Source organism: Euleptes europaea, chromosome 18 (genome assembly GCF_029931775.1).
Source record: "Euleptes europaea isolate rEulEur1 chromosome 18, rEulEur1.hap1, whole genome shotgun sequence".
NCBI classification, from domain to species: domain Eukaryota; kingdom Metazoa; phylum Chordata; class Lepidosauria; order Squamata; family Sphaerodactylidae; genus Euleptes; species Euleptes europaea.
Window position 1 is genome coordinate 15,463,498 of NC_079329.1, and position 71,182 is coordinate 15,534,679.

A 71,182-nucleotide genomic window follows, 5' to 3' on the forward strand; every position below is an offset into this window, starting at 1 on the left:
CATGTGCATAGGACGAGCATTAAACTACGTTTGAGCACCTCATTTTAATGCAATGCCTGAACACTGTCTATGTAAATGCTATTTTTTTTTTATTAAATAAAGGTGATAATTTCTTAAGTGGTAGCATGCCACTTGGTGGGGATGCCAGCCTCCAGGTGAGACCTGGGGATCCCCTAGAATTACAGCTCATCTCCAGACTACAGAGAATAGGGTTGCCAGGTCCCTCCTCAGAACCGGGAGGTTTAGGGAGGCGGGATTGGGGGGCAGCGATCGGTGGCATCTATGCAATGACATCACTTCCGGTTTATGAAGAAGTCCCGGCATCACGCTGGGGGAGACGCCCTGGCACTTGCAAGTGCTAGAGCATCCCTGCAGTGCGGTGCCGGCATAAACCAGAAAGGACATCACTGGTTAGATGCCGCCAATCACACCCCCTCTCTCCCTCCAGCCTGCTTCTGCCTGCTGACCAGCCGAGGGGGAAAGGACAGCCCGGCTAATTGGTGGGAAATTGCCCACCATAACAAAGCAAATGGGAACCCTGCCACAGAGATCAGTTCCCCTGAAGAAAATGGATGGTTTGGAGGGTGGCACTGTACCTCACTGAGGTCCTTGTCCTCCCAAGGCTCCGCCCCCAAATCTCCAGGAGTTTCCCACCTGGATCTGGCAACCCTACCCATCTCTTGCTGATGGTCATGGGGGCGGGACTGGCAACTCAGCCCTTGGCCTGAATTAGGGTTGCCAACCTCCAGGTAGTAGCAGGAGATCTGCTATTACAAGTGATCTCCAGCTGATGGAGATCAGTTCACCTGGAGAAAATGGCCGCTTTGGCATTGAAGTTACTCCCCTCCCCAAACATCGCCCTTCTCAGGCTCCGCCCCAGAAATCTCCCGCCGATGGCAAAGAGTGACCTGGCAACCCTAGCCTGAATACAGATAAATACTGCAATCAAGTACCATGGTGTTTAAGTGGGAAGCTGGTCATTGTACTGATGTATAGGATTGCCAACCTCCAGATATTAGCTGGAGATCTCCTGCTATTACAGCTGATCTCCAGGCGACATAGGTGAGTTCCCCTTGAGAAAATGGCAATTGGACACTATGGCATTGAAGTCCCCCCCTCTCCAAATCCCACTCTCCCCAGGCTCCACCCCCAAAATCTCCAGGTATTTCCCAACCTGGAGCTGGCAGTCCCATGGATGTACCAAGTAATGAAGACCCCCCAATGTTTGCCCCTAAATTCAAGGAAACAGAACAGTAATGCATTCCTATACCACTGAAGTGGATTACCAATGGTAACCGGTCATTTCTGTTCCCAGTAAGTTCCTAGTAGGAACACCCCCGGTCCTCCTCAATCCAGGCTATGCCCCCTTTCGCTTTTAACCACTCGATACCACCCTGAGCAGAAACAGAACCTGCTGCTCATTCTTCAAATTCCTCCCTTGCTGCGGTGACGAACCTCTCTCCATCGACCTGCTTTCTGCTCCCGTTGGCTTTGGGGGCAATTAAATGGATTAATATTCAACCCAAAGTTGGTGTTTAACCTTTAGACCACAAAGCCGCGGAACTTACACAGTTTCAGTCGGAGAGAACGAGGTTCCCGAGAAGGACGCTCATTGAACCGTCTAATGGTGACACCAGCTAGGTGTTCGTGTCCCTCCCGCGTTGTTACTGTTTTCCTAACCCATCAACATCCTGAATGCAATCCTCGTAATACCTTTGAAGCGGATATTCTTTACTGGGATCTCCTTTTGGGCCCACAAGACTGACAATTATTTTTTCCTACCTTGTTCTCTCTGGGACCGTCTGAAAAGATTCCCGGACAGGCTGTTCATTTCAGAAAGGCAGAAGGAAAGAAAGCCATCTATAAACACAGAAACAAATTCTTTCAATAAGATCATGTTACATATTAATCACTCAAAATAAACACGCTCGCTCACTTCCTGGTCTGAACTCAGGAATGCTTATCTTCTGATTTTTTTTTTAACTGTAAAGAGTGTGACTCAGCATGTGCAGAGTGCCTTTGCCCTGACGGAGGGATTTTTTTTAAAATTAAAAATAGATCTACCTGTATGTAGGGTTGCCAGCTCCGGGTTGAGCAATACCTGGAGATTTTGGGGGCGGAGCCTGAGGAGGGCAGAGTTTGGGGAGGGGAGGGACTTCAATGCCATAGAGTCCAATTGCCAAAGCGGCCATTTTCTCCAGGGGAACTGATCTCTACCCCCTGGTGATCAGTTGTAATAATGGGAGATTTCTGCTAGTACCTGGAGTTTGGCAACCCTACCTGTATGAATGTGCAGAGTGACTCCCCGTTCTGAGGGGGGAACCACCTGAAGAAAAAGGACGCCCCAGAAATAGGTACCTTAAAACACTAGCTTACCGACTGCAGGGTTGCCAGCTCTGGGTTGGGAAATACCTGGAGATATTGGGGAGTAGAACAAGAGGAGGGCAGGGTTTGGGGAGGGGAGAGACCTCAGCAGGGTAGAATGCCGTAGAGTCCACTTTCCAAAGCAGCCATTTCCTCCAGGTGATCTGATATCTGTCGCCTGGAGATCAGTTGTAATAGCTCCAGCCACCCCCTGGAGGTTGGCAACCATCAACCTTCCATAGCCCTTTTACCCTTATGTGGCATGCTAGGGATTGAACTTGTGGTTGTCTGAATTCACCAACATCTCACTGATGAAATTAGGGACACTAGCTTTTACGATCCAGCCTTATCCCCAGGACCTATATGCGTCCAGGAAGCCTCTTCCTTTCCTGCTGAATGTTGCATTCAGTTACGCTACAATAACCTTCCCTGACCTCCAAAACGCACTGCGTAAGTCAGTTAGCCAGAACGGTCCCCTAAGAATGTTTACCAGAATGTCTGATCTCACTGTGGGTCTGATTGTCCTTCCTATAAAATAGCTGCAACTTTATAACATGGTCACTCAAATTTACTACCTGAGTAGTTATTTGTTGGCTGGGTGTGTCAGTGTGTGAAAGAGGAGCGCGTTGACATTTTGCATTCTTCAACTGCATGCTTTCACGCCCACTGAAGTCCAAGCTGTTCAAATAGAGAGAGCCAGGATGGTGTAGTGAAGTGGTACTCGCTCCGTGGGGTCACGAAGAGCCAGTCTAGCAATTCCCATCACCCAAAGGAATGGCACGGCTGCTGCGTGACCTGTACACCATCCCAGACATGCACAAACGAGAAGAAGAAGAAGACGAAGAAGACAAAGAAGAAGAAGAATTGGCTTTTATATGCGGACTTTCTCTACCACTTAAGGGAGACTCAAACCAGCTTACAGTCACCTTCCCTTCCCCTCCCCACAATAGACACCCTGTGAGGTAGGTGGGGCTGAGAGAGCTCTAAGAGAGCTGTGACTAGCCCGAGGTCACCCAGCTGGCTTCTTGTGTAGGAGTGGGGAAACAAATCTAGTTCACCAGATTAGCCTCCGACGGTCTTGTGTAGGAGTGGGGAATCAATCCCGGTTCTCCAGATCAGACTCCACCGCTCCAAACCACCGCTCTTCACCACTACACCATGCTGGCAACTTCCAAAATAACACATAATGTAACCTTATTTTTAATTTTTTTAAAAAATATAAGAGGACATAGAACGAAGGAAAAGTAAAAAGCCATATCATGACCGCGACGACAATTAAGTCAGTTGCATCAAAAGTTCTCACTGAGAAATAGTCCCATCTTAGTGGCCCTGAATGCCTCCGAGTTCCAGCCAAAGATGTCTATCATTGTTTTGCTCCTGCATCTAGTGAATGGTAATTAAAAGATTAGTCTTGAACAAGTGCAACGTGGAACATCAGTTGCCTCAAGCTAATAAACTACAGAAAATCCTCTGAAATCTTTCAGATGAAATCTTGGGAGTCGTTCGTCTTCATAGCCCCAAGAGAAGTTGGCTGTGCTTCCCGAGTCTCAAAAGGTGAACTGGGAGCAAACTCAAGTTGCCAACTCTGAACATTTTTTTTTTAAGTTCTGGGAGTTCAGTTCCCTGGGGTGAAGCTGGAGTCAAGTGGATTCTGGTGGCCCATTGGCGGAGCTCAATAGCTTCTGCTGGGTTTGGAGGTGGGATCTGTCACAAAAGCTGTCAATTTACCTCAGGTACGCAACTTCCAAAACCTGAGGGGGAGAAAAATGGTTCCTTGACGCAGATTCGCCATCTGTTAGTACTGTCAGGCTAGATGCCTTCTTGTCCGAAATATATGTTCCGTGGAACCTTGACGGAACGTCACAGGATTGCCTGAAATGACAAAGCACCAGAGAAATAGGACTCATTACCGGAAGCCTATTTTCTCTCTACTCATGGCATTCTAGACCTTGATATTTAGTCACTTCTCTTACCTGTCTACACTGCAGGAACGTGGTGACTTTTCTACACATGTAACAGGAATTTCCTTCTGTTCTTGGTCGTATTGTTTGTTTAACTTGTCATTACAAACATGTTGTTCAGCATCCTTTTGTAGTGCTTTTTGTGCCATAAGTGCCTACTCTTGCTTTGCTTAACCTGCAGGTACTAGCTGGAGATCTCCTGCTATTACAACTGCTCTCCAGCCGATAGAGATCAGTTCACCTGGAGGAAATGGCCGCTTTGGCAATTGGACTCTATGGCACTGAAGTCCCTCCCCTCCCCAAACCCTGCCCTGCTCAGGCTCTGCCCTAAAAACCTCCCACCAGTGGCAAAAGAGGGCCCTGGCAACCCTAGTTGGATACATCACCCCTAGAATAGGCTTGCCAGGCCCCGTAGCTCCACTGGCGAGAGTTTTCCCCGGGCTGTAGCTGTGGCACGTGATGCACACGCGCAGTGCGTGCTTGCGCCTGGCTAAACATGTTCATGCAGCCTGTGCAACATGGACACTCTAGCAATCTCTGCCAAAACTCTATGGTTTGCCAGAGCTTCCGCGTCGCTTCCGGGTAAACCCAAAAGTGGCATGTGTGCAGCGCGCACGTGTGCACACGTTGTCTGCTGGCCCTCAGCTGGTTGGCGGGCAGCCCGGTGGTTTGGTGGGATTTTACCCACCACCACCGGGCACCCTACCCCTAGAACCTTTCAAATATTGTTTCCTACGGGAAAAACAATTAATGATTGGAAAACGTTTGAAAGCAACAGGTAGATTTATCATATATGACAACTGGTAATGCATCTTTCTTAGTGTATGTATGTGCACTGGCAAGCCATAGTGGAGAAACTGTAGCTTCAGTGGTCCTATATGTGTATTGTACATTGTGTTACTGGGAGCCATGCTACTTGCTGGTCAGCAACCCAGGGGGACAGAAGTATATTTTGCTGTGGAAACTGAGCCCTGCCCCTCACAATAGGTTAAGCTCCATACAAACGTCCGTGGCCCATTTAGCAATAAGGCCTTTGGAGATATGGAAGACACCTGGTCAGATATAGCATGGCAAACCTGTGGGCTGGATTCAAACTGCTTTTTCATTCAATCTTGTCCAATTCTTCTCCTCATAAACGACAGGCTGCTGTCTCTCTCCCCGTTTTAAAGTTGTCTTCCTTAGAATAATTCTTTATATCAAAAATCAAGCATATTGCCAAATAACAATGACCCATCTAATATGCACCACTCATTATATACAATGACAAAAAGATAATACCAGCCTGGCTTATCCATAGTAGAATACCTCAAGAGTTTATCTGTGAAAGGGATTTTATCTCAAGGTAGGATTACAGAATGGAGGAGGACTTTTGACTTCTGTGAAACCTGTTAAAATATATACCGGTATATATATATCTTTGGTTACTTACCAACTTGCAGATTGGTGTTAACTTGTTCAAATAAATTATTAAGATAAGGTAGTTTCTGCCCTATAGCCACGTATTTTGTACTTCGGTCACACTTTTGATGTGGCTTAGCTACTGTATTTTTTTCAAAGGCTTCAGTACACATTAACTGATGCTTTTGTGCCCATAAAGACTGGGAGCCTTTCCTTTTTATAAGGTAAGATGCTTCCAATACACTGAAAGGCAAGATGTTGTGAAGCTGGCGACAAACCTCTTTGCTTATGCGAAAGTGTGAGAAGTACAGAATCTTGACTTTGATTAACATAGAAGAAGAAGAAGAAGAGTTGGTTTTTATATGCCGACTTTCTCTACCACTTAAGGGAGACTCAAACCGGCTTACAATCCCTTCCCTTCCCCATAACAGACATCCTGTGAGGTAGGTGGGGCTGAGAGAGCTCTTAATAGATCTGTGACTCGCCCAAGGTCACCCAGCTGGCTTCGTGTGGAGGAGCGGGGAAACAAATCCAGTTCACCAGATTAGCCTCCGCCGCTCACGTGGAGGAGTGGGAAATCAAACCCGGTTCTCCAGATCAGAGTCCGCCGCTCCAAACCACCGCTCTTAACCACTACACCACGCTGGCTCCCACGTACAAAGGATTCGAAACTCACGAACGGAATATGGATCTCTACTTATAATTTATGTAGTGGCTGAAAACAGGAACTGCTAGGTAAGCAAACCATAAAGGTTCCTTAATTTGCATACTTGGGTGGGGTTTAGTTATCTTTTGATATAGTGATTGATTAAGGCAAACTTTATTGTAGTGCCGGTAGTATGCCGGGACTACCTGAAGACAAAAGACTATGTTGCTATGCTGGCCGCTGTGACCCAGCTCACCTCAACTGTAGGCAGTGCACGTCCATGCACATACCTAGAATAGGAAGAGGAGAAGTGGGAAGATTTTCTTCTAGGGATACAGTTGGCTTGCGGTTCATAGGTAAGTACCTTGATCTGATCTTGCATAAACGCGGGAAGCGGAAAAGAAAAGCGTATATTCTGCTGGTGGGGGGAGAAGCTTGAAGGAAGAGGGATCCCTCGGACACCTAAAACCGATTGCCTCATTTAAATCTCTGCTTGTTTCCTCCCATTTACGCATCTTGGTGAATACGAGACAAATGAAGACGCAGACTAATGTGTTCCACAAGTTCAAAATCGGGGTGGGGTATTTGCCATCAAATCTCAGCTGACTTAGAGCGACCCTGCGGGATTTTCAAGGCAAGAGACGTTCAGAGGTGGTTTGCCATTGCTTGCCTTTGTATAGCAAGCAACTCTGTATAGCAAGGGGAGGGGCCGTGGCTCAGTGGTACAGCATCTGCTTGGCATGCAGAAGGTCCCAGGTTCAATCCCCGGCATCCCCAGTTAAAGGGACTTGGCAAGTAGGTGATGTGAAAGACCTCTGCCTGAGACCGCTGCCGGTCTGAGTAGACAACATTGACTTTGATGGACCAAGGGTTTGATTCCGTAGAAGGCAGCTTCATGTGTTCATGGACTTCCTTGATGGTCTCCCATCCAAGTACTAACCATGGCTGACACTGCTTAGGTTCCGAGATCTGACGAGACTAGGATAGCTTGGGTTATCCAGGTCAGGGCAAAAAATTGAATTTTAAGAGCACCTTGTTTCCCAGACCCTCTCTTTCTCTAACTCACTCTACATGGTAGTCTCAGGGGATGGCACCTGACCCTCCAATTCTTGAGCAATTTGTTCCCCCGCCAAAAGGCCCCAGCAAAGGCACAGAGAGCGTGGGGGCAGTTTCTAAGTTCCTGACTGGAGGAGTACCCTGGGAAAAGAAGCCAGCTCTCATGGGAGAGTTGTATCCCTCATGATTCTCCCATAGGGTTGCCAACCTCCAGGTACTAGCTGGAGATCTCCTGCTATTACAATTGATCTCCAGCCAATAGAGATCAGTTCACCTGGAGAAAATGGTTGCTTTGGTCATTGGACTCTATGGCATTGAAGCCCCTCCCCTCCCCACACCCTGCCCTCCTCAGGCTCTGCCCCGAAACCTCCCACCTGTTGCGGGGAGGGACCTGGCAACCCTATTCTCCCGGCAGGAAATGGGAACCTTGGAGACAGGGACCGTCTCCCATTTCCTGATGGGAAGGATGCCAGTGGGTGAAGAAAGGACTTACCAAGAGAACTATACTCCACTGCCCTGCCCCAGCACCTGTTGTACATGGAAATGGAGATAATCCCAGAGGCTCCATTAGTGTCACAGAGGCCTGTAGGACTATCTCCCATTTCCTTGCTGGAAAGACCACTGGGGGAGTTGCCAAGGTCCAGGTAAGGCCAGGAGAGCTCCTAGATCATAAATGATCTCTAGTCTACAGAGATCGGTGGACTCTGATCTGGAGAACCGTGTTTGATTCCCCACTCCTCCACATGAGCGGCAGAGGCTAATCTGGTGAATTGGATTTGTTTCCCCACTCCTTCACATGAAGCCAGCTGGATGACCTTGGGCTAGTCACAGCTCTCTTAGAGCTCTCTCAGCCCCACTGACCTCACAGGGTGTCTGTTGGTGGGAGGGGAAGGGAAAGTGATTGTAAGCCGGTTTGATTCTTCCTTAAGTGGTAAAGAAATTCAGCATATAAAAACCAACTCTTCTTCTTTTTCTTCAGTTCCACTAGAGAAAGTGGCTGCTTTGGAGAGTGAGCTGTATGGCATTAGACCCTGCTGAGGTCCCCCCCTCTTCCCCAGGCCCCCCTCCTCAGGTTCTACACCCAGGTCTCTAGGAATTTTCCAGTCCATAGCTGTGAACCCTAGCAGGAAATGAAAAAGCAAATATTTGGCTCTCTTTAGCCCTGCTTCAGAGAGGCTAGAAAGTACTGTGAAAGGCAGAGGAAGTAGATGAGGAGAAGACAGGGGCTTCATGGGGGAGTGCTGGAAAGTATTTTGCCCAGGACCTCCCTCAAAAAAACCCCGGAGCTGTCCCCGCCATTCCCACTCCCTGTCTTTTGTAATAAGTTTCATCCATCTGCTTCCTGTTTGATTTTTTTTAAAAGAGTCTATTAAACTAAAGAAGACTTACTTTTGTCCTAAATTGAAAGTGTTTAATGTTTAAACAAGGAAAGGGCTTGGACAGGTGAGAACTGGTTTCCAATGTGAGAACCAGGTGCAATTTTACACACCTCTCCTGGCGTACAACCTGAGAATCCAGATCCATCTATACCCGTATTAACCCTCACCCCCACCTTTTCATCATTCTGCCAATGGGAAACTGCCCAATTCCCCTAGGCTGTTCCAGCTTAGTTCTCTACTTAGCCTCCCCCCCAACAGTGTGCTCCCCACCATTATCCCTCATCCTAGGTGTGGTTCTTCTGTAAGCTCATTGTTACCTCTGCTGGATTCCCACCTCAGTATTTAAGTGTCCATAGCAAACTGCTCTGTGACAGTTAGAGGAGAGGGCTGGATTGAAGAGCATCTATGAAGAGCATCTATGAAGAGCATCTATGAAGAGTCTGTTTCAAGTGATAGTTCTCAACATAATGTAGAGGGCCAAGGCAAACAGCAGGAGAAGGGAGCCAGAACTTCTAGTGGCTTCTCTTTGCAATATGAGAGGTACATTGCAATGGATCCTGGGGTAGTCTATAGAGACTAGATTCCAGGAATTTGTTCAAAAGTCTTCTAGATGGAGAGTCAATGGATCAGAGCACAATCCTAAGGAAACGGGAAGTCTTGGGTTCTCTTGGGGAGGGGGCTAGGAGTCAGAAAACCTGAGTTCTCAAGATATTTAGGGATCTATGTGGCCACTGAGGTAAAATAGGGGGCAATCAGAGCCAGTGGTTGGATTCAGCCGGCTTTTTTGCTCAGTCTCCCCCAATTCTCCTCCTTCCTACAATTCTCACCCCACATGGCTTTTTGTCCATGCAAATTCCCAGTATAGCTTTTTTGGTGGTCAAAGGGAACCCCCACCTTGGATCCAATCCCAGGAGGAGGCTACAGAAAGGGGGACCGAGAGCCAGCATCCTCACTCCAAGCTACTTCAAACAGGTTAGAAGCACAGGGAGTCAGTTGACTCTTTGCTTTTTCCATCTAGACCATTAGCAGGACTCCTTGGTTCTTTCTGTCTTGAGGGGGACAGTAGCTCCCTCTTCTTCCGGGATGGAAGCTTTGTTGTTCTGTTTATGACCCTGCTGATACATCTCTGCTTGAATATGTCCTGTCCTGATTTTAAAACGGCTTTAAATGGCATTGCTCAGACAAGTGAGGAGACCGACAGCATGGCCAGGATCAAAGTGCTCCTTCTATGGCTTCTGATGCTGCCTCCGCTAAATGGTGAGTTAAAAGCTGGTTTTTATACACGTGGGCCATTTAATTGCTGTACAGTTTATTTACTGCACAGTTTTCTTTCGCCTTACCATTTCTCTTGTTTCTTCTGCAAGTCTTGTCTGCTTGTCTTGACAATCTCCCAACACTCATGCGTGCCTCAGTTGGAATCACAAGCTTTCCTGATATCTAGCTGAAATGATCTTAGTGGCTAGCTGACAGGTTGATAATAAGAAATGGGGCTAGCCAAAGGGGCCAGTGACACAGACAATGGGACAAAACTCTGGTTGCTTGAAAGCTAAGCGCTACTTGAGACGAAGAGCACTTTCACACATGCCAAATAATCCATTTTCAATCCACTTTCAATGCACTTTGCAGCTGGATTTTACTGTGTGAAATGGCAAAATCCACTTGCAAACAATCATTAAAGTGCATTATTCAGCATGTGTGAAAGCGCCCCAATACTTCTAGATAGAATTCCATGCACATTCTTCACCAGTATATCTAACCATGAAGTGGCTGGCCCCTGTGACAAATGCAAAACCAGGCTATGCACAGACAATGTACAATTCTCTCTGTCTTCAGAGGACATCCTAGGCATGCCGAAAAACATGACCCAGAAAAAAATTAACCCCACCACCTCAACCAGCCTGATGAAGAATTAATATGCTCGAAGGATCAGTGAAGGCTGAGAGTCCATGAAAGGGAAATAGAGTGGAAGGAAACTAGTTCGCTAGAACTCCTGAGAGTGTGTACTTGGTGATATGGGAGTGACACGGGAACCTAGGGCAGATCTCCCCTCACATTATTTTTTGTGGGCCCCCAGCTTGTGTGTAAGAAACCAGAAGAGTACACCCAGCATATAAATCTTCTGGAACCAAAGATTTTATTCCCTCTAACTGGAGCAAGATACCAAAAATAAGGCAAGCAGCATTGTGCTTTCCTAAGAGAAAACTGAACGAAAACTTTTCAGTTGGCTCACAAATCTTAATCTGTATCTTGTCAGAGGATGCCATCCCCAATTCTCTTCTCTCCAGCTATTTAAAGGAGTGTTTTCTGATATCAAGATTAAAAATGGATGAATAAGCTTGAGGCAGTATTTCTCTCTTCCTGAGATTTGTAAGCACTGAAACCACCTCCAAAGGGGATAGTTTTGCTTAGATTGAATTCAGACCTGGGGGTGGGGTGTACAGAGGTGGGCAGTGGGCTCTCTGTTGGAATGTGAACCTCAGCAAGTGCCCAGCAGTGCCAACCACTGACGCTGGCCTTTCATTCATAGACATTAAAGTGCACATAGGCATTAGGGCGTAGTCAGAACCTTCTAGAAGTTTCTGTTGGTCATGAGGAAATTGTTTTACCCCCACATGCATTTCAGCTCGGTTAAATCGGAGTGGGTAGAGATTACTCAAAGGCATAAAATTCTCAAGTACTTCCCTGTTTTAGAAGGATACACACACATAAACTTGGCTCACAATGATAATCTTCCTCTCAAGAGTTACCTTATAACTGCCACTTTTGCTTGTAAACTTGTTTAATATGAAACTTTGCCTCCTCTTATAGTTCTATATAACAATTACATGTACATGAGGCAAATCTTCCTTTGCATCTGACCTAGGTTTGCAAGCTCTGGGTTGGGAAATTTTGGGGGAGGAGCCTGAGGAGGGTGGGGCTTGGGGAGGGGGGGACCTCAACGCCATAGAGTCCAATTGCCAAAGCGGCCATTTTCTATAGGGGAAATGACCTGGACAGAGATCGTTGTAATAGCGGGAGATCTCCAGCCACCACCTGGAAGTTGGCAACCCCAATGTAACCACCCTAATTATATGCTGTGGGTTTTACTATAGCTTCTATTGCACATACTCTTGACCTATGAGAACTTCCCCACAAAGGTGGACTGAAATGAGCTGGAACAGAAAATCCAGATACAGTAGTGCTCCATGTGACAATTTAAAAACACACCAAACCCTCCATAATTTATTGCCCTTTAACAGTCTCTCAGAATGTGGTGCCTGAGGAAGACCATCTTGCCCTGTCACAGGGTAGGATTGGAACTACTTCCCAGTGCATTAAAATCTCTCAGGTCATCACACACAACAATCTATGACAGCTGCAGCATATGAGCCCAGAGGTGCAAGGGAGGGCGGGGTACAAATTTAATAAATAATAATAGCCAAAAAGAGCAAGAGTCCAGTAGCTCCTTAAATACTAACAAAATTTCTGGAAGGGTATGATCTTCCATGCATCACAGCTCACTTCTTCAGATAACTTCAGATAACTTCTTCTGCTATTCTTTAGCCCTTTTTAATCATTATGTTTGGGGGGGGTGTACAGAAGTGTATACCTCTCCTCCCTCCCTCAGCATGCACATCACCAGCATAGGGGAGACGGTGGCGTCTACACTGCTTGATAGTCAGAGGACAGGCAATAGTGGCACTTGCTGCACTGAGGCGAAGATTGTGCATTTTACAAAAGATGTCATTTTGGCGTTAACATTTGAAAAACACGGAGGTGAAAAATTTCAAGTGTTAAAGCCAAAATGACATATTTCGTAAAATGCAAAATTTCGTAAAATGCAAAAACACTGAGATGAAAATTTTGCATTTTTACGAAATATGTCATTTTGGCTTTAACACTTGAAAAACACTGGGGGGGGGGGGAAATATCCACTGTTTGTTCTGCTCTAAATACTAACCCCTCTCTTCCGTCCCGCAATTCTTTTCCAGGAGCTGATACCATGACCTCAGGTAAGGAGGACAGCCATGTTTTACTGTAAAAAAGATGTACATCTACAAAGCTTAGTGGGAGTCAGGACTGCCAGACACTACTCAGTCTTCGGCTTTGACAGGAAAGGGGTTCCTGTGAGTTGGAGGCGTTCCCGGGGTGTTCCTGGGGGCACAGCTGCCTTTAGGCAGCTTTCTAGACCCTTTTGCCCCGGGAATGCCCCTTCATGTGGTGGCGTAGCTATGACACCTTTCGTAGCCCTGCTGAAGGCTATGGGGCTTTTTTGCCCTTTTTAACTTAAATTTTAAAATTGATTTTCTTCTCTGTGGCAGCCATGAATCCTCTTTGGCGGGGGTGAGGTGGGATGGGAGCGCCACTACTGGTCGCTGTGCAACCCCCCCCCCCGCCCCAGGAATGGGCGACCTGTTATGCTTAGGAAAGTTGGCAGTGGTAGATCTCGAGCATTGCTGCACCTGCTTCCTCCAGGGCCACACCCCGTTTGTAATGCTTCAAAGCATTCCAAGCACTTAACACCTGTCAGTAATCCTTTTTAAGGAAGGTAGCTTTGTGATTTTCCACAATGCACTGACTCTTCGATGACTTCCGAGGCTCAAATACCCATGTAGCTGTGAGGCTCAGAAGATGACTTTGGGCCAGTCGTGAACTCTAAGTCCAGCTTATCTCATACGACTGTGCTGAGAGCATCTCTTGCATCCCATGCTGAGCCGCTTGGAAGGAAAGATGAAATGAATTAATTTTTGTTTATTTTGATATTCATACCCACTCTTGTCCCCATTGGTGACTGAAAGCAGCTTACAGTATTCTCCCCACCTGCATTTTATCCATGCGACCTGTATTGATAACTTGCGGTATTTCCAAGAGGCAAAGGATTTCTCATCTGTGATGCCACAGAGATTTCAATAAAAATCAGCCTCTTTTCCTTCACCACTTGGTGTTTGTTGACTCTGAATCCCTTCATGAGAAAGAACCATTTGCCTCTTGGCAATATGCCTGTCCTGTAAGGCAGATTAGGCTGAGAAAGAGTGACTGGTCACCCAGCAGAGTTCAGCGTGGAAATGTGAATATGCCCCCCCCCCCGCCCGATCTTGGCCCAACGCTGTAACCACTGTACTACACTGCCTGTCATACAGAATTATAGCCAGATAGTTTTGGATCCTGAACATTAGAGTAGTTCCCTGAATTTGGATTTTTGACAGCTGTTGAATAAGGAGTCAGATTGGGTCTGGGGTAGGGTTGCCAACTTTGGGTTGGGAAATACCTGGAGATTTTGGAAGTGGAGCCTAAGGTGGGTAGGATTTGGGGAGGGGAGGGGAGGGACTTCAATGGGGTATAATGCCATTGAATCCACCTTCCAAAGCGGCCACTCTCTCCAGCTGAACTGATCTCTGTCCCCTGGAGATCAGTTGTAATAGTGGGAGATCGACAGCCACTCCCTGGAGGAGCGATGGAGGAAGCAGAGTGCAAAAAATACAACTGTGGTTTGTTGTTTCCACTGTGCATTCCTCCCACCAGGAAATGGGAGATCGGCTCAAAAAACCCCTATGACATCACAGGGGACTGCATGTGGAACGTGCCTTTTCTTGCGCTGCTTGTAGCTCCAGCGGTGCCAACGAATTAAAAAGAATGGACTAGAATGGTGCTTCACCATGACCTCCTCCATGTGCCCCTCTAAAACTAGAAAATGGGTGACTGCCTCAGAAGCCCCAAAGGTAGGGTTGCCAACCTCCAGGTACTAGCTGGAGATCTTTTGCCATTACAACTGACCTCCAGCCGATAAAGATCAGCCCCCCTGGAGAAAATGGCTGCTTTGGAAGGTAGACTCTATGGCATTATACCCCATTGAAGTCTCTCCCCTCTCCAAACCCCACTCCTTTCAGGCTTAGGGTTGCCAGGTCCTTCTTCCCCACCAGCGGGATATTTTTGGGGCGGAGCCTGAGGAAGGTGGGGTTTGGGGGAAGGGAGAATCTTCAATGCCAAAAGCGGCCACTTTCTCCAGGTGAACTGATCTCTGTCCCCTGGAGATCAGTTGTAATAGTGGGAGATCTCCAGCCACTCCCTGGAGGAGCGATGGAGGAAGCAGAGTGCAAAAAATACAACTGTGGTTTGTTGTTTCCACCATGCATTCCTCCCACCAGGAAATGGGAGATTGGCTCAGAAAAACCCTATGACATCACAGGGGACTGCAAGTGGAACGTGCCTTTTCTTGTGCTGCTTGTAGCTCCAGCGGTGCTGACGAATTAAAATGAATGGGCGAGAATGGTGAAATGGTGTTTCAGAAACAGAAACAGGGGGGAAACACAGATGATTGGCATCTCTCACAGCCAATCACGAAGCAGTGTTTGAAGTGGCAGGGATTCAACTGTTTCCTGCCCGCTGCTACTTCCAAGCTTTTTCTGAGAAAAAAAAAGTCTTTTTTAAAACGAGGCTTGGATCCCCCCCCCTTCTTTCAGGTAGCTCAGTTTTTTGTTTTTTTAGTTCTTAAAATGCTTTTAAAATTACAAGGGGGGGGGAAGCCTCCATTAGTCAATTCGAAAGGACCAATCACCAGGAGCTGGCGGGGGGAGGGCTTACTCAGCAGGAACCCACATTTTCTGTTTACATGGATCCATCTGCACACAGTTTAGTCCCTGCTCATTCCAGGTAATGCGGGTTCATTTGATCCTGGGTGGAACGGGGCTAGAACTGGGCTGACCATGTGTTTTAGACCTATTTCATTGTAGTACCTGGAGGTTGGCAACCCTAGTGGGGACCCAAAGCAGCTCCCATTGTTCTCCTCTCCATTTTATCCTCACCATGGCCTCATGACATATATGTAGCCGAGGGTGCGGGACTGGCACCGGGTCATTTGCTTGAGCTCATACCTTTTCCTTCTCTCTCTCTCTCTCTCTCTCTCTCACTCTCTCTTCCTCCCCCAGTCTGTGGCCAGCCAGTATTGGCTCCTCGAATTGTGGGGGGCCAAAATGCAAGGATCGGAGCGTGGCCGTGGCAGGTCAGCATCAAACAGCGCGGGAGACATTTCTGCGGCGGGTCTCTTGTGGCTGAGCAGCGGGTGGTGTCAGCTGCTCACTGCTTCTCGTGAGTATCTGCCTGGCAGTGAGTGGGGCTCTGTGTTTCTGTCTCTTGTGCTGGCTTTGAGAAAGCAGTTCTTTCATGTGCAGGGGGAGCCAAGGGGGACCATAGGACCCTCCATCACAGATCCCTTCCCTTCCCTAATTGCAGTTGGTATGAATCGAGGCGATGGAACTGGTTTGAGTTTGCATGAGTCAGATAAAATTGCACAGAACAAAACAGACTGAGGGAGTTACCGCATTATGTATTCCCAGCGATGTATTAAGAGTTTGAAAATGTTATAAAAAATACTGTTCGCACTTTCTATGTATTCCCAGCGATGTATTAAGAGTTTGAAACTGTTATAAAAAATACTGTTCGCACTTTGTTTGGCCCCTTTAGCTGTGAAGACGTCTTCCAACCATTTTTTAGCCATGGCATCCAAACGGGGTTACCGCACTTGTATTCCCAGCCATGTATTTAAGCTTGAAAATGTTATAAAAAATACTTCTCGCACTTTTTATGTATTCCCACCGATGTATTAAGAGTTTGAAAACGTTATAAAAAATACTCTTCGCATTTTGCTTGGCCCCTTTAGCTGTGAAGACGTCTTCCAACCATTTATAAGCCGTGGTATCCAAAAACCCTTTTAAAGCGATGTTTTTTACAACATTTTCAAACTCTTAATACATCACTGGGAATACAAATTGATGTTTTTTATAACATTTTCAAACTCTTAATACATCGCTGGGAATACATAATGCGACTTTCTGTTTAAAAGATCAAAAAATTTTACTAATAGGAAGGGTAAACTGGGATATATAAAATAAGAAATCCTTTCTACATTGTCAGTTACCTACAAACTTGCTAGATTTCTCTAGCAGGAATCTATGGCTTAAAGATGGCCTTCTCTGCTCCTGACAGAGCAGAGACTATCCATGCTGCTTCTGTGAAAATCCAAAAGGTGTGTGTGTGTCTGCCTGGGGCAGCTTCTCTTCCTGTCCTTAACAAAGAAGAGCAATTAAACACATTGAGACTAGGTGACTTGGGACACGTAGTCAGTGGTGATCTATTGACCATTTGTTTAAGGTTGCAATGAAATGACATCATATTCTTGAGTCTATCTAAACATCAACATAAATAAGAGACAAAACTTGCTTCCTATACCCAACAGCAGCCACCCACCCCAATATGGTTCTATTCTAGGGTTGCCAGGTCCCTCTTTGCTACTGGTGTGAGGTTTTGGGGGCAGAGCCTGAGGAGGGAAGGGTTTGGGAAGGGGAGGGACTTCAGTGCCTTAGAGTCCAATTGCCAAAGTGGCCATTTTCTCCAGGGGAACTGATCTCTGTCGGCTGGAGATCAGTTGTAATAGCAGGACATCTCCAGCTATGAGATCGAGGGGCTGTGGCTCAGTGGTGGAACATCTGCTCAGCATGCAGAAGGTCCTAGGCTCAAATCCCCGGCATCTCCAATTAAAGGGACTAGGCAAGTAGGTGATTCGAAAGACCTCAGCCTGAGACCCTGGAGAGCTGCTGCCAGTCTGAGTAGACAATACTGACTTTGATGGACCGAGGGTCTGATTCAGTATAAGGCAGATTCATGTGTTAGTACCTGGAGGTTGACAAATCTATTGTCCTTCCAAGTTGTGGCCACTTTGCTTCCATTCTGGCTCATTTCTCTCCCCCCCTAGGGTTGTTAACTTCAGGTTGGGAAATTCCTGGAGGTGTGGAGGGTGGAGCCTGGGGAGGGGTCTCAGCAGTGTGTAATGCCTTAGGCCTTTTATACAGGGAAGTTTCCCCATGGTAACCTGCTCCGACTGCTTTGGGGCTTCCTTTAAATTATGCATGCGTTTCCCACATGTCAGAGGTCACCTCGCACTCCCCGTGCATTTCGTTCGCATTTTCCAGATTCTGGCTAAAACAGCATCTGGAAAACATGGGCAAAACACGTGGGGAGAGCAAGGTGACCTCTGACAGCTGGAAAAGGCATGCATAATCAAATGGAAGCCCTGAAGCAGTCGGTGGGGGTGACCACAGGGAAACATCTCAGCATAAAAGGCAATAGAGTCCTCTCTCCAAAGCAGCTGTTTTCTCCAGGGGAACTGATCGCTGCCATCTGGAGATCCACTGTAATTCTGGGAGATCTCCAGGCTCTACCTAGGGGCTGGCAAACATACATCCTCCCAGTTTGTGGCTTTGCTGGAATGGAGTGCAACATTCTCAAATTCTTAGGATTTCCAGCTCCAGATTGGAAAATACCTGGAGATTTTGGGGGTGGAGCCTGAGGAGGGCAGGGCTTGGGAAGGGGAGGGACTTCAATGGGGTATAATGCCATAGACTCCACCTTCCAAAGAGGCCATTTTCTTCAGGCGAGCTCATCTCTTTCACCTGGAGATCAGTAGTAATCCCTGAAGATCTTCAGCTACCACCTGGAGGTTGGCAACCCTGTTCCTTTTAGCCCCATTCAAGCCGGTAGGTTTAAAAGGAGCAAGACGGAATCACTGCGGTGCTGTTGAGGCTTCCGAGGAAGATCGAGAAAGGTCACTGGAAGAAGTGGCAGCGCATGATTCTCTTGTGCTTTGCTTCTTCCAGTGCCCCTAGCCATTTAGGAAATGGACCATCCACACAGTTTCTTCCATTGGGGTGGACTCCCTGGTAGGATGAGGGTTTTGGCAGGAGGAGCCTAACTATCGGCCCCAACAGTGGCACTGGAAGCAGATATTCTGCCTCAGATATGGTTTCATTTTCAAGTCACGGTGCAGTTTTATGTGAGAGCCAGTGTGGTGTAGTGGTTAAGAGCGGTGGACTTTAATCTGGAGAACCGGGCTTGATTCTCCACCCTTCCACATGAGCGGCAGACTCTAATCTGGTAGACCGGGTTGGTTTCCCCACTCCTACACATTGCTGGGTGACCTTGAGCTAGTCACAGTTCTCGCCGAACTCTCTCAGCCCCACCTACCTCACAAGGTTTCTGTTGTGGGGAGAGGAAGGGAAGGCGATTGCAAGCCGCTTTGAGACTCCTTGGTAGAGAAAATAGAGGCGGGGGGAACCAACTCTTCTTTTTCTTCTTTGTTTGCTCTCTGTTTCACAGAAAGGAGGACCTCTCAGGCATCACAGTGACCCTGGGAGAGTATGAGCTCCAGAATCCAAGCCGCAATGCCGAGACAATCATTGTCACCAAAATAACCGTCACCGCGGAATTTTCAGGAGTTGGATCTCCGGGGGACATTGCCGTTTTGTGGCTCCAAAGGCCCCTGAAATATACTGCATACATCCTCCCCGTGTGTGTGCCGGATTCCTCTGCTCAGTTTGCCGCGGGCATGGGCTGTTGGGTGACGGGATGGGGACGCATCAGTTTTGGTGGTGAGCACTTGGGTAGCCAGGCTGGGATGGGAGCCGGGCTTCAAATATTAAAGAATTGGGGGTGGGGGGAATTGCTCTCGAATCCTTCTGACCCAAATAAGGTTGCCAAATCCTGCTTGGGAAACTCCTGGAAATTTTTGGGTGGAGCTTGGGTAAGGTGGGGTTTGGGGAGTGGAGGAACCTCAGTAGGGTACAATGTCATAGAGTCCACTCTCCAAAGCTGACATTTTGTCCAGGGGAACTGATCTTTGCAGTCTGTAATAATGTACTAGTTCCTAACTTCCATTTTTTTAAAAGAAAATTTCTAGCCCTTTTTGCTAGAATAAGGAGAAATGTGCAGTTAGGATCTTTCCAATTTTTAGCAAACTAGCTAAAAATGTCACTGAGTTGTATTTAAATCAACTTTCAGTCCCACATGCATTCTCAAACCAAAAATGCTTTTAAAATTTTCTAAAATTCTTGGGGCATGTAGAATGGTATAGTATAGCCTGATCTAGTCAGATCTTGAAAGCTAAGCTGGGTCAGAACTTGCATGGGAGACCATCAAGGAAGAGTCTGCAGAGGATGGCAATGGAAATTTTGCAAACCACCTCTGCTTAATCACTTGCCTTGAAAACTCTATGGGATTACCGTAAGTCGTCTACGACTTGACAGTACTTTAAACACACACACACACACAATTCTTGACGGATTGTGTTCAGTGGGTCTACCTAGAAAAGGAATGAAATGGGGAAGGTGCCCCCAATGTCTAGGTGTTGTTCCTAATATAAATCACTCAAGCTTCTGTGGATAATAGTATGTAATGGAGGGCCTCTCCAGGTGAATACAGATCATGGAAGGGTTTATAAGGAAAACCTGCTCCTGGGTGCAGGGTTTAGAGATCTGAAGGTCAATTCCCATACCATGATTTGTGCCCAAAGTCTAACAGGCATTGGTCTTTCAATATGGATGTCATATTTTCCCTATAGGAGTGTTTCCCAAACTTTTCGGGCCACTGCTCCCTTGGTTCCACAAACTCAACACCAGTGTCCCCTCTAGGGTTGCCAGGTCCCTCTTCGCCACCAGCGGGAGATTTTTGGGGTGGAGCCTGAGGAGGGCGGGGTTTGGGGAGGGGAGGGACTTCAATGCCATAGAGTTCAATTGCCAAAGCGGCCATTTTTCTCCAGGTGATCTGATCTCTATCGGCTGGAGATCCGTTGTATTAGCAGGAGATCTCTTGCTACTACTTGGCAGTTGGCAACCCTAGCCCCCTCCCTTATCCACCAACACAGTTGAAGGGACCCACCTCTAGGGCCTCCCTGCTGCCCCCTTGCCTCTTAGTGCCCCCCTAGGTAATCCCACCTCCCCCCAGGGGGTGGTACTGCCCACTTGGGGAACCACTGCTCTAGAGAATAACTTAACCATGGGCAATTTGTTAGAATGCTCATTTTCTTCTTTTCTGCCGTTCTAGTGCCGCTCTCTTCCCCAAAGACACTGCAAGAAGTTGAAGTCCCCTTACTTACCAACAAACAATGCAACAAGCTATACAACACAAACCGACCGAATTCCACAGGGTCCACGGTCATCTTGGATGACATGATTTGTGCTGGATATGTAGGTGGGGGAAAGGATTCTTGCCAGGTAAGCTGCTTTCCAGTTCTTCTTAATGAGGTAGGCCACCTGGGCACTTTTGGAACCTTCTAGATTTTTTTCTGATACGTCTCTATGGCCCATTAACCTGGGTACAACAGGACCATTACTCTTTGTGAGCTTGGGTTGCCAACCTCCAGGTGAGGCCTGGAGATCTGCTGGAATTACAGCTGGTTTTCAGGTGACAGAGATCAGTTCAACTGGAGGAAAGGGCTGCTTTGCAGGGTAGACTCTGTGACATTATACTAGGTTGCCAGGTCCCCCCAGCAACCAGAAGGGACATGAAGGGACTTAACTGGTGGTGGGGACCTTCGTTGGCGATATGCTCACATAGCTGGCAACAAACTGATGTCACTTCCTGTGTAGAATGGCATTGACCTCAGCAAGTCTCCAGTGACACTAGGAATACTGTAATTTGGGCAAAACGATGATCTAACCATAGAGTTTTGCTTAAATACCCCAGCATCCCCCCAGGATGGGCAGATGTAACTTCCAGATGTATGGGGAGTAGCATCAGTGTGTTGGAACACATTTTCCCCCACCCTGCTGACCAGCTGAGGGGTGCCATCTAGGGACAGGGGATTGCCAGCCCCCAGCAGGGGAAGGGTTGCCTGGTCCCTCTTTGCCACAGGTGGGAGGTTTTTGGGATGGAGCCTTATCAGGGTGAGGTTTGGGGAGGGGAGGGGAGGCCATAGAGTCCAATTGGGAAAGTGGCCATTTTCTCCAGGAGAACTGATCTCTATTGGCTGGAGATCAACTGTAATAGCAGGAGATCTCCAGCTAATACCTGGAGGTTGGCAGCCCTGAGCAGGGGCCTGGTAACCCTACACTATACCCCCTGAGGTTCCTTTTCTCCCCAAATCCTCCCCTCCCTAGGATCTAGCCTCAAATTTCCAGGAATTTCCCAACCTGCCAGCAACCCAGAGAGTCCTGGCACTAGATTTGATGGTTCTGACTAGAGCTGAAATGAATTATGGGGAGTGGGTGGGTGAGACAGCACACAAACTAACTTTCAGTGAGGTCCCTTTCTAGTCCAGGAACATTGGGGCAGCTGCTAAACTCTCAGTATTATCCCCCATCATTCTTTGTTCCTAGGGTGATTCTGGAGGGCCCTTGGTCTGTGCCCAGAATAATTCCTGGTTTTTGGTTGGCATTGTGAGCTGGGGAGACGGCTGTGCAAAGCGGAACCGCCCTGGCGTCTACACCAGAGTCACGAGCTACGCGGATTGGTTGCAGCGGCTTATTCCGAACCTGCAGTTTGGAGTTGTACCGACAACTTTATATGGGAGAGGGGACAGTTTCTATCTTTTCTCTGGCAGTTCGCTCCTCATTTGTTTAATTTCGTTCCTCCTGTTGTCCAGCTAGGATGTATGGGGTGCCAAAATTATTCAGTAGGGTGTGTGTGTGTGTGGGGGGGGGAACAGGCTCACTTCACAAGCTGGTCCCTGCAGAATCAGAGATGGATCTGGCTTAGAGACAGCTGCTAAGTCTGGCTTGGGTTGTAGCCTGAAGACTGGCCTGGGGGGAAGCAATTCTGCCCCACACTGAATGCTGAGCTTTTTTGTACACCTATGGAAGTGATCTCGGCAGCACACTACTATTTGTCTCTCTGTGCAGCAAGAAGCTACTTGTACTTCATTACTATTATCATTTGACACCCCCCATTGCAAATTCTTATGTCCTCGAACATTTCACTAGGGCTGTCAATTCGGTTCGGCCCGAACTGAAAATCAGCCGAATTTCCCTTGATTCGGCGGTTTTTAGTTCAGGAGGAACCGAACTCAAAACTGGCGGGCAACCGGGGGGGGGGGCGAATTCAGCGAGTTCGGGAGCTCGCGAATAAATTCGGCCAATTCGGGGCCGTCAGTAAGCAGCATAACCTTCAGTAAGCAGCATTCTCCTCCCCCGGCCAATCGGTGGCCAAGCTGGGTCTTCTTCTGGCCAATCGGTCAGGATTGAGTACTGGAGGAATCAGCTGATGTGCGGCCGGCCGGGGAAAGAGATAGAGAGAGGGAAATCCTCATGTGTGTGTGAGGGGGTGCTTGTGCACATTCGCTCCTTTCCATGGCTGCAGGGGGTGCATTTTTTTGGGTACAGACCCCAAACTTTCAGGGGATATTCAGACAAGTTTTCTTAAGAGACCACCCAAGTTTTGTAAACATTGGGTCAGGGGGTCCCAAGATATGGGCTTTCCCCTTTTCCCTATTGGGATGAATGGATCACCCTCGAGAGATGCATACATATGGATCTTATATTGGATACAAATGGAATCATATTGGATTACCCAGCCTCCCAGCCCCTCCTGCTGGAACAGAAGACAGCCACAGTAAGACCCCTTTGGGGGCTTTAATCTATAATTTTTCTTTTCTGTGTGTGTGTGTGGGGGAAAGCAGAGTCTGTGTGTGTGTGTGGGGAGGGAGCAGTTTCTGTGGGTGGGGGGGGGGAAGCCAAAGGGGGCTTTTGCCGGTTCTGCCTGGGGTGTGTGTTCCCCCTCCAGTCTCTCTCTCCCTGGTTTGAGGGGGGGGCTTCATTTTTATTCTTCAGGTTTTTCCTCATTCATAAGATCAGTTAGGTTATTTTGATGCTTGCTCAAAACTGGTTTTCAAATGGTGACTTAAAGAATGCATCTGCCTGGTCCCAAGTCCAATGCAGAAGGAGAAATTCCACCCCCTCCTGCTCATTATGCATAGCTAGCTGCCTCTGTCCCTTTCCATGGTATGCAAACTCCCAGGTGTCAGGTGTTGCTTTGCACTGTTGCAAAGGTGTTGCATTGCGTGCTTGTGTTGCTTTGCAGTTGTATTGTTTTGCAAAATTCTTCACACCTGCCCCGCCCTTTGCATGTTTGCAAAGGTGTCGCTTTTCAGTTGTGTTGCTTTGCAAAGTTCTTAGCACCTGCCCCGCCCTTGCTCTCATCAGCTGTTTGTCGGGGCTGGGAGCTTTGTGCCTGGGCGGCAAGCTCTGCTGAGAGATATACATTAAGGGTGGGGGGACCCCTTTCAGGGCCCATATCTCAGCCCCCCCTGACCCAATCTTTACAAAACTTGGGGAGTCTTTCAATATACATCCTTTGAAGCTCTGCTGAAAGTTTGGGACCTCTAAGCCCAAAAATGCCCCCCCCAGAGCCGCGGAAAGGCGCGATTGTGTTTTTAATGGTTTTATTCTGCCGAATTTTTTTTCCGAACTTTGAATTCCCGCTGAATTGAACGGATCCGAAGTGGGGGAGTTCGGACTTCGGCACGTACCGAACCCACAAGGGCCAAATTCGGCCGAATCCGAACTGTACCGAATTTTTTTTTTTGACAGCCCTACATTTCACAGATGAAAGCAGACGTGCTACAAACACCCCCAATTTTCATACGAGGAATTATGGCCCAAACCTCCCCAGCCCAGCTGCACATTAGCATTGTTTGCAACTTACAGTGAACACATGTTCAATTCATGTACAGCACACCCTGGATGGTTCTTTTGAGCAATTATCATGGTACTGTCAACTCATGCACAGCTGAAGGTGAGATACAAACTAAAGTAGCTCAAATCAAATCAAATCAGACCTTTATTGGCATAATAAATAAATAAATACATATTGAGGTTAAAAGGAGGTTATAAAATTTTAAACAAGTCTCTTCCTTAGATCATATATGAGGTTTAATTTTTTTTAAAATAAGTCCCAAGAAGCTAGCAACCCATGCAGTAACCTGAGGATAGCTGTCATTTAAAAGAAATCTAACTAGCTCCTTATCGGTGCCACCAAGGCAATCTTTCAAAAGGGGTTCAATGATCTGTTCCCATAAGGGTGAGCCATGCTCACAGTGTAGCAATACATGGGCCACGGTTTCGACTTGTCCAGAGGCACAGGAACGTAGCCTTTTCCTGTAGGGGACTTTGGCATATCTGCCCGTGGTCCAGGCCGTGGGGAGGAAATTTAGGCGAGCTTGCATAAAAAGGCGTCTTGAGAAAGGGGAGGTCAGAGTGTAAAAGTAGCCAGGTAAAGAGCTCTGGGTCATATAGATACCATAGGTTAAAGGTGAGCAAGAGCTTGCAGCTCTAGCAAGGAGCATTTGTTTCCCAATGTCGGTGATCCTTAGTTCTAAGATTCTGAAGGCTCGCGCCTCATTTAAGGGGCCTCAACCAAAGTAGCTACAAACGTCAAGACCTCATCAAAAATTGACACTGTAATGAGGATAACATGTAATAAACACACTCACAAAATTAGTGTGTCAATATCATATCTAAGGTTGCCAACCTCCAGGTGGTTACAATAACAATAGAAAACCTGTGCCGTATATAACGTCGTTGTGGAAATTAGCAGCACGAAAGGCTCCAAATGAAATCCAACTGGAATTACATCACAAAACTATATTGAATAAAGCATTACATCATGCTAAATGGAACAAAATCAAGCATTACATCATGCAGAAAATACAACATATGCGGCTAAGACAATAACCCCGGTGCAACAAGCTGATAAAGTGGGGCAGGACAAATCCTTCTACTGTCTGGGATGGTCAAGTCGCAAGTCCAAAGAAACCAACAGGTAAGCAGGACGGAAAGAGTTCATGCAGAGGAGAGGAGAGGAGAACGCGTGGCTAGTCGCTGGTGCGCGTTTCAAAAAGGCTTTCTTCAGCTCCAATAGAAAGGCAACGTCAGCTTTTAAGTCCATATGGTGATAAGCTGGTTGTCAAAAAGACCGTCAACTGTGAAGTGCAAGGTGTTACAATGTCACTTACAAAATACATACAATATACATACAATACTAAAGTCCATGTAAATGTTATAATTCAAAAGGAAACTTACCAAAATGCGTCTTAATGAAACTCAATAGCGCATTATACAAGGAACCGCGGTGGGGAGCTAACAGGAAGGGAGTTCTTATATGGCTGCCAGTATAGCTTCTTAAAGAGACATGACCCCTAATACAAAAAGCAACCCCAAAATAAAAATGCAATTATATAAAGCATGACAAATCAAACTCATTATTTAAACCCTTGGGTATAAGAGTCTGAAAAGCGTAAATTAGGCGAGATTCTTGCTGCAAGAGAATTTTCTTGGCATCTTGAGCGTGAAAAGGTTTAGATTTAAATTGCCAAAGAACAAAAAAGAGTAGGTCTGTATCAGCATGGCGTGCATGTATAAAATGTTGTACAAGTGGAGCCTCCAGATTCCGTGCGCGAATTCGCGCACGGTGCTCACCGATCCTAAGACGGATTGGACGGGATGAGCAACCAATGTACATAAGACGACATGGACACAGAACCGCGTACACAGACATAGGGGTACCACAATTGCTGAATTGGCGAAGAGTATAAGAAAATTTTGGCGAGGTAGAATGAACCACTTTAATAGGTAAACTGTAAGGACACATAGAACAGTGGCCACATTTATAGTGGCCAATAGTTTGAGATGGTCCTTGGGGTTGGCACACATCTGTTTTTATAAGCATGTCTCGGATGGACAAAGTCCTTCTCATACCTAAGATGGGTGGTTGAGAACAACCGGGAATGGTGTCCAACAGGTGCCAGTGGCGATTCAAGATCTTTTTGATATCATGGGTCAAATGTGAGTATTGTAAGGAGGCTATAACTCTCGAGTCAGACTTAGGAGGATTATGAGTGGGCGGGGTAGACCTGTCAGTGCCCAAAAGAAGGGCACGAGATCTAGAAAGCGTTTTGTGGAAAGACCGTCGAATGACCTCAAGTGGGTATCCTCTTCTTTGAAATTTAGAAGACATGATGTCTGCAGCAGCAAAAAAATCCTGTTCCCTAGATGCGTTCCTCTTAATGCGTAAAAATTGACTGAAAGGTAGATTTACACGTAAGTGTAAGGGATGAAAGGAAGAGAAATGTAAATTGAAACCTGCATCTGTAGGTTTAGTAAATGGTTTGACCGCTAGGGTGTTATCTGGAAGCCGAAAGATGGTGACATCCAAGAAGGGAATCTCGTGTGTGTTGATGCAGCCAGAAAAGTCCAAAGCGCTATGTAAGGAATTAACCCAAGAGGAAAAGCTATGAAAGTGATCACCATTGGAAAGAATGGTGCAGACGTCATCAATGAAACGCCTGTACCACAAAACTTGAGAAGTAAAAATCTCAGAAGGAAAAAGAAACGTCTTTTCGAAGCGAGCCATGAAAATATTAGCAATCGAGGGAGCGCAGGCTGCTCCCATCGAAACGCCACTAATCTGTAAGAAAAAAACCTCCTGGTAACGGAAAAAGTTGTGCTCAAAAAGGATATCAAGAAGACTCATTAAGAAATGAGTAGGTGGTGATGGGTCTGATCTGGAATCCAAAAGTTCTTCAATAATGCCACGGACTTCATCTAGTGGAATGTTGGTGTAAAGGGATGCCACATCGAAGGTAGCTAATGCTGCCTCTGAAGGGATCTTCAAACCCTCAATCTCACGAATGAGATGCCTAGTATCTGAAAGAAACGAGGGAGTGTCCGTGGCATAAACCTGCAAAAAATGATCAAGATATTTAGCGATGGGTTCTAGAAGAGACCCCACGAGACTAATGATAGGTCTACCAGGAGGTGAAGATAAAGATTTGTGAATCTTGGGAAGAGTGTAGAAAATAGGCACACGAGGGTGATCAACAATAAGAAAGTCGGCAGTGTTTTTGGATATATAGTTCAGTGCAGATGCTTCAAACACAGTAGTCCTAATGATGTTTTGAATATGTTTAGTTGGATCCTGTGGCAGTTTTCTGTAATGTGCTGTATTATTCAATTGTCTCCAGTTCTCCCGATCGTAGTCTTCCCGATTCTGAATAACTAAGCCCCCACCTTTGTCAGCAGGATGGAAAATAAGAGAAGAATCTCGAGATAAGTCATTGATGATTTGTAACTGTGCTGAAGAGATATTCCCGGGAGGGGGATGGTGGGCTTTGTGGGTTTCCAATTTTTGTAGATCACGAAGTACGAGAGACTGGAAGGTAGAGAGGAAATGACTGCAATTCTTGGGAATGTAAGTAGATTTGGGTTTAAAAGTCGGCTGAGGTTTGGGTATAGAATGTGCTGCACCAAATTGTTCTTTTAGTTTAAGCGTTCTGAAAAATTTATATAGATCCACCCGGCTCTGAAAACGAGAGTAACGGGGGGTAGGAACAAATCCAAGACCCAGTTCCAACACTTCTCGTTCAGCAGAAGTTAAAATCCGAGAGGACAAGTTGAAAATTAAGTTTTTAATTTCTGGCGTCCCCGTGGTCTGGGATCCTTGGGAAAATCCGTGCGTCCGGATCTTAAGGAATAGGAGGAGCCATACGAGCCAAGACTAGAGGCGCTAGAACTGTGACGTTCAGCTGAAGAGTCTGATCGTTGTGATTGGGGAACCCGGGCTAGGAACCTCCGGGGGCGTCTGGTACCCTGCCCAACCCAAAAGTAAACACGATCCTGCGCATAATCCTCCTGGTCTCTGGCAATTTTCCTATTTTTATAGCTGTCAATGTTAGTAGAATAAGCAGCCAAGTCTTTTTCTAAGGTAGCAACAAGAGAAGTAAAGGTGTCATCAGACACTGTTGCTTTAAATTCTTCCTGGGCAGCTGTTGCTTGTTCCTGGATGGCGTCTCTAACTGTGAGGGAGTGCTCAATAATGAGGGTCATTAAGTCAATGGAACATTTATTTAGAATAGCAATCCACTTATCCCCAAATTCTTTATCAGACTGGTAAAGTGCAGGTGCTTTTTGAATTCGTAATCCTCGAGGAATGATATCTAATTGTATGTATTGAGATAAATTCAATGCATGTGCTTCACAGCGTAAGCTCTTTTTAAAGAGATTAGTAACAACGGAAAAATCCTTAGTATTAATAACGTTGGTCAGTTTTTTCTTAGATTTAGGCAACAATTTGAAAATTCTGTCTCTATCAGAAGCCGAGTAACTAAAGGTAGGTAAAGGTTGAGCCATAGTCAAGTAAGCTACAATAACAATAGAAAACCTGTGCCGTATATAACGTCGTTGTGGAAATTAGCAGCACGAAAGGCTCCAAATGAAATCCAACTGGAATTACATCACAAAACTATATAGAATAAAGCATTACATCATGCTAAATGGAACAAAATCAAGCATTACATCATGCAGAAAATACAACATATGCGGCTAAGACAATAACCCCGGTGCAACAAGCTGATAAAGTGGGGCAGGACAAATCCTTCTACTGTCTGGGATGGTCAAGTCGCAAGTCCAAAGAAACCAACAGGTAAGCAGGACGGAAAGAGTTCATGCAGAGGAGAGGAGAGGAGAACGCGTGGCTAGTCGCTGGTGCGCGTTTCAAAAAGGCTTTCTTCAGCTCCAATAGAAAGGCAACGTCAGCTTTAAAGTCCATATGGTGATAAGCTGGTTGTCAAAAAGACCGTCAACTGTGAAGTGCAAGGTGTTACAATGTCACTTACAAAATACATACAATATACATACAATACTAAAGTCCATGTAAATGTTATAATTCAAAAGGAAACTTACCAAAATGCGTCTTAATGAAACTCAATAGCGCATTATACAAGGAACCGCGGTGGGGAGCTAACAGGAAGGGAGTTCTTATATGGCTGCCAGTATAGCTTCTTAAAGAGACATGACCCCTAATACAAAAAGCAACCCCAAAATAAAAATGCAATTATATAAAGCATGACAAATCAAACTCATTATTTAAACCCTTGGGTATAAGAGTCTGAAAAGCGTAAATTAGGCGAGATTCTTGCTGCAAGAGAATTTTCTTGGCATCTTGAGCGTGAAAAGGTTATTGTCTTAGCCGCATATGTTGTATTTTCTGCATGATGTAATGCTTGATTTTGTTCCATTTAGCATGATGTAATGCTTTATTCAATATAGTTTTGTGATGTAATTCCAGTTGGATTTCATTTGGAGCCTTTCGTGCTGCTAATTTCCACAACGACGTTATATACGGCACAGGTTTTCTATTGTTATTGTAGCTTACTTGACTATGGCTCAACCTTTACCTACCTTTAGTTACTCGGCTTCTGATAGAGACAGAATTTTCAAATTGTTGCCTAAATCTAAGAAAAAACTGACCAACGTTATTAATACTAAGGATTTTTCCGTTGTTACTAATCTCTTTAAAAAGAGCTTACGCTGTGAAGCACATGCATTGAATTTATCTCAATACATACAATTAGATATCATTCCTCGAGGATTACGAATTCAAAAAGCACCTGCACTTTACCAGTCTGATAAAGAATTTGGGGATAAGTGGATTGCTATTCTAAATAAATGTTCCATTGACTTAATGACCCTCATTATTGAGCACTCCCTCACAGTTAGAGACGCCATCCAGGAACAAGCAACAGCTGCCCAGGAAGAATTTAAAGCAACAGTGTCTGATGACACCTTTACTTCTCTTGTTGCTACCTTAGAAAAAGACTTGGCTGCTTATTCTACTAACATTGACAGCTATAAAAATAGGAAAATTGCCAGAGACCAGGAGGATTATGCGCAGGATCGTGTTTACTTTTGGGTTGGGCAGGGTACCAGACGCCCCCGGAGGTTCCTAGCCCGGGTTCCCCAATCACAACGATCAGACTCTTCAGCTGAACGTCACAGTTCTAGCGCCTCTAGTCTTGGCTCGTATGGCTCCTCCTATTCCTTAAGATCCGGACGCACGGATTTTCCCAAGGATCCCAGACCACGGGGACGCCAGAAATTAAAAACTTAATTTTCAACTTGTCCTCTCGGATTTTAACTTCTGCTGAACGAGAAGTGTTGGAACTGGGTCTTGGATTTGTTCCTACCCCCCGTTACTCTCGTTTTCAGAGCCGGGTGGATCTATATAAATTTTTCAGAACGCTTAAACTAAAAGAACAATTTGGTGCAGCACATTCTATACCCAAACCTCAGCCGACTTTTAAACCCAAATCTACTTACATTCCCAAGAATTGCAGTCATTTCCTCTCTACCTTCCAGTCTCTCGTACTTCGTGATCTACAAAAATTGGAAACCCACAAAGCCCACCATCCCCCTCCCGGGAATATCTCTTCAGCACAGTTACAAATCATCAATGACTTATCTCGAGATTCTTCTCTTATTTTCCATCCTGCTGACAAAGGTGGGGGCTTAGTTATTCAGAATCGGGAAGACTACGATCGGGAGAACTGGAGACAATTGAATAATACAGCACATTACAGAAAACTGCCACAGGATCCAACTAAACATATTCAAAACATCATTAGGACTACTGTGTTTGAAGCATCTGCACTGAACTATATATCCAAAAACACTGCCGACTTTCTTATTGTTGATCACCCTCGTGTGCCTATTTTCTACACTCTTCCCAAGATTCACAAATCTTTATCTTCACCTCCTGGTAGACCTATCATTAGTCTCGTGGGGTCTCTTCTAGAACCCATCGCTAAATATCTTGATCATTTTTTGCAGGTTTATGCCACGGACACTCCCTCGTTTCTTTCAGATACTAGGCATCTCATTCGTGAGATTGAGGGTTTGAAGATCCCTTCAGAGGCAGCATTAGCTACCTTCGATGTGGCATCCCTTTACACCAACATTCCACTAGATGAAGTCCGTGGCATTATTGAAGAACTTTTGGATTCCAGATCAGACCCATCACCACCTACTCATTTCTTAATGAGTCTTCTTGATATCCTTTTTGAGCACAACTTTTTCCGTTACCAGGAGGTTTTTTTCTTACAGATTAGTGGCGTTTCGATGGGAGCAGCCTGCGCTCCCTCGATTGCTAATATTTTCATGGCTCGCTTCGAAAAGACGTTTCTTTTTCCTTCTGAGATTTTTACTTCTCAAGTTTTGTGGTACAGGCGTTTCATTGATGACGTCTGCACCATTCTTTCCAATGGTGATCACTTTCATAGCTTTTCCTCTTGGGTTAATTCCTTACATAGCGCTTTGGACTTTTCTGGCTGCATCAACACACACGAGATTCCCTTCTTGGATGTCACCATCTTTCGGCTTCCAGATAACACCCTAGCGGTCAAACCATTTACTAAACCTACAGATGCAGGTTTCAATTTACATTTCTCTTCCTTTCATCCCTTACACTTACGTGTAAATCTACCTTTCAGTCAATTTTTACGCATTAAGAGGAACGCATCTAGGGAACAGGATTTTTTTGCTGCTGCAGACATCATGTCTTCTAAATTTCAAAGAAGAGGATACCCACTTGAGGTCATTCGACGGTCTTTCCACAAAACGCTTTCTAGATCTCGTGCCCTTCTTTTGGGCACTGACAGGTCTACCCCGCCCACTCATAATCCTCCTAAGTCTGACTCGAGAGTTATAGCCTCCTTACAATACTCACATTTGACCCATGATATCAAAAAGATCTTGAATCGCCACTGGCACCTGTTGGACACCATTCCCGGTTGTTCTCAACCACCCATCTTAGGTATGAGAAGGACTTTGTCCATCCGAGACATGCTTATAAAAACAGATGTGTGCCAACCCCAAGGACCATCTCAAACTATTGGCCACTATAAATGTGGCCACTGTTCTATGTGTCCTTACAGTTTACCTATTAAAGTGGTTCATTCTACCTCGCCAAAATTTTCTTATACTCTTCGCCAATTCAGCAATTGTGGTACCCCTATGTCTGTGTACGCGGTTCTGTGTCCATGTCGTCTTATGTACATTGGTTGCTCATCCCGTCCAATCCGTCTTAGGATCGGTGAGCACCGTGCGCGAATTCGCGCACGGAATCTGGAGGCTCCACTTGTACAACATTTTATACATGCACGCCATGCTGATACAGACCTACTCTTTTTTGTTCTTTGGCAATTTAAATCTAAACCTTTTCACGCTCAAGATGCCAAGAAAATTCTCTTGCAGCAAGAATCTCGCCTAATTTACGCTTTTCAGACTCTTATACCCAAGGGTTTAAATAATGAGTTTGATTTGTCATGCTTTATATAATTGCATTTTTATTTTGGGGTTGCTTTTTGTATTAGGGGTCATGTCTCTTTAAGAAGCTATACTGGCAGCCATATAAGAACTCCCTTCCTGTTAGCTCCCCACCGCGGTTCCTTGTATAATGCGCTATTGAGTTTCATTAAGACGCATTTTGGTAAGTTTCCTTTTGAATTATAACATTTACATGGACTTTAGTATTGTATGTATATTGTATGTATTTTGTAAGTGACATTGTAACACCTTGCACTTCACAGTTGACGGTCTTTTTGACAACCAGCTTATCACCATATGGACTTAAAAGCTGACGTTGCCTTTCTATTGGAGCTGAAGAAAGCCTTTTTGAAACGCGCACCAGCGACTAGCCACGCGTTCTCCTCTCCTCTCCTCTGCATGAACTCTTTCCGTCCTGCTTACCTGTTGGTTTCTTTGGACTTGCGACTTGACCATCCCAGACAGTAGAAGGATTTGTCCTGCCCCACTTTATCAGCTTGTTGCACCGGGGTTATTGTCTTAGCCGCATATGTTGTATTTTCTGCATGATGTAATGCTTGATTTTGTTCCATTTAGCATGATGTAATGCTTTATTCAATATAGTTTTGTGATGTAATTCCAGTTGGATTTCATTTGGAGCCTTTCGTGCTGCTAATTTCCACAACCTCCAGGTGGTGGCTGGAGATCTCCTGCTGTTACAACTGTTGTCCAAGCGACAGAAATCAGTTTACCTGGAGAAAATGGCCATTGGACTCTATGGCATTGAAGTCCCTCCCCTCTCCAAACACCACCCTCCACTCCCAAAATCTCCAGGTGTTTCTCAACCTGAAGCTGGCAACCCTAATCATATCACAGAAACAACTTGATTATATAGATCTGACTTACAAAACTCTGAAGTGACAATTTGCTGTGCAAAAACCACTTGATTACATATATCTGAGGGGCCTAATGCACTCAGTATATACTATGTTTAAAATAATGTGTTATCCAGGTTAGATCGCACCTCAGACCTCCCATTTTGGCTTGGAAATGCTTTGGAAGCGCCAGACATCTGTTTTCCCCCAAAACGCCTATACCACTATGTATTTCGTTATGTCGTTTCAAAACCGGCAATCCAAGGGGTGTGTTCAGTTACATACGCTATTCAGTTCTCCTCCCCTCTTTTTGCAACACCCAATGAAAAGCCTTTCTCCTCCCATCCCATCCCACCTTCCCCCTCCCCTCCTGTTTGCATCCACCAATCATTATTGTTACTTAATCCCCCCCCCCCACAAGTGCTTGTGGTCTTACAAAGGAACACGGGAACGTTGGAACATTAGATCAACCATTTTTATTTGTGCAAGGTCCCAATTAAACATTTCCCTCATATGGCATGTCCTTGAAGTGGATTTTGTAAACAGTTCGTGGGCTTGAGGGGGAAGGAATGCAGAGGAGGGCGAGAGCTGGAAAAGTAGTGAAATTGCTGTGAGCGGCAGATGGGGGAGGGGGAAGCAGGAGGAGGAAGGGAGAGAGACTGAGGGATAGAGAGAGCTCCCGCGCACGCGCGCGCGCGCGCACACACACACACACACAAGTCAGGGCTCTCCTGCCGGCACAAAGTTTCTCCCCGCCTGTTCCTCCCTTTCTCCCGTTGCCGGGGTCCTCCCTGCTCTCAATTTTTTTTTTAATGTGCTCGTCCCAACGAAAAAATGCAAGATCATTGGACCAGCCCCCCAAAAGACGGCACTGTGCAAGGAATGGCTCATTTTTTTGCGGGGGGGGATGCCTGCATAGGTTGTGATTAGGGTTTCCCTGCTGTGCAAACGAGGCAATTCTTAACGGCGTACAGCGCTCCTTCGGATCAATGATGTTGCGCATGCGTGAAAAAAAAGGGGAGGAGAGGCGGGGAAGCATCAGTGATGTAGACATGGCTCAGTGCTCCCCCATGCTCCTCCTTGCGATATGACAATATGACGATAAACCATCTTGGGAGCAGTCTGAACAGGCACGGTGTGACGGAAATGAAGAATACTCATCCAAAACACACACACCAAGCACGATGATAATATGCTGTAAATTGTTGGTGCGATAAGCCTCTAAGTTAACAAGATGAGCCCCGTGGTGCAGAGTGCTAAGCTGCAGTACTGCAGTCCAAGCTCTGCTCACGACCTGAGTTCATTCCCGACTGAAGTTGGTTTCAGGTAGCCGGCTCAAGGTTGACTCAGCCTTCCATCCTTCCGAGGTCGGTCAAATGAGGACCCAACTTGCTGGGGGTAAAGGGAAGATGACTGGGGAAGGCACTGGCAAACCACCCCGCAAACAAAGTCTGCCTTGGAAACGTCGGGATGTGACGTCATCCCCCATGGGTCAGGAATGACCCGGTGCTTGCACAGGGGACCTTTATCTTTTTTAACAAGAATCTGAAGGTTCCATTTGCTGTCCAAACAAGATGAGCTCCCGGGTGTGACTTGTTTCGAGGGAAGATCTTCTTCAGTTACTACAATCTTTCTCATTATTTGGAGACAGCAAATGTAACCAGATACTTGTAACTTAGATCTGTGTAATCAAGTGGTTTTTGCAGAGAAATTGTCACTTCAAATCTATGTAATCGAGGTGGTTCTGTGCTATGATACTGATATTGACACACTTGTTTTGTATGTGTATTTATTACGTGTTATCCTAATTCTGAGGAAGATATCACTTCGAAACAGGCTTAATTTACTGGAAACCTGTAAGAAAAAGAGGAATTATGAAACATTAATGAAGACACCTTATATGGACAACTATTTGTAGTAGAACATTTGGGTACTTACCTTGCTGTGTACTATGTTCATCTGGATTTGATCCACATAGAAATGTAAAAGTATAACAGAGCAAAGGTGAATGTATGACTGTCAGTATCAGTCTTGCCCAATGTAATGAGACTCTTTGATGTAATTGTAAATGAGTAATTGTAAATAACTGCTGATTTTGGAATATTTGGACTATATTCACTTGTACTTCATTATATATTTGGAATATATTTGATTGTACATTATACAGCCTGAGTTGCCATATGTGTTGTACAGTCTTAACATTTTGTGCACCTATAGTTCCAGTCCTTTTTTGTAGGTTGGTGGTTTCAGCAGGCAATTGTCTGCCGATCCAATTCACGGCAATCCATCCAGCTGCGCTAGAGCAGTGATTAAGTGTGTGTGCAGCTGTGCACACTTAATAACATCACTTCCGGGTTTACTTGATTGCTGCTCTGGAGCAGCAATGATGCGGTGCTTCTGGAAGTAAATCGGGAAGTGACATCATAGCCTGCACAGAGCCGTGCATGCACACAGCCACCCCACCCCCGCCCCCTAAAACTTCCTGCCGATCAAGGGGGGACTTTGGAAGGTAGATTCTATGACATGATACCCATTGAAGTTCCTCCCTTCCCCAAACCCCTCCCTCCTCAGGCTCCGCCCCCCAAATCTCCAGGCAACTCTAGTTGGAAGGGAGAGTCCTCAACGACATACAATGCTACCCAGTCTGTCCTCCGAAGTAGCCATTTCCCCCAGAGGTGCTGATCTCTGTAGTCTCGACATCCGTTGTAATTCCAGGAGATCTCCAGGCCTCACCTGGAGGTTGGCAACCCCATCATTTGGGGATTTAGCAGTGCATCGGGTGCCGTTAGGGCTGCCAGGTCCCTCTTTGCCACCGGCGGGAGGTTTTTGGGGGCAGAGCCTGAGGAGGGCTGGGTTTGGGGAGGTGAGGGACTTCAATGCCATAGAGTCCAATTGCCAAAGTGGCCATTTTCTCCAAGTGAACTGATCTCTCTTGGCTGGAGATCAGTTGTAATAGCAGGAGATCTCCTGCCACCACCTGGAGGCTGGCAAGCCATCTGGATTTGCCACAATCAACCCACAAGCACAAGAAAACTTAACGGTGACCTCTCAACAGTGCGAGGAGGCCTTTGTACAGGACAGCCCCAAGTGGCAGAGAATGAGGCACAACTGATCAGACTCTGTGTACAGCAGAGGAACAGGAGGCCGGCTTATTTTGAGGGCATATTTTGGGCAAATGTTGCCCAGCATTTGAAACTGTCCACCGCTCCTAACCACTACACCACACTGACTCTCCTGGAAGCATTTAAGCCTCCTGGAAGCATCTGGTTAGCTACTGTGCAAAACAAGATGATGGACCAGATGGACAGGGTTGCCAGGTCCTTCTTTGCCACCGGCAGGAAGTTTTTGGGGTGGAGCCTGAGGAGGGTGGGGTTTGGGGTGGGGATGGACTTCAATGCCATAGAGTCCAATTGCCAAAGCGGCCATTTTCTCCAGGGGAACTGATCTCTATCGGCTGGAAATCAGTTGTAATAGCAGAAGATCTCAAGCTATCACATGGAGATTGGCAACCCTACAGATGGACCATTGGTGGGATTCAGCAGGGCTGTTCTTAAGAATCGTGCTTGTCTCTGTTGTGGCTACTGGTTCTAGCAGATTCAAAAGTGTATATTCTCCCTCCTTGTATGAAAGGGAAACAAGTATGCAGGGCTTGTATGGGGTTGTGAGGCTCTGGAATGGGATGCCATACATTTGAATGTTCACCATCTTGGTAGTACGCCTAATGGTTAAAGCAGGTAGGCTGAGAAGCCAGCAGTCTTCGCTTCTGTTCCTCTCTAGGAAAGGGGATTGAGGAGCTGGCTGGATTTTCAATTAGTTACCCTTTACCTGGAAGTGTGGCAATTACACAATTTCTCCCGAGAAGCAAGCCGGCTTGACAAAGAAGCCAATGACTCTGGGAGTTTGGTCAGGCGTCTCTGAGGAGGTAACACCATCCTGCAAAAGACAGGCGAGAGAGGTTTGTACCTTGAGACCGAGGCGGCGCAGATTGGGTTTCTTTCTTAGGACGGGGCCTCCTTTCGTGAAAGCTGGACTCCGCTAGATTCCTGTCAATGCCCGCGACAAAATCGGACCAGGCTAGGAGGGGAAACACAGCCAGCAGGGCGTGGTTACCTGAAGGGGGACAGGCGACTGCAGGGTGGGAGGACAGGTTGAGTCACATTCTCCCCCAGAGGCTGCCAAGAAGTGGCCGTACCTTTCTGTGTACTCTTCACTTATCAGAGAAGCAAACCTGGAGGGCTTTAGGTTTAAGATTGCCCTGCTCACTGGGAGGTGAAGCAGAGGCCCTCTGCACTATGAAAAACACACTCCCTCCTTTCCTGTGCTTCTCCGTCCTTCCCCTGATACAGGGTAAGTAACGTTGCCTATTGCAGGGGTCTGGATGCCTTGAGGTTGGGGGTTCCCAGCTGAGGGGGGGGGTTCTGAAAAGTTTTTTTTAAAGAAAGTATATATTTAACAACCAACTACCTGGAGAGTTCTGGCTTGCTGAGTTTCATTCAGAGGAGGAGGGAGAAAGACAGCCTAATGGGTTGGAATGTGCCGATTCCCCCACACGTCCTACTAGGGCGATTTATGCATGGGAGGTTTGGCCTTGCATTTGCCGCTTGCTAGATGCACATTTCCCCCATCCGAATTCTCAAAACTCTGCATGGGGGCTTATTTTTTAGTTTTGTGAATGTGGATGGGAAAAATGTGCACCTAGAGAGCGGCAAATCCAAGGCCAAACCTCCCAGGCATAAATGGCTAGACTTCTGTTTCAAACACAAGTGATTCTCCAAAGTCCATGTTCTCCGTTTCCTAGAGTCATGTGGCTGCCTCTGGAATAGGATGCCCCACCTTTGGAGAGATGACCATTGAGCATCTTGGGAGTGGTGTCTAGTGGGTAAAGCAGGCCAGGTGGAAAACCAAGACTCCTGCATTCCATCCCCAGATGTGGGAAAGGATTGGGGCAATGGGCAGATATTCAGGATTGATTGAGTGCCAATTACATAGCCTCTATTTCGACTTATGAATGTGGCGGGGATGGAAGGGTGGTCAATAGGTTGGATTTTCCTGCTCCTTTGACAACTGCTCCTGAAAGGATTTTTTAAAAGCTACATTGGAAGAAGAAGAAGAAGAAGAAGAAGAAGAAGAAGTGTTGGTTTTTATATGCCAACTTTCTCTACTGCTTAAGGAAGAATCAAACCGGCTTACAATCACCTTCCCTTCCCCTCCCCACAACAGACACCCTGTGTGGTAGGTGGGGCTGAGAGAGCTCTTAATAGAACTGTGACTACCCCAAGGTCACCCAGCTGGCTTCATGTGGACGAGTGGGGAGACCAAACCGGTTCAAATTAGCATCTGCTGCTCATATGGAGGATCAGAGTCCACTGCTCCAAACCACTGCTCTTAACTACTACACCATGCTGGCTCTCCATAGACTCGGGGGTTAATTAATCTAGAATGTGTGTGTATGTGTAAAGAGGGGCATAATTCCTACGTTCTGTCCCCAGCTCTAGGAGGATAACGGCTTGCGAGTCAGCCTTGAAGGTGAATGGAATCCAGACCCCTAGGGCGGGCAATGAGGGCTCCTGGAGTTCTCTAGAAGTGAGGGCTGCCTAGAGCCACTTATGCCTGCAGATTATCATGTAAAAGCAAATCCCACAACATGCCTGGCTCCTCTATGGGCCATTAAAGTGCCCCAAACCCTGGGGATCTTGTCTTCCCCTAGTTTCTCCCCTCCCAGCAGCCCTGCTGGAAGCAAACTGGAATCTCTTTTTGGTCTTGGGTGACTAACGTTGGCAATCAGCTGTTTAAGGGCTGCTTGGACTCTGATCTGGAGAACCGGGCGTGATTCCCCACTCCTCCACATGAGCAGCGGAGGCTAATCTGGTGCACTGGATTTTGTTTCCCACGCCTCCACACGAAGCCGGTTTGGTGACCTATGGCTAGTCACACTCTCTCAGCCCCACCCACCTCACAGGGTGTCCGTTGTGGGGAGGGGAAGGGAAGGTGATTGTAAGCCGGTTTGATTCTTCCTTAAGTGGTAGAGAAAGTTGGCATATAAAAAACAATTCTTCTTGGTTTGGGGGCATCTGAGAGGGCTGCCAGGCTAGGAGGTGTTCTTAGAGAGGCAAAGCCAAACCGTACTTCCTATCCTTCCCCCACCCAGAATTTTTTTTTTAATGGTTTGCATATATGTACTCTGTGCGATCACATGCCGCAGGAAGGGAAAGTGTGGGTGATCAAGGTGTGGCACGGGCAAAGTTTACAACAGTCACTCTCCTAGGGTTGCTAATTCTGGGTTAGGAAATTCTTGATTTGGGGGTGGAGCCTGGGGAGAAACCTCAACAGTGTACAAGGCTGTAGAATCCATCCTCCAAAAGTGCCATTTTCTCCAGGGGGAACTGAGCTCAGTCATCTGGAGACCGGTAGAAATTCCAGAAGAACTCCAGGCCCCACCTGGAGGTTGCAACTTTACTCCTGCTTGGCCCCGGTCTTTGCAAACACTGGCGGGGAGAAACCAGTTTGGTCATTCAGCAGCTAGATCCAAGAGCTCACCTCTGTCCTATTGTGAGAAAGTCATTACGGTACATAACGTAATGTAACAGAGGGTTGGGCAATGGCCAAGAGGGTGGAGGATGGGCAGCATTCTGAGCCTATCAGGCTAATTGGTGGGGATGGGATGTGTGTCGGGTTGCCAACCCCCAGGTACTAGCTGGAGATCTCCTGCTATTACAACTGATCTCCAGCCGACAGAGATCAGTTCCCCTGGAGAAAATGGCTGCTTTGGCAATTGGACTCTATGGCATTGAAGTCCCTCCCCTCCCCAAACTCCGCCCTCCTCAGGCTCTGCCCCAAAAATCTCCCGCCAGTGGTGAAGAGGGACCTGGCAACCCTGCCTGACTCTCTCTCTTTGCAGTGTGTGTATATGTTCATGGGCACGTGCATGCAAATGTCTTTTATGTACCCTCCTCTCTCTGTTTCTGTGGGAGATGGGGAGAGCGAGGCGACCTCTGATGATCAGAAACGGCATGAGTAATAAAATTAAAGACCCAAAGTCGTCGGAGGGGTGACGGTTAGGGGAACAGCCATCCATAAAAGACCACAATCTTCCCAGTAGGATTGATCGCCGGAAAAATAATCCTGTTAGCTTCTAGAGGAAGTGACTGTGTATAGTACTGATTGGCTCTAATGACTTTACTAAGCCTGCTTCTCACACTGCCCAGGAACAGTTTTTCAAGTTTAGATTTTTTTTAAAAAAAGGATTTAAACAAACCTTTAATCAGATCAACTTACAGTTGGGGAAAAAATAGACAGGCTGCCTGAAGCACGGGGTGAGAGGTGAAGAGGAAATCGGTGTAGGATTTAGATGACAGCGTTTAGGTTGTTTGTAGAGTGTATGAGGGAAAATGGAGCTCAGCTGCAACCAAAGTCCAGTTCTTCTGTATGCCTGATTGCAGCCCTAGTGGAGATCTCACATTGCAATCCTAAGAAGAGGTTCTAGAGAGTAAGTCTTATTGAATAGGTAGATCTGAGTAATTCTGAGCAGACCGGCTTAGGACAGCACTTCAAGCTCAACTTCCTCCAGCCTCCAGCTTGGCTCTTTCTCCTTGACCCAACCAATGGTCAGATCAGACAATGTGATACAAATACTGAAGTGGGAGACACAAAACTCCCATTGAACGACTGCTTCAAAGTCTTTGTGTCATCATCTAACAAACATGAGAACTTTGTAATGTGTAAGATGTGTTTTCTGTGGTTCTTATGCCTCTACCTCTGAGTTAGGACTGCCAAGTCTTGCGCTGCCAAACCCCAGGAGGGTTTGGGAAGCAGACACCCAGTGTAGCGACATTATAGCTTATCCTCCTGGAGCCACTCTAGGAATCCTCCCAATCTCTGTGGTAAATACCATAGAGATTAGGGGAATTTCCTTGAGTGTTGCACACAGTCACCCAGAAGTGACATCACAGTGCCCACAACGCTGTTCCCTTCCATTTTTCTTCTGCTTAATTCAGCAAATGCAGGCAATGGAGTGTGTGTGGGGTGTGTGGGAGCTTGCCCGATTTGGGTAGGAAATCGGCAACCCTACTGTGGGCACTGCTGGCTATGCTGGTGACCCTGAGTTTTATCCCTTGACCATGTAAGCCTCTACCCCCAGCCTCCAGTAGGGACAAGAAGCTTGTCTTCCAAAAGTTGTTGAATCTATCAGTGAACAGTTAGAATTCTGGTTGTCTATGGAAGGTGTCGTTAATTAGGTCATGAAAAGGAGATCAGGACCTGTGAATCTAGTTCATCGGTGTTGTGTGTCTGACTCTTTGGCTTTGTATCCTTCATGAGCAAGGCACATCCACATTTTACAAAAAAAATACTGCCTGGGGCAGTCATATTATTCAGGCCATTTACTCCGATTAACCCTCCTTCATGTGCTGCTTTTGCCATAAAACAAACAGGATCGTGGCATGGTTACAACCTTAACATTTTTCTAGTCTAGCATTCATTTTTATGGACCACAGCCCATCAGATACATGAAATTGAAGCAGTCTCTTTTTATTCAGTTTATATGCCCTTTATATCTTAACATTCTCATTCTAAACAATACATAGACTTCACATAACGTTTTACTCCCCTGTGATACCCGCCCCCCCCCTGGAACTTCTCAAAAAACAATCTTTATACATGAGCATAGCTTTTTAAGTTGTTGAGCTATATTTGGGTTGGCTTCTCCTCTGTTGACCCAGTCCACACACAAAGTCCATTTTATTTTAATCTCTTCAATGTTGTTCTCTCCAGTTGTACCCTTTATTAAAGATGCTACAATGTCTGATTGAATATATTCAGATAAGTAATTATTCCAAAGATCCAGAGTCCATTTCTTCTGATCTTTCCATCCACGTGCAATTACTGCCTGGACAGCCCATCAGATACATGAAGCGGATCCTCTGTTGACAGCAGCATAGATAGAGAGGAACAACTTGCAGGCAGCAGGGACAATATTTATATATCTGACAATTGAATGTCCACTAAGGTTGCCAGATCCAGGTTGGGAAACTCCTGGATATTTGGGGATGGAGCCTGGGGAGGACAGGGACCTCAGGGAAGTACAATGCCATAGAGCCCCCCTCCAAAGCATCCATGTTCTCCAGGGGAACTGACCTCTGTAGTCTGGAGGTGAGCTGTAAATCCAGGGGATCTCCAGGTCCCACCTGGAGGCTGGAATCCCTAGCGTCCACCTCGTGTGTTTGATGAAGTAGGCTCTAGAAGATGTATGTGACACTAAAACTGGTCAAAGGGCCCTTGAGCTGCCTTGAGCTCCGTAAGGAAGAAAGGCAGCTAATGCACATTTTAAATAAATAAATAAATAAAACCAGTGCATGATCAGATCCTGAATAGTTCCTTAATTTTCCGCAGGGCTTCAGAATGTTTTGAATGTAGTATCAAAGAATGAAGTTCTGTGAGGGTGTCCGGAGTACAGTCTTCATTACCGAATAAACATATGCCCCATAATGTGCATATAATGTTTCATATAACATAGTTAGGGTTGCCAGCTCCGGGTTGGGAAATATCTGGAGATTTTGGGGAGTGGAGTCTGAGGAGGGCAGGTTTTGGAGAGGGAAGGGCCTTCAGAGCCATAGAGTCCAATTGCCAAAGCGGCCATTTTCTCCAGGGGAACTGATTTCTATCGCCCGGAGATCAGTTGTCATGGTAGATCTCAAGCCATCAGCTGGAGGTTGGCAACCCTACATACGGTTGGAATTCCAACCAGGCCCAAGCCTGTTTCCAGAAACTAACACAAATCATTCTGTTCCCATTGCACTCCAATAGTTTCCATTTCCTCTGATACATTTACATAGATGGGCTAAAATCCAAGTATATTTTGTCTTGATGCTGGAAGGATGCCTCGGGGTTTAAAGCCCCATGTTTACCCAAACTGTTGACTCTCATTTCGCTGTAGTTTCTGTTTACTGTCTATTTCTGGTTCTCATTTAAGCTGAACCATCTGGTTCCACAGCATTGCCTCTGATGTCCCTTTTTCATTCTTTATCCAGGTATCCTAGAAAATGTCACTCATAACTGTGAGTATCTCCAGTGGAAAGTTTGCAATCTGCAGTTGCTGCGGTTGCCAGCTCTGGGTTGGGAAATACCTGGAGATTTTGGGAGTGGAGCCTGAGGAGAGTGGGGTTTGGAGAGGGGAGGGACTTCAACGCCATAGAGTCCAATTGCCAAAGCGGCCCTTTTCTCCAGGTGAACTGGTCTGTATCGGCTGGAGATCGGTTGTAATAGCAAGAGATAACGTATTTTTCAGGGTTTTTTTTTCTAGTTCGGCTTTGCCGAACTCAAACCCATAGCATGTACATGCATGTGGCAGATGTGCATGTTTGCTTTTTTCAGAGAGGAAAACAATTTCTTCATTCATTTCCACAAAAATGTGTGTCTTTTTAAAAGGCTAACACCTCTGATGAGCTTTTGACCCAGAGAAGGGGGTGGAGCCTGAGAATTGTGGGGGTTGACAGATCAGGGGGAAGGGCCTGATAGGACATGGCCAGAATCTAGTGATGCCTTGCAGAAGCTAGGTATCTAGGCTTGCCTAAAAAGCCTAGAGATTTGGGGGTAGATCCTGTGGAGGGTGGGATTTTGGGAGTGATGGTATCTCAGTGGGGTATAATGCCATAGATTCCACCTTCCAAAGCAGCCATTTTCTCCAGGTCCCACCTGCCTGAGACCCTGGAGAGCCATGGAGAGGGGCTGTGGCTCAGTGGTAGAGCATCTGCTTGGCACACAGAAGGTCCTAGGCTCAATCCCCGGCATCTCCAGTTAAAGAGACAAGGCAAGTAGGTGATGTGAAAGACACATGAAGCTGCCTTCTACTGAATCAGACCCTTGGTCCATCAAAGTCAGTATTGTCTACTCAGACAGGCAGCGGCTCTCAGGGTCTCAGGCAGAGGCCTTTCACATCACCTACTCACCTAGTCCCTTTAACTGGAGATGCTGGGGATTGAACCTGGGACCTTCTGCGTGCCACGCAGACACTCTGCCACTGAGCCACGGCCCCTTCCCTTGGGCACTACTGCCCCAAGACCTCTGCCTGAGACCCTGGAGAGCCATGGACAGGGGCTGTGGCTCAGTGGTGGAACATCTGTTTGGTATGCAGAAGGTCCCAGGTTCAATCCCCGGCATCTCCAGTGAAAGGCACCAGGCAAGTAGGTGACGTGAAAGTGCCTGAGACTCTGGACTGCCGCTGCCGGTCTGAGTAGACAATACTGACTTTGATCGACCAAGGGTCTGATTCAGTATAAGGCAGCTTCATGTGTTCATGGAGGCTAACAACCCTACAGAAGTTGCACCTAGCAGGCCAGGGGTAATAATTGGCGTAGTGTGTGGTGGGTCAGAGGTGGAGCCAGTAGCAAAAGCTCAGGCCTTATGCAACTTTCATCTCATTATTTTGGAATGTTGAAGAACCACAGGGGTAGGCATTGGGGAAAAATAACTTCCCCCTTTGCTTCCTCACCTCACCTTGGAAAGTTACTCCTTTGCCTGGACATCCCAAGAAAGAGGCTAAACCCCTGAAAGTTCTAGCCAGGCTTACGGTAACTCTGGTTTCTCCTTCTTTCAAACACGTATATTCTGCTAGATTGTGGTCAGGTGGTGGCCGAAAACCGTATTGTCGGGGGAGAGGACGCCTCTCGTGGAGCGTGGCCATGGCAAGTCAGTCTCCAGTACAACGGACAGCATGCCTGCGGAGGGACCCTCATCGACACCGAATGGGTCCTGACGGCGGCCCATTGCTTCCCTGGGTGAGTGGCTGGGAGAATGGCCCCCACCGACCAAATTCAGTAGGCTGCAAGCTGAGCCTAGCATTTAAAAATAAAATCTAAATTGGGCCTCTGCCGTGCTTTAAAAAAACAGTTCCCTGTACCTGCTGTGTGGTGGCGGGGAATGCGAGGAACCCGGACCCAACGTGTTTGAAAGCGAGTCCAGTTTGGCCTGTGTTTAATATTATGCTGGACTAGTTGAAATACTGAAATTCTTACTACCATGAAGCTCAATGGGTGATTTTGGAACAGTTGCTCTGATTCTAGTTCCAGTTCCAGTGCAAAAAAGAGCGCCTGTATGCAAATTAACATTTAGGCATAACTTGGTTGTAACTTTCGGCATACCTTCAAAGCGGCAGTTAAGTAGTAAGCTACTGATAAGGCACTTTCACACATGCCAAATAATGCACTTTCAATCCACTTTCAATGCACTTTGCAACTGGATTTTACTGTGTGAAATGACAAAATCCACTTGCAAACAATCATTAAAGTGCATTGAAAGTGCATTGAAAGTGCATTATTTGGCATATGTGAAAGTGCCAGCCTGCTATGATTCTCAGCCTGGTTTTCCTTACGGGGTGGTTGTGAGTATCAAAGAAAGAGGAGGACCCAACCGTATATTTCCATATGATATTAAAAAGGTGAAGGTCCCCTGTGCAAGCACCAGGTCATTTCTGACCCATGGGGTGACGTCACATCCCAACGTTTACTAGGCAGCCTTTTGTTTACGGGGTGGTTTGCCAGTGCCTTCCCCAGTCATCTTCCCTTTACCCCCACAAGCTGGGTACTCATTTTACCGACCTTGGAAGGATGGAAGGCTGAGTCAACCTTGAGCCGGCTACCTGAAACCGACTTCTGTTGGGATCAAACTCAGGTCGTGAGCAGAGCTTGGACTGCAGTACTGCAGCTTCCCACTCTGCGCCACGGGGCTCCATATGATATTATGCAAATGCAATTTAAAATCAATTTGCCGCCCCAGGAAAATGAACATGGCAGACGATGCTCTGTTTGCAGAGATGCAAGGAACCTCGGAGAGAGCCAGAGTGGTGTTGCGGTTAAGATTAAGATTAGGATCTGGGAAACCCATGTTCAAATCCCCACTCACGCTATGGAAGCTTGCTGGGTGACCTTGGGCCAGCCACATGAAGATGCTGGTGGTCATCAGGGGCATCAGGAGGTTAGGAGAGGTGATGGCTGAGGCTATGTCAAGATGTGAGCATGGCCTGATAGACAATTCTGCATTCAATACTACAATACTCCCTTTTCACTTGGAAACCCCAGAAGTCTTGACCCTTGGATGTTTCTCCGAACAGGAATTTAAAACTTGAGAACTTTCGGGCAAACCTTGGGAATTACCAGCTCTTGAACTCAGACCCCAAAGCTGTGTGGTTGAGAATTTCCCAGGTGATTGTGCACACGAACTATGCTGGAGATGGGACCAGTGGCGATATAGCTTTGGCTCGGTTGCAACGCCCAATCCGCTTCACCCAAGGCATCCTTCCGGCCTGTCTTCCAGATGCCAGTGTCCAGTTCCAAGAGGGCGCCTTATGCTGGGTGACGGGATGGGGATCCCCACAATATGGAGGTGAGGATGCATTGTGGGTTGTAGGGTCATAAGACTAGGGAGTGAGAAAGTGGTGGTTAGGGGCCCCAGGAAAACAGAGTGGTGAGATAGCCAAATTGAGGAGAGTGGCCGCTGCACTAAAATGGTTGGGGCATTTTTGGAAAGGGTGGAGTTAAAGGTGCTCCCTGGTGTTTAGCTTGAATGAGCTCAGAAAAGCTGGTTCAGAAGGTAGGGTTGCCAACCTCCAGGTAGTGGCAGGAGATCTCCTGCTATTACAACTGATCTCCATCCGATAGAGACCAGTTCACCTGGAGAAAATGGCCACTTTGGCAACTGGGCTCTATGGCATTGAAGTCCCTCCCCTCCCCAAACCCCGCCCTCCTTAGGCTCTGCCCCAAAAACCTCCTGCTGGTGGCAAAGAGGGACCTGGCAACCCTATTGGAAGGTTTAGGGAGCTTTTAAAGAGGCAGTTTAGAAAGGGAGCTTAGGTCACCCTGGAGGTTACCTGGCTGGGATGTTGTTGGGAAGAGGCTTCCCCCCCGCTGCTTCCCCAAGCATTGTGGTCTTCTGTGCATCCCCCAGGTTTTTTCCCCTTTACTTTTTTACATGCTCTTTCCCAAACCTGCTTTTAATCCCTTTGAATGCGGTGGAGCTTAAAAGAAGGGAGGGACCTATCTATGAAAGGAAAAGCAGAATTAGTAGTAAATTAGTAATTGGTAGATCTTTAGTCAATTTGACGAGGTGGTGTGCTTGATGTGGCATGGGTAGGGGATATGGTTGCCAGGTCCCTCTTCTCAACCGGCGGGAGATTTTGGGGGTGGAGCCTGAAGAGGGCAGGGTTTGGGGAGGGGCTTCAATGCCATAGAGTCCTATTGCCAAAGTGGCCATTTTCCTCCAGGTGATCTGATCTCTGTCAGCTGGAGATCAGTTGAATTAGCAGGAGATCTCTTGCTACTACCTGGCAGTTGGCAACCCTAGCAGGGGAAGGGGATGTGTCCAATGCGGAGGTGGGAGTTGGCATGCCGGAATGCACCACTTACCCTTGCTTACTTCATTTCCTGTCTTCTACCCTTTCTTCTGTCCCACCACCCTTTTGGTCTCAAGCTTCCCTTGGGGCTCCTAAAACACTGCAACAGCTCCAGCTGCCCTTGATAGACAGCTTAGTCTGTGACGCCATGTACCACATTGGCACGGGGATCAGCCCCAGCTGGCGAGAGATCCAGGACGACATGATCTGCGCGGGCTATGCCAAAGGAGAGAAAGACGCCTGTCTGGTAAGGGAGGACCCTTAGTTTGTGGCTGAATAATCATGAGGGTGCAGGGAACACCCAAGTCTGCATGAACAGCCAGCGTGGTGTTGTGGTTAGGAGCGGCGGACTCCAATCTGGTGAACCAGGTTGGTTTCCCCACTCCTCCACGTGAAGCCTGCTGGGTGACCTTGGGCTAGTCACAGTTCTCTCCGAACTCTCTCAGCCCCACCTACCTCACAAGGTGTCTTTTGTGGGGAGAGGAAGGGGAGGTGATTGTAAGCCGAGTTGAGAATCCTTAAAGGTAAAGAAAACCGGGGTATAAAAACCACCTCTTCTTCCTCTTCCAGGACATAAAAGAGCTTGCTGAAGAGCTGGATATGTGCGTTTCAGGCATATCAGTAGAAGCAATAGTTAACTTCGGAAACAGGAAAAAAAATTATGGGGATTAAGTTTACCTGGAAGTCATGTCCCCTAATTCCAGGAATGGGTAGCCATACTGTGGTTTCCCAGGGCAGAGGGGAGGGCACCCTGGAATAGGGTGATGTAGTGGTGGGCTGGTGTGGTATAATGGTTAGAGTGTCCGACTAGAACCTGGCATGACCAGGTTCGAATCCCTCGCTTAACCATGGAAGCCTGCCGGGTGACCATGGGCCCATCACAATCTCTCAGTCTATCCGACCCTCACAAGGTTGTTGTTGTGAGGATTAGTTGAAGGAGGGGGAGAATGATGTGAAAAAGTGCTGTAGGTCCCTGATCAGGGAGAAAAGTAGAAGATAAATAAATAGGGCAGCCAGCTCTGGCTTGGGAAATACCTGGAGAGTTTTGGGGCGGAGCCTGAGGAAGGCGGGGTTTGGGAGGGGAGGGACTTCAGTGCCATAGAGTCCAATGGCCAAAGAGGCCATTTTCTCCAAGTGAACTGATTTCTGTCAGCTGGAGATCTCCAGCAAGTACCTGGAGGTTGGCAATCCTATAAACAAACAAACAAATAGATAACACTGCACCTGCGCAGTGGCAGACTGGGCAAAGGTAAAGTTACCTGGTATATCTCTAGAGGATTAAAGAAAAGGTAATGGAGAGTTCGTGCAGGAAGGGTACATCTTCAAAGTATGTCTATGATAGCATCCAGTTGGAAGGGAAGTGGCCATTTTCTCCAGGTGAACTATTTTCTATTGGCTGGAGACCAGTTGCAATAGCAGGAGCTGTCCAGCTAGTACCTGGAGGTTGGCAACCCTATAAGGTGAGAAACAGGCTTCACTTTGATTCGGGGACATCACGGTCTCCTCGTTTTTCTCCACCTAGGGTGACTCCGGGGGCCCTCTGGTCTGCCAAGTGGACGGTGCGTGGTTTCTGGCGGGCATTGTGAGCTGGGGTGACCTGTGTGCCTTGCCCAACCGCCCAGGTGTCTACACCCGAGTTGGTTTCTACCAGGACTGGCTACAGCAACACCTGCCCAACGTTCAGTTTGGCCTAGTGAACATCACGGTTTACTCGCTTCCGTCGGCCTCTGCCACCTTGCACAAAGATTCCTGCTTTGCGCTTCTCCTTGTGGTCTCCTGCCTCACCAGGACGCTTCTTACGTAGAAGAATCGAGGTGCAACTAGTCCTTCGCTCACCACAATGAGAAGTTAGGATGAAAAAAATAATAATCCTGTGAAATCAGAACTTTCCACTAAAACGTTCCTGGATAATACGGGTAACTCAGTTGCTTCCGCTGCCCTGTCATGCCCTTAGTGACATATCAGGAGCCCGTTAACATCACTTACTGCCTGGTCCTTTTAACTGGAGATGCTGGGGATTGAACATGGGCCCTTCTGCACGCACAGCAGAGGCTCTTCCACTGAGCCACGGCCCCTCCTTGAATGAATAGTTTTTGGTCTGCAAGGTTTTAGAGCATTCCATGTTTTCTAAACAAGAACATGATGGGGTTTTATGAGCTTGTAAGCCTACGTTTGCCAGCTCTGGGTTGGGAAATACCTGGAGATTTTGGGGGTGGAGTAGGGTTGCCAGGTCCCTCTTCACCACTGGTGGGAGGTTTTTGGGGCAGAGCTTGAGAAGGGTGGGGTTTGGGGAGGCGAGGGACTTCAATGCCATAGAGTCCAATAGCCAAAGCATCCATTTTCTCCAGGTGAACTGATCTCTATCGGCTGGAGATAAGTTGTAATAGCAGGAGATCTCCAGCTAGTACCTGGAGGTTGGCAACCCTAGGGTGGAGCCTTAGGAGGGTTGGGTTTGGGAGGGGATAGGGACATTAATGCCATAGAGTCCAATTGCCAAAGCAGCCATTTTCTCCAGGTGAACTGATCTCTGTCGCCTGGAGATCCGTTGTAATCCCAAGAGGTCTTCAGCCATCACCTTCATTTGGAACATGTAAGCAGATCATGGGTGTCTACAAGATGAAGGACGGGGATGGCGTTGTCCCTGGTCAAGGAGCAACACAGAGCACTTTGCACAATTCCCAATCCCCTCTGCCTCTCCCCCTCCTCCACTGGACTACCTTCTGGAAAAAATGTTAACATTCAGTACTTAAAGGTGCTGCTTGTGGAATCTAGTGAATATACATGCAGGTTTGCACAAATGGTGTCTCTTTTACAATGTAGGACTCTCGTTGTCTCGTGGACTGTGGGCTTCCTAGAGGCACCTTGTTGGCCACTGCGTGAACGGACTGCTGGACTTGATGGGCCTTGGTCTGATCCAGCAAGGCTTTTCTTAGTTCTTATGTAGCATGCCTATTATATTAGGTGCTGTGGAACACAGACAGGATAATGCTCCAGTCGTCTTGCTGGTGGGCTTCCTAGAGGCACCTGGTTGTCTACTGTTTGAGCAGATTGCTGGACTTGATGGGCCTTGGTCGGATCCAGCATGGCCTTTCTTATGTTCTTATGTCCTTACGATACATACTTATTCTCTCCAGGATGGAGAGGCAGGATGGTGCTGCTGCACAGGCAGGATGGTGCTGCTGCAGTCGTCTTGTTTGGGGGCTTCCTAGAGGCACCTGGTTGGCCACTGTATGAACAGGCTGCTGGACTTGATGGGCCTTGGTCTGATCCAGCAGGGCTTTTCTTATGTTTTTTGACTGCTTTGGAGAGTAAGGAGGGAATTCTTCCCACTTTGTCTATGGCAACTGAAAATTATGTGTGCAAAACTTAATTGCTAAGCAGGGAGGGTTAAATTTAGGACGGCAGGTGTTATTATTGGAATAATACTGTTAGTGCAAGGCAGTGTTTTTCAACTTGAAGATTGTAGCCTGGTTTCTGTGATGCCCAGTTTGTTCGTTTGTGGAAGAGGAGCACATGAGAAGAATCTGGTCTGTGGTGGACTGGAGAGGTTGCACTTGGCTCATCAGAAGGTTGCTGTGAGAAAGAACCAGTAAACTGAATTCCTAGGCACTAGGCAAGTCTCTATTCACTGTTACCCCTATGTATTTAGTTATAGAAACCCTGCTTCAATTTTCTGAACGTGGAAAGGTTTCAACTTTAAGACATTTTGTTTAACTTAACATTGGCCATTTAGACAGGACTGTTCCCCTCGCGGTCACCCCTCTGACAGTGGTTTGGGCCTCCTTTTGATTATGTGTGCCATTCCCCACCGTCAGAGGTCATCTTGCTCTCCCTGTGTTCCTGCGCATTTTGCCTGTGTTTTCAGGATGCTGTTTTTTAGCCAGGATCCGGAAAATGTGGGCAAAACACATGGAAACGTGTGGGGAGCGCGTGGCGACCTCTGATGGTCGGGAAAGGCATGCATAATCAAAAGGAAGCCCCGAAGCAGTCGGCAGGGGTGACCACAAGGAAACAGCCCTGCATAAATGGCCATTGTCTGGCCTGGTCTGTTCCTGATTTAGCCCCGTAGAACTCCGACAGGATAGGACGTGTTAGTACCCAACCACAGGGGGCAGTCACTTTCTGCAAACCGTGGCTTGGCTTACGATTGTTAGTGAAAATTTCAGCGCCTGTGCAATACTTGTCATAATTATTTCCGAAACCAAAGAGATGGGTGAGAGGAAGCCATGCCACCCAAGAAGAAAGAAAGATGGCTCAGGGAGGACATAAGCTCTCCAAATGTTCCTGATCCTCCTACCCATGATTACGCTACAGCAGCGGTTCCCAACGTGGGGCACACTCCCCACAGGGGGGCAATTTGATTTTTAAGGGGGGCAATTCGAGAATGAGTTATTAGCAGTGGATTTTTTTGCATTTCTTATGGTTCTAAGGGCTCATATACAGTATATGAATATATTTTGTGACACACGTTTTTAAAATTAAAATCAGAATGTACACAGCGGTCAGCAATGTCACGGGGGGTGGGCATCAGGATTTTAGAGATGCTTAGGTGGGGCATGGCCCAAAAAGGTTGGGAACCACTGCGCTACAGGAAAGCCCCAGCTTGGCCTTCTGTACACTGTACATTACAGCATTACAGTTTCTGAGGGCTTACAATCGAAGGCTCCTAACAGCCAAAAGAAAGAAAGAAAGAAAAACACCAGATTTTGGGAGCAATGCTTCCATCTGCTGGGGAAAATGCATGCGGCTGTGTGCATTGTCTTCTGATTTGCATTTTGGTTCCAGAGAATCGAGGTGAAAGGAGCCGTGACGGATCACATTTTTGTCTCGCCCTTCCGCTGTTAACTTCACAACACCCCTGTGAAATAGTCATAGAATGTATTGGTCTGATGTTCCAAAATGACAAGAATGTAATGGCTTTTTCTTTTTAAAGGACCCGAAGCATAAGCAAGCCTTTTAATGCGTCACTTTAAATTAATCTGCGGGCTTATGAACACACGGTCTCTCGTGTTTTCCTTTTGCTCTCTGCCATGCGGGTTCTGACTTGTGCTGGGGAGGGACCTAATTCACTGCTGCATTTTATAGTTTCAGAAATGACTTTTTTGGGGGGGGGCTTTCCCCTCCTGGTAGCCTCAGGGGCATCTTCAAATCTATGCATCGCTGAACACTATCTACTTGAATTCAGTCTACAACATCTTCTAGCCAGAGAAGGCTGCAGACTTTGGGTTTTCCCATCATGCCCTGAAATATCTTTGTGAGCAGAGAGAGAGCAGCAGTGTGCACTGATAGCCATTTGCCTGTGATATGGGTAGCAAGGATCAGCATTCCCCCCCCCTTCATGGCATTTTTTACTTCATTTATACCCGACTTTTCTTCCCAAGGGGAACCCAAACTGGCTTACATCGAGAGAGCCAGCGTGGTGTAGTGGTTAAGAGCAGTGGTTTGGAGCAGTGGACTCTGATCTGGAGAACCGGGTTTGATTCCCCACTCCTCCACATGAGCAGCGGAGGCTAATCTGGTGAACCGGGTTGGTTTCCTCACTCCTCCACATGAAGCCATCTGGGTGACCTTGGGCTAGTCACAGCTCTCTTAGAGCTCTCTCAGCTCCACCTACCTCATGCGGTGTCTGTTGTTGGGAGGGGAAGGAAAGGTGATTGTAAGCCGGTTTGATTCTTCTTTAAGTGGTAGAGAAAGTCGGCATATAAAAACCAACCTCCTCCTCCTCCTCCTCCTCCTCCTCCTCCTCCTCCTCCTTCTTCTCCTCCTCCTCTCCATTTTATCCTTACAATACCCAGTGTGAATTCGGTGAGGCTGAGTGTGTGTGACTGACCCAAGGTCCTCCAGCAAGCTTCTATGGCAGAGAAGGGATTTGAATCTGGGTCTCCCAGATCCTAGTCCAACACACTAACCACAATCACCTTATGTTCCTGTCATGTGTAAGCTTCCAAAAGGTTATCTTATTTTTAACCCCATCAGATGAAGGAAAGTAGATGTGGGATGGATCGTTATATAGCAGCTTTTCATACATGTGATGTTTTCATTGTGAAAATGGTGTCAGGAGCATGTATATGGTGAAATCTCCACTGCAATTTGCCCGTCCCACTTCTTACTCACAACAATGCACTTCCTAACATGAACACGGACTCTGGGACCAGGGCCTGCAATAAACCAAGATGCCAACTCTGTCCCCATATTCACTTTGAGAACACACGTCATCGGATCTAACAACACCAGCCATACCACCTCAGGTTCATTCACCAGTTCCTCTCCCAATGTTATGTATCCCTTCAAGTATCAGCAATGTCGTTCCACTCTCTACCTCGGACAAACGGGTCAGTCCTGGCACAGAAGAATAAATGGGCATAAATCTGACAACCAAGTCACAGCACTCAAACACCGGCTGGAGAACATTCGTTCCAGGACATTCTGTTGCTGACCTCAGAACGGAGAAGCTTCAAGGGGAGGTTACAACACAAGATTGCTGGACTTGAGTTCATTCACAAATTCAGGACAATGGACGACCCCCACCCCAGACTGAATAGGGACATAGGATTCTTATCTCACTGTGTGTGTGTGTAAAGTGCCGTCAAGTCGCAGCCGACTTATGGTGACCCATTTTGGGGTTTTCATGGCAAGAGACTAACAGAGGTGGTTTGCCAGTTCCTTCCTCTGCACAGCAACCCTGGTATTCCTTGGTGGTCTCCCATCCAAATACTAACCAGGGCTGACCCTGCTTAGCTTCTGAGATCTGACGAGATCAGGCTAACCTGGGCCATCCAGGTCAGGGCTCTTATCTCACTACAGATGCTAATTTTCTGCCCCCAAGCACTTCCCTTCTGCCCTGATCAAGCTGATTACAATGTGCATTGTACTTCTGCATCCTGAATGTTTGCAACACCCCTCCCACCTTCAGACTAGGGTTGCCAACCTCCAGGTACTAGCTGGAGATCTCCTGCTATTGCAACTGATCTCCAGGCGACAGAGATCAGCTCCCCTTGTGAAAATGGCTTTGGCAATTGGACTCTACGGCATTGAAGTCCCTCCCCTCTCCAACCCCTGCTCTCCTCAGGCTCCGCCCTCAAAATCTCCAGGTATTTCCCCAACCCAGAGCTGGCAACCCTACTAAGGTGCTACTGGCCTCGAATCTAGCAGTTCTACAGCAGACCAACAGGGCCACCCTCTGAAGAGATCCACTGTAATTCAAGGAGATCTCCAGGCTCCACCTGGAAGTTGGCAACCGTAATTAGTAGCCATGGTTTCCTTGAACACAAGAACACATGAAGCTGCCTTCTACTGAATCAGACCCTCGGTCCATCAAAGTCAGTACTGTCTACTCAGACCAGCAGCTGCTCTCCAGGGTCTCAGGCGGAGGTCTTTGACATCACCTACTAGTCCCTTTAACTGGAGATGCCGGGGATTGAACCTGGGACCTTCTGCATGCCCAGCAGATGCTCTACCACTGAGCCATAGCTCCTCCCCATGAAGAAGATGTTAAAGAGAAGAGAATGTGAACAATCTGGTAGGGATGGTGGGAAAGCTGCTTCATGCTTTTGTGTATTCAAGTAGGCAAGAAGAAAACTAAGGGGGGGGGGAAGGTTGTTTTCCCACATCACAAGAGTGTTGCGAGACTTTTCTCTCTGTCCCTTTCAAAGCTGTTTCCTGGCAAAGGCAGGTGTGGCCGCATCACTCTCATTCCAACCTCTTCAAGATAAGAGTCATTTCAGGTAAAAGAGAAACCTTGCTCCATCCAAAGTTCAAGGAGTTTATTGAGAGGAAGGCAGAGAAGGATCTGAGAGCCACGTTCCGGACGGGGCAAGGTAAGTCAACTTTGCTGTGGAGTAGCAAAACTGTGCATTGCAAAAAAATTAAATTAAATAAATCCATTGGTCATACAAACAATAAATACGATCATAAACATACACTTGCTCAATGCTGGGAGTTCAGCAGACCTTGAAGCAACGTAATGAACTTGGCATGAATGTTTCGACGGCGGAAATTTTGCTCCTGAAATAGCAGCAATCCCAATTACAGAGACGGTGAACGGTGGCATAACCCTAGAATGTCTGCAGTTGTTTTTTTCTATTAAAGGCAAAAACAGCAACAGCAAAGGAATCCTGTTTCTGACCACTCAAGATCTGTCCCAACAGATTTTGCTTGTGCATCAAGCAAGGAATCCAAGTTGGGCTATGGTCAGGGCCGGATTAAGACCTTTAGAGACCCTAAGCACGTAAAAGATTTTGGTGCCCCCATATATATGTAAAAAACAACAATATTAAATTATTTAATAATTCTTTAGAAATAAAAATAATATGTTGAGCCGAGTGCGATTAGTGTGGTTATTCTCAGTTCCCACTTTTTCTGCATGCTTATGTTTTTTTTTTTAAGGATAGGAGTAAAACTTGTGATGTTCAGCTGTTGTTTTTTTGGAGTCACTGTATGTATGTAATTTTTTCATCCCTTTTTGTGGACCCTGGTTCAGCTGCACCATTTGCAGTTTTGCACCAATCTTTTGGTTCATGGTAAATCTGGCAATGGGAAATTTCTGTGGTGCCCCCCTTCCCTTGATGCCCTGAGCATGTGCTTATTTTGCTTAATGGTTAATCCAGCCCTGGCTATGTTCACATTTGCCGCTTCAAGTACTTTCCCAACCCTTCTTCCCGTTGCTTCAAGGCAGCTTTGCAGTACTTTGCAACATTACAAATCCCAGCAGGAGCCTTTCAGTTGAAGCCAGTTTTACAGTTGAGACCCTGGAGAGCCGCTGCCGGTCTGAGTAGACAATACTGACGTTGATGGACCAAAGGTCTGATTCAGTATAAGGCAACTTCATGTGTTCATGTGTACTACAGTCCTCTGAGGCACTCAGTGTGCTAGGCTGAGGGATGCCAACATCCAGCTGGGGTTGGGAAATACCTGGAGATTTTGAGGGCGGAGCCAGAGAAGGGCAGGGTTTGGGGAGGGGAGGGACTTCAACACCATAGAGTCCAATTGCCGAAGCAGCCATTTTCTTAGGGTTGCCAACCTCCAGATACTAGCAGGAGATCGCCAGCTTTTACAACTGATCTCCAACCAATAGAGGCCAGTTCACCTGGAGAAAAGGGCCACTTTGGCCATTTGACTCTATGGCATTGAATTCCCTCCCCTCCCCAAACCCCGCCTCCTCAGGCTCCGCCCCCAAAACCTCCCACCAGTGACAAAGAGAAACCTGGCAACCCTACATTTTCTCCAGGGGGAACTGATTTATGTCGCCTGGAGATCAGTTGTAATAGCAAGAGATATCCAGCCACCACCTGGAGGTTGACAACCTAAAATGGGGCCTGGCATTCTCCTGGAATAATGAATGATCTCCAGATTACAGAGATTAGTTCCCTTGGAGAAAATGGCTGCCTTGAAGGGTAGGCTCTATAACATCACATTCCCGTTAAGCTCCCTCCCCAAACTCCAGACTTCCCGGGCTCTGCCCCCAAATCTCCAGGAATTTCTCAGCACAGAGCTGGCAACCCTAGCTACGCCCCAACCCAGGAAATAGAATTTGTTTTTTCTTTCCACATTCTAAATTTTGCTGGGATCTTGCAGACAGTTGCTTTAGTTAATACACATTTTATAATATGGCAACTGTTTTCAAAACAGAACAGCCTCACGTGATGCTACGCATCCCTGTGAAAAACCTGCAGAATCAATTTTTGAATATATGGAAAACAGAAATGTGGTTCTATATGATAGGCGGTTAGGCAAGAAGGCTGATTTGTGTTCCATTTTCCTGCCCATGTGATCTCAGTCTTACAGTGCCATCCTAAGATGTTACACCTGTCTAAATCCATTGAAGGTAATGCATTCAGAAAAATGTAACTCTGCTTAGAATGGCACTATTAGACAACTTGAATTCCAGCTCTGTCTTCTGCTTTAACTCAAGTGAATACATTTCCTAGAGATGTGGATACAATTCAGGGGATCCAACTCTGATAGCACTGACCCCTGATCCTTGGCTAAAATTGCCAACTCTTTTATGATTGCTCTTCCCTCTGGATTATATCTTTGATCTGAGATTTATGTACAACTACAATTGCCAGCTGCAGGTTGGGAAACAGAGTGGAGCTCTGTTTAAAAAGGTAAAGGTTGTCCCCTGTGAAAGCACCGAGTCATTCCTGACCCATGGGGTGACATCACATCCTGACGTTTACTAGGCAGACTGTGTTTACGGGGTGGTTTGCCAGTGCCTTCCCCAGTCATCTTCCCTTTACCCCCAGCAAGCTGGGTACTCATTTGACTGACCTCCAAAGGATGGAAGGCTAAGTCAACCTTGAGCCGGCTACCTGAAATCGACTTCTGTTGGGATCAAACTCAGGTCATGAGCAGAGCTTTTGACTGCAGTACTGCAGCTTACCCCTCTGTGCCCCGGGATGCTTTTTTAAACGAACAGAGAGTTTAAAAATATTTCTTGCATAGACTCAAGTATATATATCGGATAGAACTAAGAAACACTCATCTGGCAGTATCTGGAAAATCTCAAATTGCCCCACCGACTTTTTAAAAACCTTTAGCAGGTGCCAAGAAAGGTGTTGGCAGATGCCACAGCACCACGGTCACCGTGTTGGGGACCCCTGAATAAACGGTTCATAATACAATACATATGGAAACTGCTAGTTCATCTCACTTAGTATTTTCTACTCTGAATGAAAGTGGCTTGCTGGTCGAGGAAGATATTCCCCAACGTTTGCTACCTGAGAACCTTTGACTGAAAATCCCAGAGATTGATTTTGGGACCTTCATGTGCTGTGTTCCTGAGCCGTAGCTCTTCCCTGCTATTTAACTGCTGAAGGCAGCAAACCTTAATCCACAAAACAGCTCAGCTTTTGAACTCTTCCTCTAGCTTGGGACAGAATCCAGGAGCCCCAGCTTGCAGTTTCCCTTTCCCAGATGAACCGAGGAATCCTACCCGGCCATCCCCACATTCGAATCAGACAGGCCCCTGTTCCCTCTAAGTGATACAGACAATATCATATTGTAAGTCCTTCTGTTCCAATCCCCGGGAGCAAGATCACCTCCTGGGGTAAAGGATCAAGTCCACGAAAGGCAAAACAAAAAACAAAACAAAACTGAAAAAGCTCCATCAGTTTCTGCAAATATCTTGAGTGTGGGTACCAAGGTGTTTGCGGCTCAGTGAATACTTCGTGATTTCCAGTAGTGGAACATGAATCCTCCTCCATTTGGCAGTTCTGATGTGCACCATTTTCTTCCAAGCTACGGGATTAGCAGAGAGTCCTTCCCAAGGGAGAAAACACCCGCTGTTCTCTAAAGAATATACCCAGCAGACACCAGCAAAAAGATGGAGGCTATGATGACGGACGTGAGACTGAAAGTGAAAGAGGACCCACTATTGTCCACTATTCGGTTTTTGCTGTCTACGGTTGTCCTGTGACCCTTGACCGCTGTGCTTGTGAACTCCAGTTCTGGTATATGGCTGTGTATCCACTGCTGGTAGTATGTGAGACGGGCGTAAACGCCAGGACGGTTCTCCTCGGCGCAACCTTCTCCCCAGCTCACAACACCTGCAAGGAGCCAGATGTTGCCCATCTGGCAGGCCAGTGGTCCTCCCGAATCGCCCTGTGCAGAGAAGACTCAGGTGGGTTAAGGGAAACACAGCAGTAGCTACTTCTGGCACTTAATAGCCTGACAATAATATTGCAGAGGGTTTACCAGAGGAGCAAGGTGACCATGTGTTTCATTTAAAAAGCCAATAACTTACCAGGCAGGAACGTCATGGGCCCGTTTTGCACAGAGCCCAGGATGCTGGCACAGCTAACTTCTGCAGGTCAACACCCTCTTAATGAAAGCCTTGCTTCACTGGTCAAGAGCCACTATTTCTAAAGTTGCCAACCTCCAGGTGGTGGCAGGAGATCACCTGCTATTTCAGCTGATCTCCAACTGATAGAGATCAGTTCACCTAGAGAAAACGGCCGCTTTGGCAATTGGTTTGGGGGGGGGGGAGCCTGAAGAGGGCAGGGTTTGGAGAGGGGAGGGACTTTAATGCCGCAGTGGCCATTTTTTCAGGGTGAACTGATCTCTATCGGCTGGAGATCAGTTGTAATAGCAGATCTCCTGCCACCACCTGGAGGTTGGCAACCCTATTTTCTGGCCATTGCTTATCTTTTTTTTTTGCACTGAGTTTTCCCTGTGTGTCTGTGTGTTCCCTTCCCCCTCAGAACACTACAAAACTGACTTGAAAATATACAAAGGAAAACCCAGGGAGCAGCAGCTGGCAAATGACTCTGTTTGTAAGGGAAGGAGGAACTAAGCCAAGCCGAACGGCAGCAAAAACCCAGTGAGGAAAAGCCCAAGGCCTTTTATGCCTGGCTGTTTCCCTTGCAGTCACCCCTCCGACGACTTCGGGTCTTTGTGTTGATCATGCATGCCATTTCCAACTGTCAGAGGTCGCCTCGCTCTCCCCCTGCCTTTTCCCGCATTTTGCCCGTGTTTTCAAATTTGAGATAAAACAGGTCCCTGAAAATGCGGGCAAAAAGTGGGGAAATGTAGGGGGAGAGCGAGGCGACCTCTGATGGTCGGAAACGGCATTCATAGAATCATAGAGTTGGAAGGGACCACCAGGGTCATATAGTCCAGCCCCCTGAACAATGCAGGAAATTCCGAACTACCTCCCCCCCACACCTCCAGTGATCCTTACTTCATGCCCAGAAGATGGCCAAGGTGCTTTCCCTCTCATGATCTGCCCAAGGTCATAGAATCAGCACTGCGGACAGATGGCCATCTAGCTTCTTCTTAAAAACCTCCAGGGAAGGAGAGCTTACCACCTCCCGGAGAGCTTACCACCTCCCATTCATAATCAACGCAAAGACCCAAAGTCGTCGGAGGGATGACGGCGAGGGAAACAGCCACGCAAAAAAGACCCAAGGGGGAAGATACTGTGGGAGAAGATACTCAGAAAGAGCAGAAAGATGAACAGCCTAGGTGTCGCCACTAGAGGGGAGCCAAGTCCCATAACCTGCTAGGCTGAATGCGAATCGGGTCTCACCTGGCAAGCATCCCGTCCCCCGTCGGCATAGCCAGCACACAGCATGTCGCTTTTGATTTCCCGTGTCAACTTGGGCTCCTCAGAGTCCAGGTGGTAGAGGGCGTTGCACTCATCTGTGCTGATGATGGGGACTTCCAGCTTCTGTAGCATATCAGAGATTCGGGGGCTCGCTGCTACAAAAGCCAGAAAAGAGAATCCCATGAGATACAATGAGAGCATTGGTCTGGACAAGAGCGAGGGTTGGTGTAGTGGTTACAGCCTTAGACATACATACATACATATTACCTTTATTGGCATAAATAGTTATGGTCATGAGATCAGAAATAACAGGTGTTTCTTAAAAAAATTACTATCAATTAATATTTAGGATTGAATCTTAACCTTAACCACTTCCACCAAAAACTCTGCTACCTTCACTGTAACCTCAGTCATGAAGTCATTCAGCCTTAGGCTACGAGGGCTCAACTGTTACAAGCACAGATGTAGATATTAGTATGTCTGCCCCAACAGTGAAAACAGCAGTGCTCTGGAGCCCTTCTAGATCAGGGAAATGGCTTGAGGGAGAAAGCTTTAAACCCCCCTTCCCCTCACTGCAGGCCCGATCTGAATTGGACTTCTGTAGGCATGACTTTTTCCCCAGAAAAAACTTTGCTTAGTTCACAGAATTCTGAGCATCCTGTGTAACTGAACTAGTGAATCCTGGGTTCAAATCCCTGTTCGGCTGCCAAGCTTGCTTGAGTGACCTTGAATAAGTCATGACATGCCCCTGTATATCACGGTTGTTGTGAAGGTTAAACGGGGTACATGTATGCTGCCCTGAGCTCCTTGAAGGGGGGCATGATGAAAACAATAGTAATAATAATACTAATAATACTACTACTACTAATAATAGTTAATTTTTATACCCCGATTTTCTTTACCTTTTTAAGGAGACTCAAACTGTCTTAATTGCCTTCCCTCCCGCCTGCCACAACAGGCACCTTGTGAAGTAGGTAAGACACATGAACACACATGGACACATGAAGCTGCCTTCTACTGAATCAGACCCTTGGTCCATCCAAGTCAGTATCGTCTACTCAGATACTGAGTAGCGGTTCTCCAGGGCCTCAGGCAGGAGTCTTTCACATCACCTACTTGCCTAGTCCCTTGAACTGGAGATGCCGGGGATTGAACCTGGGACCTTCTGCATGCCAAGCAGATGCTCTACCACTGAGCCACAGCCCCTCTAACAGAACTGTGACTAACTCAAGGTCACCCAGCAGGTTTCATGGGAAGGAGTGGGGAATCAAACCCGGTTCTCCAGATTATTGTCCACCCTCTTAACCACTACACCAGTGCTTGAATTATATGGCGGAAGAGTAGGGGGTTGTTAATGGAACCTACAACTCCCGTCAGTGCTAGGAACTGTAGTTTGGCGAGGTATCAGAAAAGTCTAACAATGCCATAACCCACCCCTTCACAAAATTACAAGAATTACAAATGATCAGTTTTAGCCTGTAGTGTTGGATTCCTCTTCTTTTTCAACAGCATGTGACAGAAGTTGTGAAAATGGGTGACTTCCGGCTGCACTCACCTCTTCCTTTCTCATGATCACCCCAGCCGGTGACCCAGCACTTGTGCCCTGGGGGGAAGTCAACACCGGCATCGGGGACGCAGATGGGGATGATCCGTTGGGAGAAATTAACTGGTTGCTCCAGTTGTAGGAGGGCAATGTCTCCGACCCTCAAATTTCCCTCGTACTCTGGGTTGAGGATAATCTGCTTCACGGCAGCAGTGATGGAATGAGGGCCGGGATCGGAGAGTTTTCGAGCTCCAAGCAACACGGAGAAATTGGAAGGTACATTGAACCTAAAGGCAAATACATAGAGAGAAGAGTTGTGGGTTTTCTGGTTGTAAAACAACAACAATAACAACAGCAGCAACAACAACAGAACCTAAAGAGACTGGAGTCCTGGTAGGGTTGCCAACCTCCAGGTAATAGCTGGAGATTTCCTGCTATTACAACGGATCTCCAGCCAATAGAGATCAGTTCTCCTGGAGAAAATGGCCTCTTTGGCCATTGGACTCTATGGCATTGAAGTCCCTCCTCTCCCCAAACCCCACCCTCCTCAGGCTCCGCCCCCCCAAATCTCCCACTAATGGCAAAGAGGGACCTGGTAACCCTAAGTCCTGGCCTCTGACAAAAGCTGTTAATGGCTGTAGATGTTATCAGCAATGGGTGAAATTGTCAGGCCTGTTGACAGCTTGAAAAGAAAATGGAGTCTTGTGGCACCTCAAAGAGCAACAGATTTATTGTAGCTTTCATGGGCTAGACCTGGGGTTGCCAACCTCCAGGTACTAAGTCAAAAAATAAGGGCACCTCCGTGCCTATACCACAAGGTTTGGAAATTAGCACGGGAGAATAGGTACATAAAAGCACATAGGCAGGATACAAGATAGCAATGGTATGAGTGACAATGATGAAAAAGACAAAGACAGGTGTGCAACGTGAAATCTTAACCATTAAGTTGCTAAATATATACAAAAATACAAGGTAAGTGTAGAACAATTCTTTTGGTGCAAAGTAGGAGGCAAAAGTCCTCTTCTGGATTTCAATAATAACCAGTTTCTTTAGGATATCCAATGGCAAGTATAAATCCAAAAAATGGGGGACGGCCATTTCACATTCTTTTCTTCAGCCCCATAATAGTAAATAAATTACATAAAAAAGTAGTCTGTTTTAATTCAATCTTCTACAGCAGCAATATGACCAGTTCCCAATAGGATACAATAGGATCCCCTGGAGAAAATGGCCGCTCTGGCAATTGGACTCTATGGCGTTGAAGTCCCTCCCCTCTCCAACCCCCGCCCTCCTCAGACTCTGCCCCAAAAACCTCCCGCCGGTGGCGAAGATGGACCTGGCAACCCTAAAGGTCACTCTGACTGGCAGGAGCTCTAAGGAGACTCAGGCACATCACAACATGAAGATGCCGGGGGATTGAACCTGGGACCTTCTGCATGCAAAGCAGATGCTCTAACACTGAACCACAGCCCCTCCCTGCAACATCAGAACCCATACTCACAGTTTAAAGCAGTGTGATGCTGTGATGATCCACTGGTCAGTAACAAGGGACCCTCCACAGTGGTGTACCCCGTTCATCTTGATGCTGACCTGCCAGGGCCATTCTCCGTTCTGGGAATCTTCCCCTCCTATGATTCGCTTCATAGGTCCCTGCTTGCCGCATACTGAGGAAGAAATTATAATTTCTTTTCAAGTGTGTTTCCCTTTTATGCACAAGGCCCTTTATGGTCTTATAATGTGATAACCTCAGGAGGTTGCTCGCTATTGCAGTTTTCCAGTTCTGGTCAGGCACTGGTTTTGGCCAATCCAGCCATTCTCCACGTCATCTTTTAGACTGGAAAATGTTCCTGGGATCTTTCCCCTAAATAATAGCACTTTTACTCTCTACGATAAAGAAATAAACAAGCACTCACCTCTGGGGGCCTCACTCGGCTTGACATCTAAAATGGAAGAATTCGGAGGGAAGAAATAAGAATAATGGTTGGAACACAAATGACGAATAAATAAAATAGAAAAGTAAGGCCAAAGCAGAAGTATCATCATAATTATACCTGAATCCAGAATCATTCTGCTATGGTCTTCAGCTTGGGTTGCCAGGTCCCTCTTCGACACTGGCGGGAGGTTTTGGGGCGGAACCTGAGGATGACGGGGTTTGGGGTGGGGAGGGGCTTCAATGCCATAGAGTCCAATGGCCAAAGCAGCCATTTTCTCCAGCTGAACTGATCTTTATCGTCTGGAGATCAGTTGTAATAGCAGATCTCCAGCTAGCACCTGGAGGTTGGCAACCCTATCTTCAGCTATTATATCTACTGATTTAGACGTATGTGTGCATGTGCCATCAAGTCACAGCTGACTTACGGTGACCCTGTAGGGCAGGGGTGTCAAACATAAGGCCCGCAGGCTGGATCAGGCTCTTATCTGGCCCACAAGCCAGCTGAGGCAGGCCCCCCACCCCCATTCTCAATCTGGGCTGGTGAGGCATGGCCTGGCCCAACCAAGTGGCATTTATGTCATATCTGCCCCTCGTAACAATTGAGTTCAACATCCCGTCTGTAGGGTTTTCAAGGCATGAGACGTTCAGAGGTAGTTTGCTATTGTCTACCTCTGTGTGGGTTGAGAGAGTTCTGAGAGAACCGTGACTGGCCCGCGGTCACCCAGCAGGCTTCATGTAGAAGAGTGGGAAATCGAACCCGGTTGTCCAGATTAGAGTCCACTGTTTTAAACAGCTAAACCATACCGGCTGTCATAATTATGTCTGTTGATTATATCTATTGGTTTAGACATGTAAACCCTGCTTATCTACCCAAAGGGGACCTAAGGCAGTTTACAACGTCATTCTACCGGCCTCCATTTTATCCTCACTACAACAATCCTGTGAGGTTAGGCTGAGACTGTGTGACTGGCCCAAGGTCAACCAGTGAGCCTCCATGGCGGGGTGGGGATTCAAACCTGGGTCTCCCAGATCCTAGTCTAACACTATTTGGTTCACCCTGGATGGGGTGGCAGTCTGTTCCGCTTCAGGATTCAAACTTACTTCAACCTTTATTTACTTTTCTCTCTTTCACATTTTTAACACATCCTTCCTAATAGGAGCTCGGGGGGGGGGGTATATGTCGTTCTGTACACCGCCATTTTTATCCTCATAATAACCCCAAGTGACTGGCCAAGTACACTTCATGGCAGGATGGGGGTTGGAATCTGGGTCTCCTTGGTCACTGTTGGACACACTGATGGCCTTTCTGCTTCTCCTTATCTGGCTGTTCCCCAATGGAGCTCTTACTGCAGTTGCTTAGCAGCCACCTTTCCTCCTTCCCCATCCCTTTCAAAATCCCACTGTATACCTGGAATAAAACGGGGGTTCCTTGTATTCATTCATTCTTTATATTTATAGCCCACCCTCATTCCCAGCAGCCAGGCTCAGAGTGGGTTACAACTCTATAATCATAAAACATTGGTTAAAACGTACTTTAAAATTGCATTAAAACTACATACTCCATAGAATTAATGGAACAAGATGCCATTCAGTAATCATAAGTAGTGGCCTCTAGAAAACCCTGGCCAGGCAGTGAATCCCCCCATAAACCAGTTGGGGGGGAGGATGGGAGGCCAGCAGTGATGACAATGGAAGAAACTCCATTACAATAAAACAGCTTCTTTTTGACATATCTACTTAAATGGATTACTGCACATTTGAGAATGAATTTGATCGTACTTAAAAATCCCACAGCTTGTTTCTGCTGTAGATGAAGTATGCCTGGTACCAACACGTAGGTCAAATCTTCTCCCACCCTCTGACCACATCTAACAATTTTGCCTGAAAGCATGGGATCACGGGCTCCCATATGAGCTTTGATCTCCTTCAGAGGTTGTCCTCTGTGTCTCCAAGCTGAAGTAACATGGGTGGCCGCTAGAGACAGGGCCTTCTTGGTAGTGGCTCCTCAATTATTGAACGCCCTCCCCACAGCTATGAGCCTTGACTGGGAGTTGCAAGAACAGAGGGTAACACAAGTAGCCTTCTTGCTTCCTGGGATCCATGTTCTATCATTCAGCCATCTGACCAGCTCATCAGGCAGCAGTAGCTTCATCTATTCTGCCCTTGGCTGGGGACGCTTCCCACTTTGGGGAAGACAGAAACCCCCAACCTCACACCAAACCCAACGACTTTCAATCACGGGTTCTTTCGATATTCCACAGTCACATAATTCTGCCCCCTGCTGGTGAGGAATATTTGCTCCTTCGTCACTTACCCATCACCGCCTGCAGAAGCAACAGCAGAACCAAACCTGCGAATCTCCTGCTTGCGTTCCATGCTTGTATTTGATGTCCCATATTGTTCCTGCTTTCGCTATAGAAGCACCACTGGAGGCGTGTTGTACTATCTAGGCAAGGTACGCTGTGAATACTTATATATATATATTTATACACCACGCCCCGGAGGGCGTGTTTACACTGGGAATACTGCCAAATCAGGGGAATGTTCGAAAACCTGTTGGGTAAATGTGGATTGACACTTCTCACCTCTCTCTCCTTCCTTCCAAATTTCCCCATTTCCCTGTTTCTAAACCCGTTTCATCCTGATTTCCAGAATCCCTCCTTCCCTGACCTCACAATGCCTTCCTCTTTCCACATAGGTGCCCCTTCTTGTTTGATGTTTCAACCCTTTTCAGAAGTTACGGTTATGCCTACTGGGAACCTACCGACTGCACACAGATCCTCTCGATATGTGGGGTCACCATAGGGTTGCCAACCTCCAGGTACTAGATCCTGTTATTACAACTGATCTCCAGCTGATAGAGATCAATTTACCTGGAGAAAATGGCCGCTTTGGTAATTGGACTCTATGGCATTGAAGTACCTCCACTCCCCAAACCCTGCCCTCCTCTAGCTCCACCCCAAAAACCTCCCACCGGTGGTGAAGAGGGACCTGGCAACCCTAGTTCACCGGGTTGTGTGAACAGGGGCAAAGAGCGTACTTATCATTAAGATTGCCAACAGGGTTGGAGAAAATTGTCCTGTCTCTTTAACAACAATTTAATATCTGAAAGTGGGCAAATGAAGATTTTCATGGCATGGAGGTCAAGAACGGCACCTGGTAAATGGCATCCTGTTAAACTACTGAAGGGATAGGACATTTTTTATTTTCTCTAGGCAGTTGGCAACCCTATTTTCCATGCATGGGTAGTGGTGGAAAGTGCCATCAAATCACAGCTCACTTATGATACACTGTAGGGTTTTCAAGGCAAGAGACGTTCAGAGGTAGTTTGCCATTGCCTGCCTCCGTGTCACACCCCTGGTTTTCCTTGGAGGTCTCCCATCCAAATACTTGCCAGGGTCGAGGCTGAAAATGTGTGACTAGCCCAAGCTAGGGTTGTCAACCTGCAGGTAGTAGCTGGAGATCTCCTGCTATTACAACTGATCTCCAGCCGACAGAGAGCAGTTCCCTTGGAGAAAATGGCTGCTTTGGCCATTGGACTCTATGGCATTGAAGTCCCTCCCCTCCCCAAACCCCACCCTCCTCTGGCTCTGCCCCCCAAACCACCCACCGATAGTGAAGACGGACCTGGCAACCCTAGCCCAAGGTCACCCAGCAAGTTTCCATGGCAGAGTGAGGATTCGAACCTCGGTTTCCTAGATCCTAGTCCAACACCATGCTGGCATGTTCTTTTTACGTGGTTTGTGTTCATGTGAACCAAGGCTGTAAATACTCACATCGCTCCTGTTCACACAACATGGTGACTGTGCATATAAGGAGGATTGTTGTGCAGCTGCTACCAGTACCATCAATACACATGCAGCCCCCCAATAGGGCAGATATCAGCTGCCGGGGTTGAGAGCCAGTGTGGTGTAGTGGTTAAGAGCAGTGGTTTGGAGTGGTGGAGTCTGATCTGGAGAACCAGGTTTGATTCCCCACTTCTCCACATGAGCAGCAGAGGCTAATCTGGTGAGCTGGATTTGTTTCCCCACTCCTACACATGAAGCCAGCTGGGTGACCTTGGGCTAGTCACTCTCTCTCAGCCCCACCTACCTCACAGGGTGTCTGTTGTGGGGAGGGGAAAGGAAGGTGATTGTAAGCCGGTTTGAGTCTCCCTTAAGTGGTAGAGAAAGTCGGCATATAAAAACCAACTCCTCCTCCTCCTCCTTCCAGCTGGGAACTCAGCGGATGCTGGATGCAGATGCTAGAGAGTCCGGAAGGATATATTTGCACAACTGTAAGGAATACCTCTTGCAACTTCTCCTATACTTTAAAAAAAGTGTGGGTGTGGGTTCTATGTTTATACGTTGTGGTGAAATGACACTTCACCCTTGGTTAGGGTTGCCAACCTCCAGGTACTAGCTGGAGATCTCCTGCTATTACAACTGATCTCCAGCCGATAGAGATCAGTTCCCCTGGAGAAAATGGCTACTTTGGCAACTGGACTCTATGGCATCTCTAAGTCCCTCCCCAAATCCCGCCCTCCTCAGGCTCTGCCCCAAAAACCTCTCGCCGGTGGCGAAGAGGGACCTGGCAACCCTAACCTTGGTGTCTATTCACTGTGTGAATCATGGATCTACACTCTGCGAAAGCTCAGGGGTGAAACTCAGACTGCCTTGTCCTCAATTAATTCTACATTTCAAGCTGTACAGGGGGGTGGAGCAGGGGGAGAGCCCTTATTATAAGAACAAATGCAGCCCAGGAGAACGAAAGAGATCCAGGACAGGCGTGGTCTGAGGAGACATAAGCAAAGGGGACCACCTCAGTTTCTGAAGTGACCAGAATTTCCTAGTCTTTTTCCTTCTCTACCTGGTGAATTTCCAGTGGGAGGGGATTTGAGGGTTCATGGGAAGAAGAAGTCCCCTGCATCTAAGGAGTATGTGTGATTGCAGAATTTTGAGGTAGAAGGTAGAACTAGGGTTGCCAACCCCAAGGTACTAGCTGGTGATCTCCTGCTATTATAACTGATCTCCAGCCGATAGAGATCAGTTCCCCTGGATAAAATGGCTGCTTTGGCAGTTGGGCTCTATGGCATTGAAGTCTTTCCCCTCCTCAAACCCCGCCCTTCTCAGGCTCCACCCCTAAAACCACCCACCGGTGGCGGAGAGGGACCTGGCAACCCTAGGCAGAACTGTTGTGGACAGAGTTAGAAAATAGACATATTGGAGGCTCTGGAGTTACTTGGTCTTTACAACGACAACCAAAGCCTAAAACTTGGTGGACCCTTAGCAAAGTATAAGTGAGGTGTTGGGAGAGGCTGCCTAGCAGAGAATATCTCTGTAAGTGGGATTTCCTAAGTTTTTCCCTACCTTTAGGGTAGCAGAAAGAAGGATGGGATCCTGATTTTGGGGAAAGGCTACCAGTCCAATGCACCTCTGTTAGCCTGATGGTGGTGGCAGTGAGTCAATCCTATTACTCCAAGGGAATGGGCAGGATAAAGGGGAATGGTGAACTCACTGAGTTCTAGCAGCTTGAGACCTGGGCCAACTGCATAAACTCCTTATGGTTAAAACAAAGGCCCACATGGGTCATTTTACTATCTCCAGCTGCAAAGAGAAGCTCGTCTTTACACACTCCAGAGGTCACACAGGATGGGGAAAGTTGGGCTCAAAGAAAATGGAGTGGGACTTCTGAGCCTAGGGTTGCCAGATCCCTCTTCGACACCGGTGGGAGGTTTGGGGGCGGAGCCTGTTGAGGGGGGGTTGGGGAAGGGAGGAACTTCAATGCCATAGAGTCCAATTGCCAAAGTGCCCATATTGTCCAGGTGAACTGATCTCTATCGGCTGGAGATCAGTTGTGATAGCAGGAGATCTCCAGCTAGTACCTGGCAGTTGGCAACCCTACTCACAAGATTTCTGTTGTGGGGGGTGGGGGGAAGGGAAGGTGATTGCAAGCCGGTTTGATTCTCCTTAAAAGGTAGAGAAAATCTAGGTATAAAAACCAACCCTTCTTCTCCTCCTCCTCCTCCTCTTTCTTCTTCTCCTCCTTCTCCTTCTCCTCCTCCTCCTCCTCCTCCTCCTCCTCCTCCTCCTCCTCCTCCTCTTTAATCCTAGATCAGGGATGTTGAACTCCACTGTTACGAGGGCCAGATATGACATAAATGTCCCTTGGTTGGGTCATGCCTCGCCAGCCCAGATCGAGAGTGGGGTGGTGTGTGTGTGGCTGCCAAGCTTATGGTCATCAGTGAAATTTTGGAGGGTCTTGGGCAGCATTGCAGTGGGGCCCAAACCTGCTTTGTGACTCCTGCATGTCATGGTCTCTATGGCGGGGGACCATGCATGGTATGCCAAGGCATATTGTGCCTTCAATGGTCTCTGCAATATACCAGCCCTCTCTCCATCTTCTCAACGAACCTGTCACATAACCTGTTTTGCTTAGAAACAATTTCTCGTCATCATCAATTTTATTGTTTTAGTCACAGACCTTAACAATATTCAGATTAAAACCATACAAAATATATAACCCACAACACCCAGAATTACAAGAATAAAATTTTTTAAATGTTACAGATAGTCACGTATATACATATTATTGCTGATTTAAATGTTAGAGTTCCCCTAAAATATTCTTTCTAGGCAACTTCGGAGCCTAATTTTCAACAAATTTCTTCCTTAGATGCTAACATGATAAAAAATGCCACACTAGGCGTGATCTTAGAGTTAATGTCTGCCATTAAAAATCTAA

The 71,182-nt window shown here is 47.0% G+C and overlaps 2 protein-coding genes across 2 annotated transcripts; one reads left to right on the forward strand and one right to left on the reverse strand.

Annotated features, from left to right (window-relative positions):
* The first annotated feature begins 10,006 nt into the window (after positions 1-10,006).
* On the forward strand, positions 10,007-49,742 carry LOC130490465 (serine protease 27-like). The gene is made up of 8 exons (XM_056864292.1): positions 10,007-10,061; positions 12,776-12,796; positions 15,710-15,869; positions 18,933-19,204; positions 45,167-45,329; positions 46,661-46,932; positions 48,016-48,185; positions 49,461-49,742. The coding sequence occupies exons 1-8, from the start codon at positions 10,007-10,009 to the stop codon at positions 49,740-49,742; spliced, it is 1,395 nt and encodes a 464-aa protein (XP_056720270.1).
* Positions 49,743-59,227: 9,485 nt separating this feature from the next.
* On the reverse strand, positions 59,228-66,855 carry LOC130490953 (serine protease 27-like). The gene is made up of 6 exons (XM_056864768.1): positions 66,774-66,855; positions 64,440-64,466; positions 64,028-64,190; positions 62,539-62,813; positions 60,966-61,135; positions 59,228-59,539 (listed from the first exon to the last, which is right to left on the reverse strand). Exons 1-6 carry the CDS (start codon positions 66,853-66,855, stop codon positions 59,228-59,230), a joined length of 1,029 nt encoding a protein of 342 aa, XP_056720746.1.
* Between the last annotated feature and the right edge of the window lie 4,327 nt (positions 66,856-71,182).

What these genes read in the sequence shown, in the direction of transcription:
- LOC130490465 (XM_056864292.1), top strand. Translation starts at nt 10,007, where the DNA reads ATGGCCAGGATCAAAGTGCTCCTTCTATGGCTTCTGATGCTGCCTCCG. An exon ending in GATGCTGCCTCCGCTAAATG is followed by an intron (nt 10,062 to 12,775) that starts GTGAGTTAAAAG and finishes ATTCTTTTCCAG; the next exon opens with GAGCTGATACCATGACCTCA. An exon ending in GGGATCCCCACAATATGGAG is followed by an intron (nt 46,933 to 48,015) that starts GTGAGGATGCAT and finishes TTTGGTCTCAAG; the next exon opens with CTTCCCTTGGGGCTCCTAAA.
- LOC130490953 (XM_056864768.1), bottom strand. Translation starts at nt 66,855, where the DNA reads ATGGGACATCAAATACAAGCATGGAACGCAAGCAGGAGATTCGCAGGT. An exon ending in GCCGAGTGAGGCCCCCAGAG is followed by an intron (nt 64,191 to 64,439) that starts GTGAGTGCTTGT and finishes TTTCTTCCTCAG; the next exon opens with TATGCGGCAAGCAGGGACCT. An exon ending in TGATCATGAGAAAGGAAGAG is followed by an intron (nt 61,136 to 62,538) that starts GTGAGTGCAGCC and finishes CTTTTGTAGCAG; the next exon opens with CGAGCCCCCGAATCTCTGAT.